Source organism: Magnolia sinica, chromosome 11 (genome assembly GCF_029962835.1).
Source record: "Magnolia sinica isolate HGM2019 chromosome 11, MsV1, whole genome shotgun sequence".
Classification (NCBI taxonomy): Eukaryota; Viridiplantae; Streptophyta; class Magnoliopsida; order Magnoliales; family Magnoliaceae; genus Magnolia; species Magnolia sinica.
In genome coordinates this window covers 37,825,804-37,897,892 of record NC_080583.1, presented here as the reverse complement: position 1 = coordinate 37,897,892, position 72,089 = coordinate 37,825,804, and positions in this window count along the sequence as shown.

The window sequence follows — 72,089 nt, the reverse complement described above, 5'->3', positions numbered from 1 at the left end:
GCCCTGAAATTCGAGGGTCGAGCATAACTCTGCTAACGAGTTCCAAAACATCACTTATGCAACATATGTAGTGATGGATGTATGTTGTCTATATGAGTGCATAAAACATGAAATAGATTAAGCCAAACTGCGAACATAATCCAGGGATAAGTGGAAGTCGCAAGCGGAAGACTTAAAGAAATATATGTGTACATGTGTAAGTCCCTGTGATATGTATGCTCTGCCAGGTCATAATTACAACTGTTTATCTTCAAAATACAAGTATCAAAATGAAATTATCTATTCCAAAAGAAAACCCAGAATCCCCGTCGATCAGGACACGGCTCACATGAACCCACCCGAGAATTGCATAAAAAAAATGCATCCTCATCATCCTCATACGCCTGCTCTGCCTCAGGGGTCGCGTCATCATCTGCATCTAAGACAGAGTCTGGTTGATGTTGAAACACTATCCCAGAATGTGGGAGTGAGTGTTCAACTCAGTGGAACTATACAGTAAAAGTTAACATGATATCAAATCAATCAAGCAGTAATGAAAGGCAATACAATCAAAAACGTCTAAAGTACTCTTGTTAATGCAAGGATGTATGTAGAAATGATGCATGCCCTCGCCTGTACTCCCTCAGCGTCTTCATCTTACATTACGCATGACAACCTCTCGCAGTGCCAACAACTCCTACGCACATGCAATGCGGTGCATGAACATGATTACCAAGTTGTTATTAGTCTTTTTCATACAGCAGGATTGGGGAGCTAAAGTACCTTCCTCATATCAATTCTCAAATAGTGATCCATTCTAGGGTCGCCAGTCCTAGGCAATCTCATACGATCATATGGTTCTAGGTCACTGCAAAGGGCTCGTCACCAATCAATGCACGCCTATCATACCTTAGTTACTACCCTAAGGCTCGTCGCCTTAATGCAGTATCAAGGTATGCTCGAGGTCACTACAAAGGGCTCGTCACCAATCAATGTAGGCCGATGGCGCGAATATAGTATCCCATACCATCATAATCAGCTCATGAGTCTGGTGTGCTCACTAGTCACTACGGGAAGGCTTGTCACCCTAGCGTAGGCCGACAGCTCGACCACGGTGTCCCATACCACCATGCCCGGCTAATGAGTCTTAACGGATCAAGCTACAACGGTTAACGGGATTGCATCGGTAAGTTTGGTACCCTAGATTCAAACAATGGCGTCCATACATGGTGTACATCCACTGGGACAATCGGGTTACTTGACGAACTCGACTAACACGAGCGCACGTTGAGTTGAACGACATAGAGTGCGTAAACACTCCGTGTGGCCAAACCACTGCCGACAACCCTAATACGACTCAGATTCGTCAAACACGTCCTACGTGGCGAAAGCAACCTCGGCCACGAACTCAAGGTCTGTTACTGATTTCCTGGACTATTTCATAGTCCCAAACACATTCAATTATAACAGATATTCATATTAACAATTTAGAACAGTAATGGAACCACAATTCAAATCATACAGTATGTGAGCATTTAAAGAATATCAACTTAACTTACATATAAGAAATGCTTAAATTTAACGAGCAAAGAATGTATATTGCATGTGAGAAATCATACACACAAATAGGATAGTCGAGAATCTCTTCTCAACGTCCGTAAACAAGATAATATATTACACTTGATCATTCAGACATTTCTACAAACACTTAGACTACATATTCTAACATATATGACATATGTTGGTGATAACACACGTTTAGACAATTCCTTTTGCCATAGAGTTGACACACCTACAACTAGCACAAGTACACGACAATTAATCATGGCAAACACATGTTCATATTTCGTACGTATACGATACTTTCTACATACACATAGAATACGCAAATCTCAACATAATTCATATATATCAGGAACGCAATATTAACATGGCATTTGGCATGTGAAATTACACCCACAACAATAATAAACCATTATTTGACATTGAAAGCCTTGAAAACCATAACCTATACGAATATAGTCCGCACCTTAAACTAGAAAAAGCGCACCGATCTGATTCAGACGATAAGTCTTCGTCAACGGTGACTTGATAACCTAAGGCATGAATCGAAATAAGCTACATCAACACATAGACTATTCTAAGCTCTAAAACAGATTAGGGTTTGATTGACTTACCCAAGAATGAACTTAGAATCGCCGGAATAACAATTCAGAAAGTGACGGTTAAGGGATGCAGAGTAACAAGGAAGAATCTCAAGATGATTCACCAACTTCTCTCTTACTTTCTCTCTCTCTGTTAGGGTTTAGGAAATTCGTATGGAATAGAGAGTGAGGGTTTTAAGGTCTTTATATAGGCCTAACATTGATGAAAATAGCCCCAGGGCCAAGGTATACTTAGGTTATAACCAAATCAGGCCTCTCTCGATCCAACGGAACACTTCCGGTGGTCCTTTTCCACGTGCGGTCGGACTTAAGCTCACTGACCATGGATCTAGGTCAGGCTGAGTTTTTGTACCGATCAGATTTACAGATCAGCCGTGGCGGACCAATCTCAATTCAACGGTCACCGAAACTCGATCAGGTCCACAAGCACTATGACATGCCTGGGCCATCTTCCCTGATCCGAGGGTGAAATTGGGTCAGAATCCAACGGTCAGATAGCTTAAAATCATCGCGCAAGTGACACGACTCAGATTTCATAAAATCATATTTAATTACTCACCGTTCTCACACTCTTTACTCCGGACTCAAATAAATCGACTCAGGACATCATCTGGACTTGAATTTTGAGGTGATGGTCAAGCCCAACAAGGTGACCATAAATGTTTAAGATCATCGCTATCGGACTTTCGACGCGTGGTCCAGGTCCGATCCAAAGTTTCCAAGTACTCCCGAGAGTAACTGGATATAGCGTTGAATCCCAAATTTCAGAGTAACATATCACTAACGATTCTACAGGTTTTGAGTCTTGTAGATCAAATTTAAAGTGATTGATGCTAATTTCACAAGCAATCAAGTTTAGCGCTAATTAACCCACACATAACTTCTCAAGAATTTGAGGTAGTAATCAGGTCTTTGCACGAAGTTTTTCAGGTCATTACAATCTACCCCCTTAAAGAAAAATTTTGTCCTTGAAATTCGTACCTTCTCATACTCCTCAAGGATCTGAGGGTAGCTCTTTCTGACCTCAGCTTCGGTCTCCCAAGTAGCCTCTTCTTTGCTATGATGCATTCATAGTACTTTCACAAGAGGGATGACCTTACTACGCAATACCTGCTCCTTCCTGTCTAGGATACGCGTCGGTCGCAGTACATATGTGGCATCCTCGCTCAACTGCACCTGCTCCCAACTGATAATATGCGAAGGATCAGGAACGTACTTCTTCGGCATAGAAACGTGAAATACATTATGCACGCCCGCAAGTGGTGTGGGCAAAGCAAGGCGGTACGCTACTGCTCCCACTTGATCCAGTATTTGAAATGGACCAATAAATCTCGGCGTGAGCTTTCCCTTCTTATCGAACTGCAGAACTCCCTTCATAGGGGAAACCTTAAGAAATACATGGTCTCCAATCTCAAACTCAAGCGGTCGCCGCCTAGTATTAGCGTAACTCTTCTACCTGCTCTGGGCTATCAGAAGTCGACGTCGAATAATGTCAACTTTCTCTTAAGTCGCCTGCACCAACTCTGGGCCAATCAAGCTACGCTTACCAACTTCTGCCTAGCAATGCGGTGCTCTACATGGGCGACCATACAATGCCTCGTAGGGAGCCATGCCGATACTCACCTGGAAGCTATTGTTATACGTGAACTCTGCATAAGGGAGACAATCATTCCAACTGTCCTTGAAATCTAAAACACAAGCTCGCAACATGTCTTCCAGAATCTGATTCACACGTTCCGTCTGCCCATCTGTCTATGGATGAAATGCGGTGCTGAATTTCAATTTCACACCCATCACTTCATGGATATGAGTCCAGAAGATAGATGTGAATTACGTGTCTCTGTCAGACACAATCTCCAAGGGAACTCCGTGCAGATGTACAATCTCCTTGATGTACAACCTAGTCAACTCGTCTGTAGAGTTTGTGACTCTGATTGGTAAGAAATGAGCCGATTTCGTCAATCGGTCGACGATCACCCAAATAGAGTCATGTCCCTTCTTCGTTCTCGGCAACCCTGAAATAAAATCCATAGAGATGAAGTCCCACTTCCATTCTGCTATGGGCATGGGCTGAAGCAGTCTAGGAGGTCGGCGATGCTCTGCCTTGACCTGCTGGCACGTGAGACAACGAGATACAAACTCAGCAATGTGAACCTTCATGTTGTCCCACTAATAGGATCTTCTCATATCTTAATACATCTTCGTGCTACCTGGATGCATCGCAAGCTTAGAATTATGGGCTGACTCGAGAACCTCCCGTCTCAAGTCGGGAATGTCTAGGACACATAACCGGCCACGATATCGTAGACCCCTATCTGAACCAACACTCCACTCGGAGTCCTCATCTGTACCAACCCACTCTCTCATCTTCGCCAATAGCTCATTATCTACCCGAGCTGCAATGATCCTCTCGTTAATCAGAGGCTGTACTCGAATGTGTGCGATAACCTCATACGGCTTTTCCACCGTAAGTTTCTGCTCAAAGTCTCGTACAAACTCCATCATGTCGTATTCTGCTATCATTAGCGGAGCGGCAAACTCTATAGCCTTCTTGCGACTCAACGCGTCTGCCACAAGGTTTGCCTTCTCCGATGGTAAGAGACATCGAACTTAAAGTCTTTCAATGTTTCCTTCCATCGGCATTGCCTCATATTCAAGTCACGCTACGTGAAAATATACTTAAGGCTCTTGTGGTCGCAAAAGAGCTCGAACTCCTCTTCATAAAGGTAATGTCTACAGAGCTTTAATGCAAAAATGACAGCTGCTAAGTCCAGGTCGTGCGTAGGGTAATTCTCTTCATGTTTCATCAGTTGTCTCGAGGCATATGTAATCACCTTGTCCTTTTGCATAAGGACACAACCTATACCAATGCGAGAGGTGTCAGTATGTATGGTATACTTAACCCCTTGCTCTGGCAATACTAGCACAGGGGCGGACGTCAACTTGTCCTTCAGCTCCTGAAAAGCTATCTCTGCCTTCTCATTCCAAGCAAACTTCAAGTCTTTCTGGGTCAACTGAGACAACGGTCTGGCTATCTTCGAGAAGTCTCATATGAAGCATCGATAATAGCCTGCTAGACCCAGAAAGCTTCTCACCTCAGTAACCGAACCAGGCGAGATCGATTGCTATCCCTTCCTTGGACACCACATGTCCTAGGAACTTGACTTCCTCCTTCCTGAAATCACATTTCTTGAACCGCGCAAACAGCTGATTCTTCCTCTGAGTATCCAAAACTGCTCTTAAGTGCTCCTCATGCTCTTCCCGACTCACAGAGTATATCAAAATGTCATCGATAAAGACAATGACGAATCGGGACAAAAATGGCCGAAACACTCTGTTCATCAGATCCATGAACACGGCCGGTGCGTTCATAAGACCGAACGACATCACAAGGAACTCATAATGGCCAAAGTTAGTCCTGAAAGCGGTCTTCTGCACATCCTCATTCTTGGCGCGCAGCTGATGACACCCTGACTGCAGATCAACCTTCAAAAAGTACCGTGCCCCCTTCAACTGATCAAATAGATCATCAATCCTGGGTAAAGGATACTTATTCTTCATAGTCACCTGATTTAACCTGCGATAATCTATACATAATTGCAAGGAACCATCTTCTTCTTCACAACTAGAACAGGTGCTTCCCAAGGGGACACACTAGGTCGAATAAAACCCAACTTCAACAAGCTATCTATCTGCTTCCTCAATTCCTCCATTTCACTCGGAGGCATGCGATAGGTGGGCAATGAAATAGGTGTCACACCAGGCATGAGATCGATATTAAAATCAATCTCGCGCTGAGAGGGTAATCCAGGAATCGACTCGAACACATCTTCAAAATCCTGAACTACTGGCGTGCTTTCAAACACCGAACCAACAATACTCTCCAACAGAGAAGTATAATAATCAAGACGAAAAGGGTAACTGACCTGAACAGGGAAAGTAAATGTCTCGCCCTCAGGTCCATGGACTGTCACCAACCTAGCCTCACAATCAATCTCTGCTTGCATCCTCGTGAGCCAATCCATACCCAAAATGACATCGTAATGGTATAAAGATGCAACAAAAATGTCAATAAGAATCAATCTGCTCCCTAGATCAATCAAACCACCCATACAACGTTTGATCATATCAGAGGAGGTCCCTATAGCGCTAGTGAGAGTCACTCCCTTCATAGTAACAATACCTAAACTCAGGCGCTTAACTACCGCATGCGATATAAGAGAGGTAGTGGACCCTGTATCCACCAACAAAGAAACAGGAATACCTTAGATGTGAGCTGTAACCTCAAAAGATCTCGGTACCAAGTCAGCCATAGGTGCTTCAGCTAAAAGCGCGTGAACTCGAGCCTGCTGTGGATGATTCGACGGAGGAACCATGGGCCGCTGAGGTGGCTTGAAACGAGGTACAGATGGTCTGAAGGATGGGTGAGCTGGTGCTGACCGAAGGGGTGGAGGTGATATGACCTGAGGCATCGGACGGCTGATCCTCTGCGGTGGAGTAAATCCACTATCCTGCATTCACGTAAAGCAATTACGATCCGAATGCCCAATCTTCCCACAGTAAGAAAGCGAAAGTCAGAACGGATCTGCTAAGCGGGCGGCGCTGGACACCTCAGAGGAGAATCTGCCTGCGGCCTCTTGCAGAGAAATGGTGCACTCGAAAACTCAGGTCGTGGTCTAAGAACTATAGGTGCTCGCATACGGGACGACCTGTCCCCGTCCTGCTCAGCTCGCAGGGACATGCTCACCAACTTAGCATAAGAAGATATGCTAGCACAACACATCTTCGATCGGATCTCAGGCCTCAACCCCTTAGAAAAATGCCGCATTTGCATCGGCTGATCACCCAGAAGCAAAGGATCATAACGACCCAGCTCAGTAAATCGGTTCTCATACTCAGTCACCGACATCCCTCCCTGACGGAGGCGAAGGAACTCACTCTCCTTCTCGTGTCGGTAAGTGACTGGGAAATACTTCTCGGGAAGCACGCCTCAAACGCCTACCACGTCCACTCAAACCCCTCCACGACTGTTCAGAGAACACTGTCCCACCATAAACTGGCCTCCTTCTCAAACATGAAGGAGGCAAACTCGACCTGCTCAGCCTCTGAACAGTGAAGCGGCCTAAGCATCTTAGAGATGCGATCAATCTAGTACTCGACCTCCTCGGGTCTATGAAAACCCACAAACGTGGGAGGTCGTAACCGCTGGAATCGTTTAAATGTGCCGCTAGCACTAGCGTTCCCAGATGGGTGCATAGGTGAAGCAGGTGGAGTCACCCCCATCGATTGAGCAAAGATGCCAGCCATGGAAGACAGAAACTATTGCTGCTGCTGCTGCTGCATCAACAGCATCATCTGCTCAAACCTATCAGGAGGCGGAGCAGATGAAGATGCATAAGGAGTCGACGCAGATGCACAGTTCGACTCAGGAACCGAAGGCGTGACTGGAGGAGCCATAGGTGGTATCACATGAGTCGGCCCAGCAGCGGGGTCAGTGGCTGGCTGAGAGTCTGACCCAGCACCAAAATGAGATGGGCCCGACTGCGGATCCTTCTGGCTATCACCTAGGGGAGAAACCTCGGCAAGCGACTCGCCCAAAGAGAGACGGGCCGAAGTCTTCGATCCCTTAGGAGGCATACCCTACATTCAACAGAGGATACAACCTGTGAGATCTAACATCCACATAATCCACCCGCACAGCATATACATCACAACTCAAAGATCAACAACATGCATTTCATTTAACAAAATTGTCGTAATACAAGAAGTGCAGCATTACATGAATCGCAACAGGGAAATCATGTGAGCTAAAACATCTAAAGCTTTAAACAACAAACAACTTCCAAACTACTACGCCGATAACGGCTACACATAATAACAAACAACAAACAGAGCAAAGGACGACTACATCTGTAACTACTCATCAAAATCAGGAGATGGAGGAGGGGCACCCTTATCCTGTAGACAACACAGGATAGACTTCAGAGTTCGAGACATCTTCTTGAACTTATGCTTCACGAGGCCTCGAAGATCCATAATATCCTGGCGTAGGACAGCCTGACCCTCCTCAAGCCGAGTTATACGAGCATCCCTGGCGGCCTGATCTACCCCCTGCTCCGGTGCCGAGGAGGAGAACTCTCACTCGTGTCCTGGGCCTCCACTTCTTCCTCGTCCTGCTCTTCTTCTTCTATCTCTGCAACACCTTCGCCATAACTCTCTTCCTCATTGCTCTCAGTCTCATCCTCACTTTCTTCAAGTGAGGCTTGTCGTCGATGAGGCCCAATATCCATCTGATTAAGGGTCATCTCATTAATGTAACGAATAGGTACTGGCTTTTTCACCCCAAGCCTGTAACCAAACTCATGTGCAAGCTTACAATTAAGTTGGCCAAATGGGAGCGATTCGGTCCTCCTATTCAAACGAGCAATAAGGACAATTTGATGTAAGATGTACGTTGGCACACAAAGCTTCTCTCCTTGCCCCACCTGATACAGGAAATCCACCATCAGGCACGTACACTCGTTGCGGTTGCTCCACCTTGGATAAACATTGAATGTGCACATGTGGTGAAGCAAGCAGAAATCGTCCGTCATGTTAGTAGCTAAAAGGCTTCTGTTAGGCTGTCATTCGACTAGACGACCATATAGGAACCGCGTGCGATGATCCCTCTTGGCGCACTACTCAGATTCTTCTCACTAGCATGCACCTCACCAAGCGGCACATTTAGGAGTCGGGATATCAAAACGACGTTGATCGTGGCCTACCGATCTCTTCCACAAGGGATCTTGAACTGCAAAGGCTCCAATGAAGGTTCTCGAATGAGGGCATAAAAAGCTCGAATAGTACCCACATTGGTGCGGTATTCGCCCTCAAACAGGGGACACCAACCGGCCCCTTCCAAGTGCTCCAACAAGAGAAGTTCGCCAAATAGCCACGGATCTACATGAGCTTCAAAAAGGACCCTACGACCTTCATAAACTCCATGAGATAGCTCAGCCAATAAGGTTCTTCCAACGGGAGCTTAAGGATCGAAGTCCCGCTTGGTCTGAAACTCTCGAGTGGCGGCCGTGCTTGTGGCGGCACCTCTCGGCCTCCGTGCACGGGTTGGGCGGCTAGGCCCGGCTTCATCAACGGGTACTCTCTTCTTCCCCATCAAAGAGAGAATGGAGGAGATGGAAATATGGCCGTAACAAACTCAAATAGGGCCATGAAAAATAAGAGAAGAGAGAAATGGGAAGAATGGTGAGGCTTCCACGAATTTGAGACTCAAAAGAAGGATTTGAGTGCTCAAATGAAGAGGAAAGAGAGGGAAAACAACAATGAAGATGGGGTTTTGAGATGGTAGGATGGGGATGCACGAAAATGAAAGAGGAAAAGGTTTGGAAAGAGGTTTTTGTGGAGTTTTGAGAGAGATTTCAAGAAAAGGAAAGCTTGGAGGGTGAGTTTGTGAAGGAATGAAGGTTTAGGAGGTGACAAAAACAAGCAACCCTGGATAAGTGGGCCACACTAGACCCCACATGCGTTGGCCCGAGCCGGCCTGCCCGGCCTGGCCCGTTAGGCGGCGAGGGCTCGCCGAACCAGTGAGGTCATCGTTGGTCTCTAGACATTCCGGTGATGACTCGCCGTTTGGGTGAGGTCCTCCTGGCCCCTAGGCTGGAAAATGATGTGGGTCCCCCTGGAATTGCCCCGATTGGGCCCTTATCCCGATTCGACGCATATCGGGTCACTAGGAGAAGAAACTGATACAGATGCAGGTTTACAGAAAATTTTAATGGCTGGGATGGGATGATACACCATCTAAACCTGTCAATGGACGGCCTAGAAGATATTTAGGGTCGCTGTGTGTGATTAGGAGTGTATACAGACTCGATCTCGGCGACCGTTTTCAATAAACTTTCGCCGATAAGAGCAACAGGAAAACTAATACAAATTCTAAATTAATCTTGCACCCACCTACACTAAGGTGGCTACAGCATGCAGTGTGTGACCATAACCCAGGTCTAATTTAATCCAAATTATGCTCTGATACCAACTTGTAACGCCCTGAAATTCGAGGGTCGAGCATAACTCTGCTCCCGAGTTCCAAAACATCACTTATGCAACATATGTAGTGATGGATGTATGTTGTCTGTATGAGTGCATAAAACATGGAATAGATTAAGCCAAACTGCAAACATAATCCAGGGATAAGTGGAAGTCGCAAGCCGAAGACTTAAAGAAATATATGTGTACATGTGTAAGTCCCTGTGATATGTATGCTCTGCCAGGTCATAATTACAAGTACTTATCTTCAAAATACAAGTATCAAAATGAAATTATCTATTCCAAAAGAAAACTCAGAATCCCCGCCGATCAGGACACGACTCACATGAACCCGCCTGAGAACTGCATAAAAGAAAACGCGTCCTCATCATCCTCATACTCCTGCTTTGCCTCAGGGGTCGCGTCATCATCTGCATCTAAGACAAAATCTGGATGGTGTTGAAACACCATCCCCGAATGTGGGAGTGAGTGATCAACTCAGTGGAACTATACAGTAAAAGTTAACATGATATCAAATCAATCAAGCAGTAATGATAAGGCAATACAATCAAACACGTCTAAAGTACTCTTGTTAATGCAAGGATGTATGTAGAAATGATGCATGCCCTCGCCTGTACTCCCTCAGCGTCTTCATCTTACGTTACGCATGACAACCTCCCGCAATGCCAACAACTCCTACGCACATGCAATGCGGTGCATGAACATGATTACCAAGTTGTTATTAGTCCTTTTCATACAGAAGGATTGGGGAGCTAAAGTACCTTCCTCATATCAATTCCCAAACGGTGATCCATTCTAGGGTCATCAGTCCTAGGCAATCTTATACGATCATATGGTTCTAGGTCGCTGCAAAGGGCTCATCACCAATCAATGCACGCCTACCATACCTTAGTTACTACCCTAAGGCTCGTCGCCTTAATGCAGTATCAAGGTATGCTCGAGGTCACTACAAAGGGCTCGTCACCAATCAATGTAGGCCAACAGCGCGAATATAGTGTCCCATACCACCATATTCGGCTCACGAGTTTGGTGTGCTCACTAGTCACTATAAGGAGGCTCGTCATCCCAGCATAGGCCGACAGCTTGACCACATGTCCCATACCACCATGCCCGGCTCATGAGTCTTAGGGGATCAAGGTACAACGGTTAACAGGATTGCATCGGTAAGTTTGGTACCCTGGATTCAAATAATGGCGTCCATAAATGGTATACATTCACCGGGATAATCAAGTTACTTGACGAACTCGACTAGCACGAGCGCACGTTGAATTGAATGACATAGAGTGCGTAAACACTCCATGTGGCCAAACCACTGCCGACAACCCTAATACGACTCGGGTTTGTCAAACACATCCTACGTGGCGAAAGCAACCTCGGCCACGAACTCAAGGTCTGTTACCGATTTCCTGGACTATTTCATAGTCCCAAACACATTCAATTATAACAGATATTCATATTAACAATTTAGAACAGTAATGGAACCACAATTCAAATCATACAGTATGTGAGCATTTGAAGAATATTAACTTAACTTACATATAAGAAATGCTTAAATTTAACCAGCAAAGAATATTGCATATGAGAAATCATACACACAAATAGGATAGTCGAGAATCTCTTCTCAATGTCCGTAAATAGGATAATATATCACACTTGATCATTCAGACATTTCTACAAACACTTAGACTACATATTCTAACATATATGACATATGTTAGTGATAACACATATTTGGACAACTCCTTTTGCCAAGGAGTTGACACACCTACAACTAGCACAAGTACACGACAATTAATCATGGTAAACACATGTTCGTATTTCGTACGTATACGATACTTTCTACATACACATAGAATACACAAATCTCAGCATAATTCATATATATCAGGAACGCAATATAAACATGGCATTTGGCATGTGAAATTACACCCACAACAATAATAAACCATTATTTGACATTGAAAGCCTTGAAAACCATAACCTATACGAATATAGTCCGCACCTTAAACCAGAAAATGCGCACCGATCTGATTCAGACGATAAGTCTTCATCAACGGCGACTAGATAACCTAAGGCATGAATAGAAATGAGCTGCATCAACACATAGACTATTCTAAGCTCTAAAATAGATTAGGGTTTGATTGACTTACCCAAGAATGAACTTAGAATCGCCGGAATAACGATTCAGAAGTGACGGTTAAGGGATGCAGAGTAACAAGGAAGAATCTCAAGATGATTCACCAACTTCTCTCTTACTTTCTCTCTCTCTCTGCTAGGGTTTAGGAAATTCGTATGGAATAGAGAGTGAGGGTTTTAAGGTCTTTATATGGGCCTAACATTGATGAAAATAGCCCCAGGGCCAAGGTATACTTAGGTTATAACCAAATCAGGCCTCTCTCGATCCAACGGAGCACTTCCGGTGGTCCTTTTCCACGTGCGGTTGGACTTAAGCTCACTGACCATGGATCTAGGTCAGGCTGAGTTTTTGTACCGATTGGATTTACAGATCAGCCGTGGCGGACCAATCTCAATTCAATGGTCACCGAAACTCGATCAGGTCCACAAGCACTATGACATGCCTGGGCCATCTTCCCTGATCCGAGGGTGAAATTGGGTCAGAATCCAATGGTCAGATAGCTTAAATTCGTCGTGCAAGCGACACGACTTAGATTTCATAAAATCATATTTAATTTCTCACCGTTCTCACACTCTTTACTCCGGACTCAAATAAATCGACTCAGGACATCATCTGGACTTGAATTTTGAGGTGATGGTCAAGCCCAACAAGGTGACCATAAATGTCTAAGATCATCGCTATCAGACTTTCGACGCGCGGTCCAGGTACGATCCAAAGTTTCCAAGTACTCCCGAGAGCAACTAGATATAGCGTTGAATCCCAGATTTCAGAGTAACATAGCGCTAACGATTCTATAGGTTTTGAGTCTTGTAGATCAAATTTAAAGTGATTCATGCTAATTTCATAAGCAATCGAGTTTAGTGCTAATTAACCCGCACATAACTTCTCAAGAATTTGTGATAGTACTCGGGTCTTTGCATGAAATTTTTCGGGTCATTACAATGCCCATTTTCATGGCAGTTGTAACATTGACTATCTTTTAAAGATTTCCAAGTTTTAGATTTAGATCTTTTCTTGTCATTAGATTTTTGAAAATCAACCCTCTTTTTACTTTTGAAAATTTTGTAAAACTTTTTGGCTAAAAGGGTCACATCATCTTCGGAATTTTCTAAATCAGAATTACTATTTTCTTAACAAATACATTTAAAAGATTTAAGGGTGATTGATTTACCTTTAGGAGCTTTAAAGTTTAACTCATAAGTCTGTAATGACCCAACCAATTCTTTTACCCTCATATTGTCAGTATCACGAAGTTCCTAGATCGTAGTCACCTTTAAATTAAACTGTTCAGGTAGTGAGCGTAGTATCTTTGTACAAACTTTAATTTCTAGGATTTTATGACCGATACCCCACATAGAGTTAACAATGTCATTTAATCTAGTATAAAAGTCTATAAAAGTTTCACTTTCCTCCATACGTATTTCCTCAAATTTGGTTGTGAGGAGTTGGACTTTAGATTTTTTGATAATTGTTGTTCCCTCGTGTGTCATTTCTAAAATATCCCAGGCTTGCTTTGCAGTATCATAGGATATAATTCTTTTGAATTCATCTGGTGATAGTGCGCAAGTGATTGCATTTAGTGCTTTTGCATTGACACTACTCTCACTTTTCTGAAGAGTGGTCTAAGAGAAATAAGGTGTGATTCTCATAGTTTTGGATCCATCGATACTAGTTACTTCAGTGGTAGGAGGGGTCCAATCAGTCATTGTGGCTTGCCACACACTCTCATCCATAGATTTTAAGAAAATTCTCTTCCTGGCTTTCCAATAGGCATAATTGGAGCGATCAAATGGTGGAGGCCTAGTGACTGATAGACTATCAAAATTTGACATCTTACAAAGCTCAGATCGATTAGCTCAGGAAATTAATCCAAAAAGCAATAACAATTAAAACGAGCTATTAGGCATTGATACCACTTGAAAAGGCCGAGCTATATGTGCTAGAGGGGGGGGGGGGGGGAATAGGACTATGCCAAATTTAAAAATTAATAGTGAAATTTAAACAAATAAAGGAAACATAACACTAAAATAATCCACAATGCGGAAATGAAAAGCAACCTCAAATTTCTAGTATTGATAGATTGATATAGATGTTGTTCTAAGGACAACCTTACACCAAAAACCAAAGGTTTATGGTAGGACAACCTAATTCCTAGAAAGGTCTGTATATCAAAAACTCAAACCGATATAGAGGAATAAAGAAATAAATAGCACGAAAAGAAATCTAAGCTATTACAACATTCCCACACTTGGATAAAAGAAATTACAACATTCTCCACAAATGCGAAAAGGAAAATTACAATCATCCACAAAAAGAAATAAATAATCAAGCCACAAGACCAGAAATTATAGTGGTTTGCTTGTGTGTACACCAACTATTTAGAAAAATAGCCACACAACTACTCCACTCCTAATATCCTCACATAGTGGATATTAGCTTTCACTACAAAAATAAGTTTTTCCATGTTCACCTAAAACCCTCACAATTGTGTCTTTCAAGTGGGCTTACACAATTCAAAAAACCCCACACTCTAAGTTTTCTAGATCACCTTAGACAAACCAAAATAGAGAGATTTTTCTGGCACAATCTCAATAAGACCAAAATAAAGGAATTTACAAAATTGTAAAATACCTGGATATTCTCTTTTTGATGCAGCCCGGAAGAACCAAGTCGAAGTAGAAGTTCAACGTAGAAGTTCAATGTCCTCATTCACTTATGAAATAGTTCTAGATTCTAAATTGATTTTAAATTAAATCCAGTTGGGCTAGCTCTATTTGATTTTAATTCCACGAAAAGGGCAAGTTTCAATCCCTTCTTCAAATATGAATGGAATATAGATAACAAAATCAAATATAACAAAGCTAAATTAAGAGAATATTAAATGAGCACAATATAGCTTAAAAAATTACTAACTTATCTCTCAGAGAGGCATATTGAGTTAGCTTGAATTGAATAAAAAACTCTGAAAGTCATGCTCTATTTATAAGTGAAGAAATCACATTCACAACTAGTCTTGTGGTCTACACGACTGGTCATACGACCAACAGATTTTTAAAATTTTGAGCGCGATAGGATAAAACCGTTCCACGACTGGTCGTAGGCCCTGCACGACCGGTCGAGGGACCTCCACGACTAGTCATATGGAACTTTATTTAGTTGTTAAACTTTGATTCGAGGCTGCAGGACTGGTCGAGCACGAGTCGAGCACTGTTCACACGACCGGTCAAGCAATCTCCAGAACTGGTCGAGGCTTAACAAAAAATTCTGAAATTTTGTAACAAACTTAGTACTGGTAGAGAAATTTCTTGGACTGGTCGAGCCAATGCTAGGACTAGTCGAACAGAGTCCAAGAGTAGTCGAGAAATAGTCTATTCACTTATAAAATGATCTAATTGAATTATGTATTCAAAATGACCTACCCTAAGGTCAATCTAGGGTCATTCATACCTTATACATGATGTACGAACATTGAAACTTCTTTTCCTTCAATTGATAGTCGTTCTTTGAAGTTCACAAAGCTTGAGATTTTTTCATAAAATGAAGCTTGAACTTGAGACTCTTGAAACTTGAAATCGCCTAACATTAAAGCTTGAACTTGAGTATCAAAGTCTAGGAACGTTGTTGTCTTGACTTGTACAAAGCTTTGAGAATCTTGAACTCTTGAAGCTTGAAAGCTTGAATTCACAATTGATGTTGTACTTGAACATGAATAAGAAATCTTGCCTTTGATGCTTTGGAACTAAAGACCCTTGTCCTTGAGAGATGCACAGACTTCATTACGTAGATGAGCTACACAAGACACAGATTCCAAGAGGTTTTAGCACTACAAAATTTGACAATTATAGGAGCTAGAAACCATAACACTTACAACACCATGCAACCGTGGGCCACACAGTGATATATGCTGCCTAGCAGCCGTGGGACCCACACACGTGTGGACTCCACATGACGCATGTGTTTATCAATGCTGTCCATCTATGCACGGGTAGTACCTAGCTGTCGTATTAATGTCCACAAGTTCTGTGGGTCCCACATGATGAGTATTGCATCTGCATTGTCTGTCCCTAAAGTCCAGGTCCTAGACTGGACAGTGGTCTTTTTCAAGAAAAAATATATAAAATAATAATAATATAATATTGTATATATCATATGCATATATGGTGGGCCCCACGTGGGACACACCTTCTTGAAGCTGATTGGCTGGTGTATTTCGCACCATCTATATAAATGCGGTAGTGATGTCACCACATTTTGTGGGACCCACCTGATGGGTGTGGATTTCATCCACACCGTCCGTCCATCTGGATGGTGGGACCCCACCCCTAATGCATGTAATGTATATCCACTCTGCCTGTCCATTGATTTGGACGATGGGGCCCACCTTGCACATGTGACACATGTGAGGTGAGAACCACCTTAATGTAAGTGTTTTAAATCCACACTGTTCGTACTTGGACAGTGGTGTAGCCCACCATGATATATGTATCTTATCCTTGCTGTCCTCCATTGCTGGAAGTGTTGGGGCCCACCTCACACGTGTGGCACACATGTGGGTGAGACTCACCCTGATGGATTTATTCTATATCCACACCATCTATATGTCAGGACGATGGGACCCCTGTGATGTATTTGCTTTATTCACGTCGTCCATCTAGGCCGTCCCTCTGGACTATGGCCTGGCCATACACACCTGTTATATAGCTGCTGCATGGGTCCCACCTTGTTTGTATGTATCCTACCTGCGCCATACAGTGGCAGTGACATCCACCCGATGTGTTTCATCCATGTGGTCCAGTGGTAGCAGGCCCATTCTGATGTATTTTATCCATGCTGCCCAACAGATGTGGACCCCGCTGTGATGCATATTATCTACATCGTCCAGATCTGTGGGACCCCACATTTGATGTATGTTTTGTATGCACATGGTCTAGGCCGTTTGCAAGCCCATTTTGCAGTATATGAGGCCCTTATGTTAAAGCCCAATGTGATGTATATATGGCCTATACGATGAGGCCCATTATGATGTATGAGAGGCCCACTATGATGTATGCGAGGCCCATTATGTTATATGTGAGGCCATGGGCCCCACTTTATGTTAGGCTCTATGTGAGCCACTTCTTGGGAGCAATGTTGGTTAAATGTCCACATTGATGGGCAATGATGGTTGAATGTCAATTTGTGACCTTCCCTTAGGCCTTATTAGGCCCATTCTCACCAATTCCGATTGTCAAGGCCGATTATCGAGACTGATTCCGATTATCGAGACCGACTCCGATTGTCGAGGCTGATTCCGATTATCGAGGCCAATTCCGATTGTCAAGGCCAATTCTAATTGTCGAGGCCGATTATTAAGGCCGACTCCGATTGTCGATGTGAGGCCTGTATCATAGACTGTACTATTCCGTAAACTTTTGTGGTCCTCCCGCTCGAATTCTGGCGACCTGCGACGCGTAAATAGCATTTGCATTCATCCCTGAGTTGTACCCCATATTCCACACCGCGACTGTACCATCACCGCGGTTCTGATACCGCGTCTCACATGCCGAGGCGATACCTAAGCCAGGAGTTGTGGGCCTAAGAATAAATCGAGGAAACATACCGGGCAACATGTGCGCCATTTCCAAAAGATTCCTGGTTGAGAGAATGGAATCTCTACCCATACCCCTCTTTCCACCAAGTCAACCAAGACCTTACCTTTCCCATACCTTTCATGCCAATAAGGTAATGCTACCCATACCCCATCTCATCTCATGTCAAAAAAGTCAATTAGCCCCATCCCTCACCCATACACTCCATGTCATCCATCCTTACAACTCCCGTCACTCTTTCATTTCTCTCTTCACCCCATTCAAGTAATTCCCAAAGGAGGAAACATCCATGGCTTATAAGGAGAAAAGGAGAGGAGTTAGTGTGGCCCACCATCCTACCTCCCATCTCTACCATCCAAAGTCCATCTCGATCGTTGTTTGTATCCCATAGAGCTCTATATTGCATTGGCAGAAGAAGGAAGTACGGTGGGTGATTTCATTACTTAATTTTGTGATATATGTGGGACCCATCTTGATGTATGTATTATATAGGGAGGGCCCATAGTAGCGGGGTCCCTCCCCTCCTCACCGTCTCTCTCTCTCTCTCTTCCCTTTTTGGTGTGTGGCCCACCATGATTCATGTATTTATCCACGATGTGTGAGGTAGCCCACGTGTGGACCCCACCTTGATATGTGGTGTCTGCACCATCCCTGGGACTAGATGAGGGACCCACCTTGATTTATGACAACGGATTGGCTGGTGTACATCACACCAGCAAACAGCTGGTGTATTCGTGGGACCCCCCTTATGAATGTGTTGAAAATCCAAGCTGTTCACAATAGCTAGGATGTGAACAGCTCTTGGAATCTGACCATGATATATGTGTTATTCGAATCCGTCCATCCATTTTTGGGCATGTGGGGCCCACCCCGTAGGTGCTACATGTGAGGGATGGGACCCACCTTAATGGACGTATTCTATGGCACATGCGGCCCCACTATGATGTATGTGTACATCCAGCGTCTGGATGTTGGATTTAGAAATAATAAAAAATATATATAACATATGTAGAATAAACAATATTATATAATATATGTGTGTGTGTGTGTTATCCACGCCGTCCACATGCTTGACGGGTGAGGGCCACCTTGTTTGTATTATGTCTGCACCTTCCAGACATTTGGACGGTGTTGGGCTACCATAATTGTAACGCCCTGAAATTCGGGGGTCGAGCATAACTCAGCTCCCGAGTTCCAAAACATCACTTATGCAACATATTTAATAATGGATGTATGTTGACTGTATTAGTGCATAAAACATGGAATAGATTAAGCCAAAACACAGATATGATTCAGGGATAAGTGAATAAAGCAAGCGGAAGACTTATAGAAAAATATGTGTACAAGTGTAAATCCCTGAAGTACATATACAACCAGGTCGCATGAATGTGTTACTTAACAAAATTATAAGTATCAAGTTACATCATTTAAGTTCCCAAAAATAATAATCCCAGAGTCCCGCGCATCAGACCGAGGCTCGCTAGAACCCGTCTGAAAACTACATATACGAGAAAGTAGCCTCATCATCATCCATCTCCCGCTCTGCCTCAGACGTTGCATCCACATCTTTAACATCAGAACCTAAGACAGAGTCTGGTGGGTGTTTAACACCGCCCCAGAATGTGGGAGTGAGTGATCAACTCAGTGGAACAATAAGGCACTGGTTAACATGTTATCAGTTCAATCAAACAGTAATGATAAAGCAGAACAATTAAATAAATCCTAAGTACTCTTGTTAATGCAAGGATGTATGCAATATGATGCGTGCCCTCACGCGTACACCCTCAGCGTCTTCATCTTACGTTACGCATGACATCGCCTCAAAGTGCGCCACATCTACAAAGCACATGCAAATGCGGTGCATGGATATGATTACCAAGTTGTTATTAGTACATTTCACACAGCAGGATTGGGAAGCTAAGATACCTTCCTCATATCATCATCCAAACAGTGATCCATACTAGGGTCGTCAATCCTAGACATCTCATACGATCATATGTTTGAGGTCCTAGCAAAGGGCTCGTCACCAATCAATGCACGCCTTTCATACCTTTACTACCAAAATTTGGCTCGTCACCTCCTTGCGGTATCCAGGTATGCTCGAGGTCACTACAAAGGGCTCGTCACCAATCAATGTAGGCCGACAGCACGAATATAGTGTCCCATACCACCATAATCGGCTCACGAGTTGAGTTGCTCACTGGTCACTACGGGGAGGCTCGTCACCCTAGCGTAGGCCGACAGCTCGACCACGGTGTCCCATACCACCATGTCCGGCTCATGAGTCTTAGCGGATCAAGGTACCATGGTTAATAGGATTTCACTGGTAAGTTCGGTACCCTAGATTCAAGCAGTAGCGTCCATACATGGTGAACACACATCAGACAATCGGGTTACTTGACAAACTCGACTAGCACGAGTGCACGTTGAATTGAATGACATACAGTGCGCAAACACTCCGCGTGGCCAAACCACTGCCGACAACTCTAATACGGCTCGGGTTCGTCTCATACGTCCTACGTGGTGAAAGCAACCTCAACCACGAATATAGAGTCGATTACCGATTTCCTGGACTAATGCATAGTCCCAAACACCTTACACTACTACAGATACTCATATGGATTGTAAAACAGTAATGGAACAACAACTTAAATCATGATACATAAGCACTTGAAGAATATCAACTTAACATAAATGTAAGCATAGGAATGCTTGAATTTAAATAACATGGAATGTAACTTGCATAAAGGAAATCATGCACATCAATAGGAGTGTTGAGAATCACTTCTCAACGCCCGAAATTAGTGTAATAAATTACACTTCAGATCATTCATGCATTTCTACAAACACTTAGCATACATGGAACAACATACATGACGTATGTTGAAATACATGCATTTAGACAATTCCTTTTACCAAGGAGTTGTCATACATGCATCTAGCATACATACATGACAAATAATCATGGCAACCACAGGTGCATATTTTATACGTATACGGTACTTTATAAATACACGTAGAATACACAAATCTCAATATAGCACATGCATATCAGGAAAGCAACGTAAACACAACATTTGGCATGCAGAATCTCATCCATAACAAGAATAAATCACTAACTGGCGTTGAAAGCCTTGAAAACCATAACCTATATACTTAAAGTCCACACCTTAAGCAAGGAAAGAACACCGAACTGATTTAGACGAGTTGTCTTCGTCAACGGCGATAGGATACCCTAAAACAAAGATAGAAATGAGATACAACAACACCAAGACTAATTTAAGCTCTAACACAGATTAGGGTTAGGTTAACTTACCCCAAATTGAACTCAGAATCGTCAGAAGAACGATTCAAAGTGAAGGTTCAAAGATGAAGAAGAACAAAGAAGAATCCAAGATGATTCACCAACTTATCTCTCTCACTTTCTCTCTTTTCCACTCTCTTTCCAAGCTAGGGTTAGAGAAAATCGTATGGAAAAGAGGGCTAGGGTTTAAGGACTATAAATAGGCCTATTATTGATGAAAATAACCCCAGGGACAAGGTATACTTAGGTTATTACCCAAGCATGCCTTTCTCGATCCAACGAAGCACTTCTAGTGGGCCTATAACCACGAAAGGTCGGACTTAAGGTCCTTGACCATGGATCTAGGTCAAGCTGAATTTTCATACCGACCGGCTCTTCAGATCAGCTGTGGCGGACCACACTCAATTCAACGGTCACGGAATCTCGATCAGGTCCACAAGCACTAGGATATGCCCGGGCCAACTATCCTGATCAGAGGGTGAAATTGGGTCAGAATCCAACGGTCAGATAGCTTAAAATCGTCGCGCAAGCGACACGACTCAGATTTCATAAAAACTTATTAAATATCCAACCGTTCTCACACTCTTCACTCCAGAGTCAAACAAATCGACCTAGAACATCACATGGACTTGATTTTCGAGGAGATGGTCAAGCCCAACTCGGTGACCGCAACAGCCTAAGATCATCGCCATCGGACTTTCGACGCGCGGTCTAGGTCCAATCCAGATCTTCCAAAAATTCCCCAGAACAACTGGATTTAACGATGGATCCCAGATTTCAGAGTAACGTAGCGCTAACTAATCTACAAGTTTAGAGCCATACAGATACAATTTAAAGTGATTGATGCGAATTTCACAAGCAATTGAGTATAGCGCTAATTACCCCAAAAACAACTACTTAAGGAAGATTAGCACAAAAATTCCAAGGTCGTTACAATCTACCCCCCTTAAAGAAAATTTCGTCCTCGAAATTCATACCTTCATATAATCCTCAAGGATCAGAGGGTAGGTCTTCCTGACCTCAGCTTCAGATTCCCAAGTAGCATCTTCCACACCATGATGCGTCCATAGCACCTTCACAAGAGGGATAACCTTGCTACGCAATACCTACTCCTTCCTGTCGAGAATACGCGTCGGTCGTAGTACATAAGTGGCATCCTCACTCAACTGCACTTGCTCCCAACTGATAATATGCGAAGGATCAGGCTTCTTCAGCATAAAAACATGAAATACGTTATGCACGCCCGCAAGAGGTGTGGGCAAAGCAAGGCGGTATGCTACCGCTCCCACTCGATCCAAAACTAGAAATGGACCAATAAATCTCGGCGTCAGCTTCCCCTTCTTACCGAACTGCAGAACTCCCTTCATAGGAGAGACCTTCAAAAACACATGGTCTTCAACCTCAAACTCAAGCGGTCGACGCCTCGTATCAGCATAACTCTTCTGCCTGCTCTGCGCTGTCAAAAGTCGACGTCAAATGATGTCAACCTTCTCTGAAGTCACCTACACCAACTCTGGCCCAAGTAAACTACGCTCACCGATTTTTGCCCAACAATGTGGTGCTCTGCACGGGCGACCATACAACCCCTCATAGGGAGCCATGCCGATACTCGCCTAGAAACTATTATTATACGCGGACTCTGCATACTGAAGACAATCATCCTAACTGTCCTTGAAATCCAAAACACAAGCTTGCAATATATCTTCCAGGACTTGATTCACGCGCTCCGTCTGCCCATCTGTTTGCGGATGAAACGCGGTGCTGAACTTCAGTTTCACACCCATCGCTTCCTGGATACGAGTCCAGAAGATAGATGTAAAACGCGTGTCTCTATCAAACACAATCTCCAGGGGAACTCCATGCAGACGCACTATCTCTTTGATATACAACCTAGCCAACTCGTCTGCAGAGTAAGTGACTCTGATCGGTAAGAAATGCGCCGACTTCGTTAATCGATCGACGATCACCCAAATAGAGTCAAATCCCTTCCTCGTCCTTGGTAACCCAGAAATAAAATCCATAGAGATGAAATCCCACTTCCATTCAGCTATGGGCATGGGGTGCAACAACCCAAGAGGTCGGCGATGCTCTGCCTTGACCTGCTAGCACGTGAGACAACGAGAAACAAATTCAGCAATCTGGACCTTCATATTGTCCCACCAATAAGACCTCTTCATATCCTGATACATCTTCGAGCTACCTGGATGCATCGCAAGTTTAGAACTATGGGTTAACTCGAGAATCTCACGTCTCAAGTCAGGGATGTCAGGAACACATAACCGGCCATAAAAACGTAGGCTCCCATCAGAACTAACACTCCAGTCGGAGTTCTCATCTGTACCAACCTGCTGCCTCATCTTCACCAAAAGCTCATCATCTACCTGAGCTGCAACGATCCTCTCGTCGATAAGGGGCTGTACACGAATGTGTGCGATAACCTCATACGGCTCAACCACCGTAAGCTTCTGCTCAAAATCGCACACGAACTCCAACATATCCCACTCTACTATCATCAGCGGAGCCACAAACTCAATAGCCTTCTTGCGACTCAACGCATCTGCCACAAGGTTTGCCTTGCCCGGATGGTAAGAAGCATCGAACTTGAAGTCCTTCAATGTTTCCATCCATCTGTGCTGCCTCATATTCAAATCATGCTGCGTGAAAATATACTTAAGGCTCTTGTGGTCGCAAAAGAGCTCGAACTCCTCACCATAAAGGTAATGTCTCCAAAGCTTTAATGTGAATATGACAGCTGCTAACTCCAGGTCGTGCGTAGGGTAATTCTCTTCGTGTTTCCTTAACTGACGCGAAGCATAAGCAATCACCCTGTCCTTCTGCATAAGGACACAACCCAGGCCAACGCGAGAGGCATCAGTATATATGATATACTTAACCCCTTGCTCTGGCAATATTATCACAGGGGCAGACGTCAACTTGTCCTTCAGCTCCTGAAAAGCTAACTCCGCCTGCTCATTCCAAGTAAACTTCAAATCTTTCCGTGTCAACTGCGACAACGGTCTGGCAATCTTCGAGAGGTCCTGAATAAAGCATCGATAATAGCCTGTAAGACCCAGAAAACTCCTTACCTCAGTAACTGAACCAGGCTGCTTCCAGTCCTGCACTGCAGCTACCTTGGCAAGGTCGACGGCTATTCCTTCCTTGGACACCACATGTCCCAGGAACTTGACTTCCTCTTTCCTGAAATCACACTTCTTGAACTGTGCGAAAAGTTGATGCTTCCTAAGAGTATCCAAACCGCTCTTAAGTGCTCCTCGTGCTCTGCCCAGCTCGCCGAATAAACCAAGATGTCATCGATAAAGACAATGACGAATCGGAACAGGAATGGCCGAAACACCATATTCATTAGATCCATGAACACGGCCGGTTCGTTCGTCAGACCGAATGACATCACAAGGAACTCATAATGACCGAAGCTAGTCCTAAAAGCGATCTTCTGCACGTCCCCATCCTTGACGCGCAACTGATGATACCCTGACTGCAGATCAACCTTCGAAAAGTACCGTGCCCCCTTCAACTGATCAAACAGATCATCAATCCTGGGCAAAGGGTACTTATTCTTCACAGTTACCAAATTCAACCTGCGATAATCAATACACAATCGCAAGGAACCATCCTTCTTCTTCACAAACAAAACAGGTGCTCCCCAAGGAGACACACTGGGCCGAATAAAACCCAATTCCAGCAAACCATCTATCTGCTTCCTCAACTCCTCCATTTCACTTGGAGGCATACGATAGGTGGGTAAAGAAATGGGCGTCGCACCAGGCATAAGATCGATAGCAAAATCAATCTCACGCTGAGGAGGTAATCCAGGAATCGACTCAAACACATCTTCAAACTCCTGGACTACCGGCGTACTAACTAACACCGATTCAGCCAAACTCTCCAACAGAGAAGAATAAAAATCAATACGAAGAGGGTAACTGACCTGAACTGGGAAAGTAACAATCTCGCCCTCAGGTCCATGGATCGTCACTGATCTAGCTTCACAATCAATCTCAGCTCGCATCCTCGTGAGCCAATCCATACCCATAATAACATCGTAGTGATAAAGCGATGCGACTAGCAAATCAACACGGATCGATCCACTTCCCAGATCGACCAAACAATCCATACAACGCTTGCCCAAAGCAGAGGAAATCCCAGTAGTGGTAGTAAGCGTCACTCCTTGCATAGGAACAGATCTCAAACCCAAACGCCTCACTGCCGCATAAGATATAAGAGAAGTAGTGGACCCTGTATCCACTAACATAGAAACGGGAATACCTTCAATGTGCGCTGTCACCTCAAAGGACCTCGGCACTAAGTCAGACATAGGCGCTTCAGCTGAAAGCGCATGAACACGAGCCTGCTGCTGATGATTCGACGGAGGAACCATGGGCCGCTAAGGTGGCCTGAAGCTAGGAACTGCAAGTCTGAAGGATGGATGAGCTGGCGCTGATCGAAGAGGAGGAGGAGAAATAACCTGAGGCATCGGACGGCTAACCCTCTGCGGTGGAGTAAAACCACCGGCTCGCATACGAGAGAAGCAAAAACGGTCCACGTGCCCCACTGATAAAGGAAATCCACCATCAGGCGCGTACACTCACTGCGGTTGCTCCACCTTAGATATACATTGAACGTAAAGATGTGGTGAAGCAAACGGAAGTCGTCCATCATGAAGGAAGCCAGAAGACTCCTATTTGGCTGCCATTCGACCAGATGACCACACAGGGATCGGGTGTGACGATCCCTCTCGCGCACACTGTCCACATTCTTCTCGCTGGCATGCACTTCACTAAGTGGCACCTTCAGGAGGCGGGATATCAAAGCAACATCGACGATACCCACACAACCGCTACTACAAGGAATCTTGAACTGCAGAGGCTCCAGCGAAGGCTCCAGAATATTGGCATAAAAGGCCCGAACAGTGCTAGCATTCGTGCGATACTCGCCTTCAAACAAGGGACCCCAACCAGCCCCTTCTAGGCGCTCCAACAAGAAAAACTCACCAAAGAGCCACAGATCAACATGAGCCTCAAAAAGGACTCTACGGCCTTCATAGACTCCATGAGACAACTCCACCAACAAGGTCCTGCTAACGGGAGCTCGAGGATCGAGGTCCCGCTTCGTCTGGAATTCACGAGTGGCGGACGTGCTCGCGGCGGCACCTCTTGGCCTCCGTGCACGGGTTGGGCGGCTCGGCCCGGCTTCATCCACGGGCGCTCTCTTCTTCCCCATCAAGGAAAGAAGGGAAGAAATGGAAAAGATGATCGTCACAATCTCAAAGAGGGCCATGAGAAATGAGAGAAAGAGAGAAATAGGAAGATGGTGAAGCTTCCACACAACTATTAGCCAAAAAGGGGATGCAAGAGCTCAAATGAGAAGGAAAGAAAGAGAAATCAGCAATGGGAAGGAAGATTTGGAGATGGGGTGATGGGTTTGCACGAAAAATGGAGGAAGAAGGAGATTTGGGAGAGATTTGAGAGGAATTGGAGAAGGTTTTGAAGAAAAGAAAAGCTTGGGAGAGGGATTTATGAAGGAAATAGGTAAAAGAAGAGGGTTTAAAGGGAAAACCGTGGAGAGGTGGGCCACATTAGGCCTAGGAGTGATCGGCCCGCGTCGGCCCGGCCCGCTGACCGGCGATCCCTCGCCAAACCGGCGATGGCATCACCGGTCTCTGGACATCCCGGCAATGCCTCACTGTTTTGGTGAGGCCCTCCTGGTCCCTCATGCTCAGAAAAGTGTGGGTCCCCCCCTGGGCCCCACTGAAAATGCCCCGATTGGCCCCTTGCATAGTTTGACGCCTATCGGGTCATTCTGGCAGAAATCTGATTCAAATAGAGATTTGTTGAAGGTTTAAGGGTGAAAAAGGGAAGATAGGCCATCTAATCTCATTAATAGATGGTCTGGAAAAGGTTTCGGGTCGCTGTGTGTGCTTAGGTAAGAGTACAGACTTGATCTCGGCGAAGGTTTTCAGGAAACTTTCGCCGATAGGAACTACGGAGCACAAACACCAAATCAATGATAGACCTGCACCCAAATACACTAAAGTGGCGACAACGTGCAGTGTGTGACCATAACCCAGGTCCGGTTTAATCCATACCATGCTCTGATACCAACTTGTAACGCCCTGAAATTCGGGGGTCGAGCATAACTCAGCTCCCGAGTTCCAAAACATCACTTATGCAACATATTTAATGATGGATGTATGTTGACTGTATTAGTGTATAAAACATGGAATAGATTAAGCCAAAACACAGATATGATTCAGGGATAAGTGAATAAAGCAAGCGGAAGACTTATAGAAAATATGTGTACAAGTGTAAATCCCTGAAGTACATATACAACCAGGTCGCATGAATGTGTTACTTAACAAAATTATAAGTATCAAGTTACATCATTTAAGTTCCCAAAAATAATAATCCCAGAGTCCCGCGCATCAGACAGAGGCTCGCTAGAACCCGTCTGAAAACTGCATATACGAGAAAGCAGCCTCATCATCATCCATCTCCCGCTCTGCCTCGGACGTCGCATCCACATCTGCAACATCAGAACCTAAGACAGAGTCTGGTGGGTGTTTAACACTGCCCCAGAACGTGGGAGTGAGTGATCAACTCAGTGGAATAATAAGGCACTGGTTAACATGTTATCAGTTCAATCAAACAGTAATGATAAAGCAGAACAATTAAATAAATCCTAAGTACTCTTGTTAATGCAAGGATGTATGCAATATGATGCGTGCCCTCATACGTACACCCTCAGCGTCTTCATCTTACGTTACGCATGACATCGCCTCAAAGTGCGCCACATCTACAAAGCACATGCAAATGCGGTGCATGGATATGATTACCAAGTTGTTATTAGTACATTTCACACAGCAGGATTGGGAAGCTAAGATACCTTCCTCATATCATCATCTAAACAGTGATCCATACTAGGGTCGTCAATCCTAGACATCTCATACGATCATATATTTGAGGTCGTAGCAAAGGGCTCGTCACCAATCAATGCACGCCTTTCATACCTTTACTACCACAATTCGGCTCGTCACCTCCTTATGGTATCCAGGTATGCTCGAGGTCACTACAAAGGGCTCGTCACCAATCAATGTAGGCCGACAGCACGAATTTAGTGTCCCATACCACCATAATCAGCTTACGAGTTGAGTTGCTCACTAGTCACTACGGGGAGGCTCGTCACCCTAGCGTAGGTCGACAGCTCGACCACGGTGTCCCATACCACCATGTCCGGCTCATGAGTCTTAGCGGATCAAGGTACCATGGTTAAAAAGATTTCACTAGTAAGTTCGGTACCCTAGATTCAAGCAGAAACGTCCATACATGGTGAACACACATCGGACAATCGGGTTACTTGACAAACTCGACTAGCACAAGCGCACGTTGAATTGAACAACATAGAGTGCGCAAACACTCCGCGTGGCCAAACCACTGCCGACAACTCTAATACGGCTCGGGTTCGTCTCATACGTCCTACGTGGCGAAAGCAACCTCAACCACGAATATAGAGTCGATTATCGATTTCCTAGACTAATGCATAGTCCCAAACACCTTACACTACTACAGATACTCATATGGATTATAAAACAGTAATGGAACAACAACTTAAATCATGATACATAAGCACTTGAAGAATATCAACTTAACATAAATGTAAGCATAGGAATGCTTGAATTTAAATAACATGGAATGTAACTTGCATAAAGGAAATCATGCACATCAATAGGAGTGTTGAGAATCACTTCTCAACGCCCGAAATTAGTGTAATAAATTACACTTCAGATCATTCATGCATTTCTACAAACACTTAGCATACATGGAACAACATACATGACGTATGTTGAAATACATGCATTTAGACAATTCCTTTTACCAAGGAGTTGTCATACATGCATCTAGCATACATACATGACAAATAATTTTGGCAACCACAGGTGCATATTTTATACGTATACGGTACTTTATAAATACACATAGAATACACAAATCTCAATATAGCACATGCATATCAGGAAAGCAACGTAAACACAACATTTGGCATGCAGAATCTCATCCATAACAAGAATAAATCACTAACTGGCGTTGAAAGCCTTGAAAACCATAACCTATATACTTAAAGTCCACACCTTAAGCAAGGAAAGAACACCGAACTGATTTAGACGAGTTGTCTTCGTCAACGGCGATAGGATACCCTAAAACAAAGATAGAAATGAGATACAACAACACCAAGACTAATCTAAGCTCTAACACAGATTAGGGTTAGGTTAACTTACCCCAAATTGAACTCAGAATCGTCAGAAGAACGATTCAAAGTGAAGGTTCAAAGATGAAGAAGAACAAAGAAGAATCCAAGATGATTCACCAACTTATCTCTCTCACTTTCTCTCTCTTTTCCACTCTCTTTCCAAGCTAGGGTTAGAGAAAATTCGTATGGAAAAGAGGGCTAGGGTTTAAGGACTATAAATAGGCCTATTATTGATGAAAATAACCCCAGGGACAAGGTATACTTAGGTTATAACCCAAGCATGCCTTTCTCGATCCAACGAAGCACTTCTGGTGGGCCTATAACCACGAAAGGTCGGACTTAAGCTCCTTGACCATGGATCTAGGTCAAGCTGAGTTTTCATACCGACCGGCTCTTCAGATCAGCCGTGGCGGACCACACTCAATTCAACGGTCACGGAATCTCGATCAGGTCCACAAGCACTAGGATATGCCTGGGCCAACTATCCTGATCAGAGGGTGAAATTGGGTCAGAATCCAACAATCAGATAGCTTAAAATCGTCGCGCAAGCGACACGACTCAGATTTCATAAAAACTTATTAAATATCCAACCGTTCTCACACTCTTCACTCCAGAGTCAAACAAATCGACCTAGAACATCACATGGACTTGATTTTCGAGGAGATGGTCAAGCCCAACTCGGTGACCGCAACAGCCTAAGATCATCGCCATCGGACTTTCGATGCGCGGTCTAGGTCCGATCCAGATCTTTCAAAAATTTCCCAGAACAACTGGATTTAGCGATGGATCCCAGATTTCAGAGTAACGTAGTGCTAACTAATCTACAAGTTTAGAGCCATGCAGATACAATTTAAAGTGATTGATGCGAATTTCACAAGCAATCGAGTTTAGCGCTAATTACCCCAAAAACAACTACTTAAGGAAAGATTAGCACAAAAATTCCAAGGTCGTTACAATAATATATGTGTTTTATATATGTCATTCATCCCTTTTTCTGGGACGTGGGACCAACCCCACACGTGTGGGGGTGGGGCCCACCTTACCGATGTATGGATCCTAATCCATCCGTCCAATGGCTTGACGTACATGGAAGTGGATTGGTTGGAGCATCACCCACAACTAATAGTTGTCATATTAACATCAACAAGTTTTATAGGTCCTACCCTGACCGTCCTATATACGTGAGGCCTGCCCTGATGGACCGTCTAGATCATGGCCTACCCTGATGGACCGTCCAGATCATGAAATCCACCATGATGTTTGTGTTTTATCAAGTCGTCCATCTGTTTTGCCAGCATGGGACCGCCATGATGTATCTATTTCATCCAAACCACCTAGATTGTGCTAGACGGTGCTGGACAATGGTTGGATGGTGTTGATTTACATAGACAATGTTTGATGGTGCTGATTTACATGGACAGCATTCGGACGGTGCTGTACAATGGTTAGACGGTGCTGATTTATATATAGACAATGTTTGGATAGTGCTGGACAATGTTTGGGCAGTGCTGATCATCATTAGTGGGCCATGTGTCCCATGGAATGATAGTATATAGTGATGCACATGTTGCACCTTCAACTATTGAAATGATTTTAGATGAAATCCAAGCTCATTGAGGCCCATTGGTGCGGCCATCCATGAGGCCCATCATGATGTATCTTTGACCCATGGGCGAGGTCCACCCGTTGCGTATTTATGACTCATTTATGCGGCCCACTTGATGTATGTTGAGGCCCATGAGTCATGGCCCTTGGTGATATATATTAGGCCCGTATATGTGACCCACCGTGGTATATGAATTGTATATCTATGTCATCCAATTCTTGTGACCCACCGTGTTGTATGCATTGTATATCCATGTCGTCCATTTATGCGGCCCGCAGTGATGTATTTACGACCCATATGATGGGGCCCAATATGGAATATTCATGGCCCATTGTAATGAATTTCGGCCCATTCGATTTGACTCATTGACTCGGCCCATTTGATTTGGCCCATTGATTCGGCTTATTCGAATCGACCCATTCAAATCAGCTCATTTGACTTGGTCTATTCGACTTGATCCATTAATTCAGCCCATTCGATTCGCCCCATTTGACCATTTGACTCAGCCCATTTGACTCGGCCCATTGATTCAACCTAATTAATTCGATCCATTTGATATGACCTAATGTCATATATATATATATTATATATATATATATATATATATTGGCCCATGATTAAGGCCCAATATGATGCATATATGCCCCTTAAGTGAGGCCCATGATGATGTGTATTAGACCCTTGTATGAGACCGTGGGTCCATTATACGATTAACCCTACGAGCATCATTCCTTGGGAGCAATGTTGGTTAAAGGTCCACATCGGTGGGCAATGATGGTTGAATGTCCACATTGTGACCTTCCCTTAGACCTTGTTAGGCCCATTCTTATCGATTCCGATTGTTGATTACCGATTTCGATTATCGGGGTCGAGACCGATTCCGATTGCCGATTACCGATTCTGATTATTGATCGATCCCTCGATTGACGTCACTGATTTGCCCATTCTGATTATCGATCAATTCTGATTGTCGTGACCGATTGCCGATTTTGATTGATGTGACTGATTTACTGATTCTGATTATCGATCGATTCCAGTTGTCATGACCGATTGTCGATTCTGGTTGATGTGACCGATTTGCCAATTCTGATTATTGATCAATTTTGATTGTCGTGACCGATTGTTGATTTTGATTGACGTGATCGATTAGCCGATTCTGATTATTGATCGATTTCGATTTGTCGTGACCGATTGACAATTTCGATTGGCGTGACCGATTTACCGATTCTGATTATCGATCGATTCCGATTGTCGTGACCGATTGCTGATTCCAATTGACGTGATCAATTTGCCGATTCCGATGGTTGAGGCCGATTCCGATTGTCAAGGTTGATTATATAGGCCGATTCCGATTGTCGAGGTTGATTGTATAGGGCGATTGCCAAGGTCTATTGTGATATATATACGGCCCGTATTTGAGGCCCATTGTGATGTGCATTCAGCCCGTGTTTAAGACCCAATAGGATGTATATGAGGCCTATGTGATGAGGCCCATTGTGATGCATTTGAGGGCCAGGCGATGGGGCCCGTTGTGATGTATATTAGGCCCATGAGAGAGGCCCATCGTGATATTATTAAGCTCATGAGTGAGGCCCATGGTGTTGTATATTTGGCCCTTGTGTGAGGTCATGGGTCCACTATATGTTAGGATCTATGTGGGTCATTCCTTGAGGGTAATGTTGGTTAAATGTCCACATTGTCAAGGTTGATTATCGATGTCAGTTATTGATACTGATTATGAGTATGTGACAGCATAGCATCATGATACATGCCCATACACATCATCTGCATGTTTGTTATGAGATATGGATGATCATTGCATATGTCATTGAGCATGTTGTTATGAGACTCCCTGATAGGTGGAGGTTATCTCACACGAGCGTACCATATGTGCAGGATTGATGCATGACTGGATGTATAATTCATGCATCTTGCATTATGATTACTGTACGCCCTAGTGACATTAGGGCCGTAACCTCAACAGGCTTATCGTGGATGGTTAGACGGGACACTAGAAATTTGTTCTAGCATCGGATTGCCATAGATGGCCCTAGGTGAAAATTTCTAAACCCTCTTAGTACCAGAGGATGCCCCAACGTTGAGACCGAGTGGATACATGAGCACCCGAGTGCCGAATACCAGGAGGCCACGTCTCCCACTGTGTCGTGGTCAGTTGGGAGGGGATGTGGCCTTACCCGCCTGAGGGTAGGGGGCATTACTAGGCTGAGTTTGACCAACTCGTGAATGGGTTCACTATCGACGTGCCGAATAGGTATTGGCAGACTATTGGCCAGGTGAATAGTGAGGTTTCTTACGCTCACTTGGACTGTGCTGCTGGGAGAGTAGTGCCATTTGGAGTGGACTAGACCCCAGTGATCATCCTAGAGAGGAACCGTACTGATATGTGGACTTATTGAGCAGGAGTTGTATACTCATTCATTCATTCATTCACTATCCACTCGGGCTGGTGGTGTGCAACTAGTTGCTATGTGTACCTTCGCAATGGCTAAGATTTTAGTTGGGGTGCACGACTACCTGAGATCAGGAGTTTACCACATTGAGTCTGACTATCTAAATTTAGGTATGATATTGGTTTAGATAGAAGTCCCTTGTGATGGACCTTATAGCCTGCGATACTACATATTATCATCCTGACTTCACACTCCAGCATAGTCATTCCATTCACACCGCATCTCGCATTACATCCGCAGCATATGACATTCTGGGCTACTATATTTATGCATTTATATGGCCTAGATACGACTGACGGTATTTGTGGACTCATCAGGATTTACATTTTGCATTGTATCATCGGCATCTGATATTTGGCTTGTTGTCTCTGCATTGCATATTTGATCTACATTGCTTCATCAGTATATGATATTGTTTTCATTATATTCCTGCATTGCATAGCCCGGATAAGGCTGATGGTATTTATGAGCCTATCAGTATATTTTCACATTACTCTGATATCGTATGATTTATGAACTTGCAAGTATTTTTGATATTGTATGATTTATGAACTTGTCAATATTTCCATATACTCTGATTTCTCTGATATTACTTACTTAGCACTTACCTTGTGCACACACTTTTACTACCTACTAAGCTTTCTATAAGCTTATGCAAGATAGATGCGTGCAGGTGACGTTAAGTTGGGGCAACGTTGAGCATGGAGCATACAGCGGTTTACTAGAGCTTTGATTTTGATATATGTATTTCCCTTTCAGCATTGTATTCAAATGTTTATATTAGTGAATATGTGATGATAATGTTGCCTTTATGATTTGGGTATACTTGTAGTTATGCTTCTTATGAGACAAAGGTACGTTGGAAAATCCTTCTTGTAGGATCTCAGGATTGGAACCTGACGATTGGACGCTGGGAGCCGAGAATGGGGTACTATGGAGGCTGTGGGCACCGAGTTCGGCAATCGGGATTCCTGTGAATCCAATTTTCAGGTTTAGGGCGTGACAGTCGAGACCGACTCCGATTGTCGAGGCTGACTCCGATTCCGATTGACGAGGCTGATTCCGATTGTCGAGGCCGATTCCAATTGTCGAAGCCGATTATTGATACCAATTATGAGTATGTGACAGCATAACACCATGATACATGCCCATACACATCATCTACATGTTTGTTATGAGATGTGATTGGCCATTGCATATGTTATTGGATAGGTTGTATGAGACTCCCTGATAGGCGGAGATTGTCTCACATGAGCTCACAGTATGCGCAGGATTGATGCACGACTGGAATGTATGACTCATGCATCTTACATTGTGTGTTGTGATTACTGTACGCCCTAATGACATCAGGGTCATAGCCTCCACATGCATGTCATGGATGGCCATATGGGACATGAGAAATCTGTTACTAGCATCGGGGCACCATAAATGTCCCTGGGTAGAAATTCCTAAACCTCCGTGGCCAGGAGAGGCCCCAACGTCTAAACCGAGTGGATACATGAGCGCCCGAGTGCCGAATACCAGTAGGCCACATCTCCTACTATGTCATGGTCAGTTGGAAAGGGGTTGTAGCCTTACCCGCCTGAGGGTAGTGGGCATAGCTAGCCTGAATTTGACCAGCTAGTAATTGGGTCCGCTATCGACGTGCCTAGTAGATATTTGCTGACTGCTGGCTAGGCGGATAGCAATGTCTCTTCCACTTGCATGGTTGCGTATCTAGTGGGTGGCGATTGCATGTAGAGTGTATTAGACCCTGGTGATGATCTCAGAGATGTATGGTACTAATATGTGGACTTATTGAGTAGGAGTTGCATACTCATTCATTCATTTATTCACTATCCACTCGGACTGGTGGTGTGCAACTAATTGTTATGTGTAACTTCGCAATGACTAGGATTTTTGTTGGGTCACGTGACCAATCTAAGATCAGGAGTTTACCACATTGAGTCTGACTATCCAAATTTAGGTATGAGACTAGTTTGGATAGAAGTCCCTTGTGATGGACCCCATAGCCTACGATACTACGTATTATCATCCTGACTTCACACTCCATCTTGGTCATTTCAGTCGCACCGCATATTGCATTACATCCGCGTCATATGGCATTTTGGGATGTTATGATATGTTTCTGCATTTATATGGTCTAGATGAGGTTGACGGCATTTGTGGACTCGTCAGGATTTGTATATTATATTGCATTCTTAGTATATAATATTGACTTGTTATGTTTTTGCATTACATAGCCTGGATAAGGCTAATGATATTTATGAACTTGCCAGCATGTTTTCGCATTACTCTAATATTGTACGATTTATGGATTGCCAGTATTTTCGCTTACTCTAACATCTTTATGCTTGGCACGTGTACCACACACACTTACATTACCCTCTAAGCTTGCACGATAGATGCGTGCAGGTGGCGTTAGGTCACAGAAGCGTTGAGCTTGGAGCGTGCAACGGATTTCTAGAGCATATGATTTTTTATATATGTGTATTTCCCTTTCAACACTGTATTTAGATGTTTATATTAGTGGATATATGATGATGATGTTGCCTTTGTGATTTGAGTAAACTTGTGGTTATGCTTCTTAAGAGATAAATGTACGTTGGAAAATTCTCCTTGTAGGATCCCAGGATCGGAATCTAGCGTATGGCGTTGGGAGCCGAGAATGGGGTACTACGAAGGCTGTCGGCACCAGATTCGGTGATCAAGAATTCTGTGAGCCCGGTTTCTGAGTTTCGGGCATGACATGGAAGCTCTCTTAGGACATTAGAGCTTGCTAACAAGGGAAAATGAGGAAGAATATAGGGAGGGAGATAGAAAACAGAGAAGGAAATGATTGCTCATGTAAGAGATGCTAAGCAAGCTTGCCATCATTAGTAGCATGCTTGCTAGGGTAGGGTGATGTCACCCCTAGGCTAGTACCCTAGGATGACATCATCCTAATGATGATTTCTAGGAAAAGCACTTTATCAGGAATGTTACGGCCACGCAACGTGCTGTCCATGGTCAAGATAATGCGCGGGCCACATCTTTCAATCTAAGCATCGCATTGGCACATGAGACATGGCGTTGGAACCACGGCGATGGTGAGGTTGTAATGGCATGGGTCTCGGGTTAAGTCGACTCAGGTTTAGAGGATGCTACTTGAGGTCACTCGCAAATGCTATCTACTTGTCACGGGTCGACGAAATTCGACAAGGAGGATCGCGGGATCCTAAGGAACAACGAGATATTAGGACACAGGCCTGACAGAAGTATGATTGGTAGTCTTATGTACTTAACTGCTAGTAAACTTGATATTGCATTTAGTGTTGAAATATGTGTTAGTTACCAATCTGATCCTAAAGAATCACACTTAACTGTTGTTAAACGGATAATTGAATATGTCGTGAGTTCTATGAACTTAGGTCTATGGTATCCACATGATACGTCTGTACAAATTTTTGGTTATACAAATGCAGGCTGGGCAGGAAATGTTGATGATAGAAAATCTACCAGCGGTGGATGTTTTTATGTTGGAAACTGCTTAATATCTTGGCTCAATAAAAAATACAATTTTGTATCTCTCTCTCCTGCTAAAGCTGAATATATTGTAGTAGGAAATGCTTACACTCAGCTAATATGGATGAAAAGAATGCTAGCTGACTATGAAATTACGCAAGATATGATGACTTTATAATTCGATAATTCAAGTGCAATAAATATCTCTAAAAATCCAATTCAACATTCTCGTATGAAGCATATTGACATATGATACCATTATATTCGAGAAATAGTTGAAGACAAATCTATCATGCTGGAATACATTCTAACTAAGAAGCAGCTTGCAGATATGCTAAGCCGCTTGATCAAGTTAAATTTTCAAATATGAGCATGATATTGGATTATGTATCATTAAATAATTATTTTATTTCTTTTTATGCATTTATGTTTATGTTTATTTTTAATAATGAAATGTATGAAAAGATAATAAAATTTTACTAAAAAATTAAAAATTAAAAAATAAATTTTAGAATCTTTCGACTAGCCGAGCATAAGTTTGATCTAACCAAATTCTTCAGCCAGTTAAGCACCTGCTCAGGCTAGTCAAAGATCGCATAGATTCAGCTCAAAAAGGGAGAAATCTCCAAATTTCTTTCATTCTACATCTTCTTCCTCAGCTAGCCAGTGCCCCATTTGACTAACCCATCTTCCAAACTTTCTAGTAAGTGATTTATTTTCAATTTCTTTCTAGTATTTAGTGGTCTCATGCTAGAAAATCATATTTGAGTAGCTTTCTCATCATTTGAAACCCTTTTTGTTGTGGGTTTTGATCCAAATCTAATCTACTCATTTTATTTGATATTTTTATTGTGCAAACTGATATGGAATATACAATTAAGAGAACAACTTGCAAGAATCATGCCAGTTCATCATCTAGATCAATCCCTCTTGGTCTACGGACCCTACGGTTACCGGAGGATGATCCAGATTATGTTCGGGATTTTTGCAAAAGAGATATAATCATTGAAAAAATTGTTAACGTAGATCATATTGCTAGGTTTGTTCTTGTTCCTATTCTCTTAGAGGTTGGATGGGAACGCATCTTTAGATGGGGTGGAACGGCTTACCGCTCCATCGTGCAGGGCATGTATGCATCCATTTGTGATGTCTCACTTGAGAATTTGAAACTCTCAGTTAAATTTGTTGAAGAGCCATTCACAATAACGCCGCACATTATTTCGGCATTGATGGACATAGTTGTTGCGGATGATGGAATATTAATTGCCACATTGTCAGAGAGGATGTTGAACTCTAAAAAACAAGCCATCACCCATAAATTATGTCACTTTAATGCTGAATGGCAATCAGGTAATGCCCTCCCCACAAACCAAATGCTCCCAAACTACTATGTATTACATCAGATTTTTACATCCAACGTTTATCCTCGAGCCGGGAATAAGACTGATCTTAATCCCTCATGCTTAGAGTATTTCACTCCGTTGTATATGGTATGCATGTCTATTTACCTTCCTTAATCTGTTACATCATCATTCAGTTTTGCTTGCATCCCAAGCATGGTTCGATTCCCTTTGCTCATCTCATGGCTTGCAATGTATTTCACTACAACTTTCAAATTCCTACGTATGAGGCACCAGAATCCGAATTCCCATTTAACAACTCAAATATGAATATGACAAACGTCACTCCTCTTCCTAGATAAAATGAAGAAGAAGGGAAGCATAACCAACTGCCGATACCACAATGGAAGATATTTTTAATGAGTTTGACGATTCAGATGATCCAACTGATTCCAACTACCATCCCTCTCAGTTTGATGAGAGACTTTATGCACTGGAGGAGAAAGTGGAGTCCTCGCATGTATCGCAGGCTTCATTGGCCCAAACCAAAAAGTCTATAATGAAGTACATGAAGAAGTACTTCTATCGCATCACCTAGAGTTTGAGCCAAAATGATCCCTCGATGCCTGCTCCTTCTTCCTCTGGGTCGGATTGAGCTAGATTTTCTTTATTTTTTAGACTTATGATGGTTATGTAACTAAATCTTATTTTGTGTCTTGGTACTTTGGATGCTTTTGCTGACAATTGCTTACCCTTAAACCTTAACATATTTTATATGCTTACCTTTATGATTTCATATGGTTGGAAATTTCATATGCTTATCATTATTCTCTTTTTTGCACGCTCCTTTTATTTATCTTATTCTTCCATTGTCAACTTGTGACAAAAAGGGGGAGAGATATGCTAGTATGAGCGAGAAATGATACCAATGCTAGTAATATGAGTATTGTGCAATGTTATAGTATGGGGGAGAGAATGTAGGCATGGATGATGCTATGAAATGTATGAAATGAATGCAGAATGTTATGTTTATGGAATGTTATATGTCTATTTCACATGGGGAGTGCCAGTTGAGCATTATCAGTTAGTAAGCTGAAGATTACAAGAAGACTTTACAAGACTTCAGACTTTAAAAGATGTGTGTGATTACATATTTGTAATGTTAAGCATTTTTTCATGAATTTAACAAGGAAGGAGATGAAATTGCGGTATAACTGCTATAGTAGAAGTATGGAATTGGTTAAAGTGTCCTAGAGGGGGGTGAATAGGACTTTTCTTAATTCCTAATCTTACTATTTTATAATGTTTACCAATTTAAAATTAGCTCAATAAGATTAATAGGTAATCGTTCACATTCATGTTCTAAAGCATTGAGGAGATCTAAGTTTAGCAAAACATGAGTAGTGCACATTTAAAGATGTCAATCAATCAAATCAAATATACAAGAATCATCACAAACATAGCTATATATAGTGATTCGGCTATATGCCTACTCTACTCCCAGTTAACGCACTCCAGCCTAGAGTTTGCCGGATTACACTATGTGATGGTTTTAAATCAGGTTAACCATAACCTTCACAACCTACACAAGGTATTGTCTACACAAGACACATATATCCTACACAAGGAATTGCCTACCTAAGGTAACCGTTAATGCCTACATAAGATAATCAATCATGTCTACACAAGGCATTATAAATCCTACATAGGGACTCTTTATGTACTCTCCCATTGGAGGCCTATAAAAGGTCTTAGTATGTTTGTGAAATACAACCTGAAAACCAATCCTACACAAGAAAGGATTTTTTAGATTTTACAGACTCTAATGACTTACTTGTAAGTAGGTGAGCTCCGTTTCTAGCACATGATGAAGATATTTTCCCTTGATGACGAAGAATCTTCAGTTCCCTTGAATCGCAACGTTGTAGGTGCCCACAATGCAAGTCGCCAGAGTTGGGTCAAGGTTTTAGGGAAGTCTACTCTTAAAGAACATTGATCCTTAAGTGACAGAGAGATTCTAGAGTATTAGGCATTCAAGAGATTCCAACACAATGATTTGCCATTACAAAAGTTGCTAGAAGATCCTTGAATGATGAAGTTCATTCTCCAATCCAATCTATTGAATTTTCAATGATTGTGTCTCCCATGAGAAAAAGGATTTATGATAGTAAGTAAGAAATTACTCTCTCAGAGCTTACTCTTTTTCTCAATACAAACTTTGAAAACAACCTTTCAAATATAAAGGCAAAAATCTCAATGATAATAAAACGGACAGAATATTTCTGCATTCAATGTCATCGAAGGCCACCTTCGATGTCATCGAGTGATAGTTCGATGATAGGGGATTTTTATTGAAAAATGTTCAAGGCTTGCTGGACACTTTCCTATCTTTATTCGATGTCATCGAAATTTGAATTTCGATGTCATCGAATTGAGTTCGAGTCCTTGAATTTTTAAGTGATCTTTCTCAAGAGCTTGCTGGAGATTTTCCTGTCTTTATTTGATGCAATCGACCGTAATTCAATGTCATCGAAATTTGAATTTCAATGTCATTAAAGCCAGTTCGAGTCCTCAAATATTTAAGTGATTTTTCTTCAGAGCTTGCTAGACATAAGTTGTTCAATTCTCGATGTCATCGAGCCACATTATATGTCATCGAAATTTGATGTTTGATGTCGTCGGACAGTTGCTCGAGTCATCGAATTTTCAAGTGAATTTCAGTTTGAGCATGTTTAACATTCGAAGTCACATTCGATGTCATCGAGACATGTTCAATGACTAAAAATTTTGGTCCAAAATGTTATGTGGTTGCTGAACATCTGAAGATACTTATTCGATGACATCGAGTCACATTTAATGTCATTGAACATGACTCGATGTCACCAAACATGTATGTTCGATAACTCGAAGGAAGTAGAAAACTTGACAGCTTTTTCATATAATTTTCCAACTTAGCTTTTTATTATCTAATCTACAAAACATATTTTCCTTGTTTTTTTAATAGATTGGAGTGTTTTTAATGGGGATTATATACCTAAGGTTTTTTGGTCATGGGATGTGAGGTTTAATTTACCTTTGAAGATCTTGATTCATCCACTTTATTGAGTCTACATCTTATAGTTCTTTTATATGGGGCTCACTGAACTGACTAACTAAACCTTCACATTAATTGACAAACAAGGGCACTTTCAGGAGATTGTAAGTGCTAAGATGTTAAGAAAATATAAGTTGTCAAATTTCGTAAAGACAAAACCACTTTATTGTAAACTTCAAGATTGGTCTATGTTCAAGAGAAGATCAAGCTTAAGATCAGTTTATGTTCAAGAGAAGATCAAGCTCAAGATCGGTCTATGTTTAAGAGAAGATCAAGCTTAAGATCAGCTAATGTTCAAGAAAAGATCGAGCTCAAATTAGTGATGAAGTCCGAGAGTAAGTTCAAGTCAAAGAAGAATTAGATATTTGATATATCTTAGGTGGTATAAAACCATAGAAAGACCTTAGGACTAGGTGCTTTCCAAATTATTTAATTATGAGTTTTTTCACTTATTTTGTCTGGAATTCGGCAAGCCTAACTTTTGGTTCGGCCAGCCTAAGCTTCCTCGACCAACCCAACTTCAAGCCCAAAGCAATAATAATTTTTTATTACAAATTCGGCTATCCTGAGTTTTGGTTCGACTATCTTGAGCTTGAAATTTGGCTAGCCCGAGAAAGTCCAGGTCAAATTCGAGCAGCTTGAACTTTTGAAATTCGGAGGAATTCAATTAGCCAAAGTTGACCTTGGGCCAGCCAAATTTTGGATAATTCTTATCCCGTGCAATCTAAATTTCGTTGAACCGAATCCACCGAATTGTGTTAGTCAAAGCCTGACTCGGGCTAGCCAAAGTTCTAACTTCTTTGCATATAAATTGAGTTCTTCTTTCATTCTAAATTACACAAGTTAATTTGAAAAGGAGAGCTTAAGAAGTCCTAGAGGGGGGTGAATAGGACTATGCCAAATAATCGAATAAAGTACTGAATAATAAATAAATTAGATATCTCAATTGCCTAAGTATTGAAACATTGATTTCAAATGATTCGTAGGACAACCTTCACCTAAAAGTTTAGGCTGGACAACCTTATTTCACGAATACTTTTAAAATCAAAATTACAAACTCTGTAAGAGTAAATAAAAATAAATATTACAATCATTCACCACTTATACTGAAATGTAAATATAACCATTCACCACATAAAAGATAAAAACATTCACCAAAAAATACAAAGAATTATAGTGGTTCAATGTGTCAACAACTGTTCTAAAACAGCCACACCTACTCCATTCCCAAAATTACTCTCCACGTAATCTTGACTTTCACTATGAAAAAGGTTTTCTCAGGGTCACCTTAAAACCTGATACAATTGTGATTTTAATGGGCTATCACAATCAAACCCTTCACTGAGATTTTCAGGCTATCTCAGACAAAACCTACACTAAGATTTTCTGGCTATATCAGAAAGACCAAATAAAGATTTGAGGTATACATATCTTCACCATAGAAGAAGTTTCAGAAGTTGTAGCGAAAGAATCGCTTTTCTTGAATGTAGATTGTTCAATGTTCAGTCAGATAGAAAGGTTCTAGGGTTCTATTGATTTTAATTAAGTTTAAACCAATGACTACTTGAGTTAATTCTCTTAAACTTCAAAAGAAGAGTTGTATTCACTCTCTTTAGAATCATAATGAAAGAATTTGAGATTAAGGTAATTAAACAAAAGTTATAAAAATAATTTATAAATATCATTCAATAGTTTGCTAATAACTGGAGCTTCTCTCTCTCTCTTGTAGAAGAATTTTGATAATAATAATTGATATTTTGGATTGAAAGAGAACCTCAATATATAGGCAAAGAAGTTAAATCTTCGACTGGCCCGAGGCAGTCTTCGACTAGCCCGAGCAGACCGGATTCTGTTTAACGGATTTCAGATTTGCGCGGGATAAGATTTATCCAATCTTTGACTAGTCCGAGGACCATTTCAAGTAGTTGAAGAGTTTTGTTCCATTAGTCAAATCTGGTCTTCGACTGGATGAAGATCCCAAAATCTGAAATGATTTAGTCGCTGGACTTGGAGCTGAATTTTCTTGGGTTGGTCGAAGATCAGTCTTCGATTAGTCGAACTAAAAATTCGACTGGTCGAATTGCGTTGATAAAGCAGTTTTTCTTTGACTTGAACTTGGACTAGCCGATAAAACTCATACTAGTCGAACCAAACCTTAGACTGGTCGAATTTCAAGCAAACACAAGTGTGAAAACCAAATTTAAATAATTTTTGAAAGCACCTAAACCTAAGGTCTTTCTAGGGTTTTATACTACCTGAGATGTGTGAAATATCTGAACTTCTTTGTCTTGAACTTGATCACTGACTTCATCTTAACTTTTGAGCTTGATCTTGTACTTGAATATCACTTGATCTTCTCTTAAGAATGTACCAGACTTGAGCTTAATCTTCTCTTGACCTTGAACTTGATCTTTTCTTAATATTGGACCAGTCTTGAAGATCTCTTCTAATTTTTTTTTGACTATACAAAATTTGACAACTAAAGTGTGCTTTAATCATTTTAACACTTACATAATTATCAGAATTCTTCTGTAAGAGAGAGAAGCTAAAGTTATTAGTAAGCTATTGGACAATATTTATAATTTAATTTAAATAGCTTTTTCAATTCCCTTTTATCTTAGATATTTTAAGTTTAATCTAAGAGAGTAAACTATACTCTGATATCTAAGAGAGTAAAGTATACTCTAATCTTTCAAGTTTAATCTAAGCGAGTAAACTATACTCTTCTTTTGAGATCTAAGAGAATTGATTTAAGTAGCTTTTGGGTTTAACTTAATTAAAATCAATAGAACCCTAGAACCTTTCTATCTAATTAAACAAGGAACCATCTACAATTAAGAAAGAGGTCCTTGTGCTACAAGCTTCTGCTACGTCTTCTATGATGAAGATAAGTATACGTTCTTTAAACTCCTTTTAGGTTTTTCTAAGATCTCCTGTGAAAATATCAGTCTTAAGTTTTGTTTAGGATGGCCTGTTAAAATCTCAGTTTGGGTTTTTATTGTAATAGCCCGTGAAAATAAAAAAGAATTGTATCGGGTTTTAAGGTGACCCTGTGAAAACCTTTTCATAGTGAAAGCCAAAATTACAAGGGAAGTAATTTTAATAGTTGAGTAGGTGTGGTTGTTTCTAAAGCCACGAACCATTATAATTCTTTGTGCCATGTGGTGAATGCATTATTTCTAGTTGTGGTGGATTGAATGTATTTAATTTCAGTTCAGTGGTGAATGTTATAATACTTTAATTTACTCTTACAAGTTTGAGGTTTTGATTTTAATGAAATTTGTGAAATAAGGTTGTCAGGCCTAAAACTTTAGGTAAAGGTTGTCCTACAAATTATTTGGAATCAAGGTCCCCCCCCGCCAAGAGGACATCTTAAGCTCTCCTTTTCAAAATTTGGGCTTGATCTTCTCTTGAACATAGACTGATCTTTGAACTTGATCTTCTCTTGAACATAAATTGATCTTGAGCTTGATCTTCTGTTGAACATAGATCGATCTTTGAACTTGATCTTCTCTTTAACATAAATTGATCTTGAGCTTGATCTTCTCTTGAACATAAACCGATCATTGAACTTGATCTTCTTTTGAACATAAATTGATCTTGAGCTTGATCTTCTCTTGAACATAGACAAATCTTTGAAGATCTACTTTAAAGTGGTTTTATCTTTACGAAATTTGACAACTTATGAGTGCTCAACATCCTAGCACTTGCAATCTCCCCCTTTGTCAATTTCGTGACAAAACACTTAACATTAAAAATATGCAATCACACACATCTTTTCAAGTCTTGTAATCTTCAGCTCACCAATAGATGATGCTGAACTAATACTCCCCTGTGAAATAGACATATAGCATTCCATACACATAGCATTCATGCATTCATTTCATACACTCCATACACATAGCATCCATGTCATTCATTCCAAACATACTCTCTAGCATTCTCTCCCCCATACTATAACATTGCATATTACTCATATTACTAGCATTGGCATCATTTCTCCCCCATACTAGCATATCTCTCCCCCTTTTTGTCACAAGTTGACAAAGGAAGAATAGAAGAAAGAAAGAGAATAAGAGTGAACATATGAAATCTCCAACTATATGAAATAATAAAGGTAAACATATGAAAGCAAGTGTCAGTAAAAGCATCCAAAGTACCAAGAGAAACACAAAATAAGGTTTTAGTACAGAACCAACATAAGTCTGCAAAATAAAGAAAATCTAGCTCAATTCGGTCATGCCCCAAACCCGAAAACCGGACTCACAAAATTCTCGATTGCCAGATCCGGTGTCGATGGCCTCCGTAGTACCCCATTCTCGGCTCCCAGCGCGTATATGTCAGATTCCGAACCTGGGATCCTACAAGGAGGATTTTCCAATGTACATTTAACTTACAATGAGCATAACCACAAGTTTACCCAAATCACAAAGGCAACATCATCATCACATATCCACTAATATAAATATTTAAATACAATGCTAAAAAGGGAATACACATATCAAAATCAATGCTCCAGAAGACAGCTGCACGCTCTAAACTCAATACTGCTGCGACCTAATGCCACTTGCACGCATCTATCGTGTATAAGCTTATAGAAAGCTTGGAGGGTGGTGAAAGTGTGTGTGCAAGAAAAGTGTCAAGCACACAAATACAACGTCATGATCATACAATATTAGAAATACTAGCAAGATCATGAATCAAACAATATCAGAGTAAGCAAAAATACTGAGAAGTCCATGAGTCAATCAATATCAGAATATGCAATACAGATCAGTTATGCAAATGAGGAGTCATAAAGAGCCAAATATCAGATGTCGATGATGCAATGTAATATACAGTTCCTGATGAGTTCACGAATAATGTCAGCCGTACCTAGATCATATAAATGTAGAAACATAGTAATCCAAAATGTCATATGCTGCGGATGTAATGCAATATGCAGTGCGAATGAAATGACCATGCTAGAGTGTGAAGTCGAGATGATAGTACGTAGTATCGCAAGCTATGGGGTCCATCACAAGGGACTTCTATCCAAACCAGTCTCATACCTAATTTGGATAGTCAGACTCAATGTGGTAAACTCCTGATCTTAGGTTAGTTGCACACCTCAATCAAAATCCTGGCCATTGTGAAGGTACACGTAATAAATAGTTGCGCACCACCAGCCCGAGTGGATAGTGGATGAATGAATATGCAACTCCTACTCAATAAGTCCACATATCAGTACTATACATCTCTGAGATCATTACTGGGGTCTAGTATACTCTAAACTGGTTACCGCCCCGGCCGACCGCACAGCTTACCGAGTGAAAAAGACCTCACTACCCGCCTACCATTAGTATACCAATGCCTACTCGGCTTGTCGATAGCGGACTCATTTGGGAGCTGATCAAAGTTAACCTAGCTTATAGCCCCCTCACTCGGGCGGATAAGGCCACACCCCCCCAACTGACCACGACACAATGGGAGACGCGGCCTATTAGTATTCGGCACTCGGGCGCTCATGTATTCACTCGATCTAGACATTGGAGCGTCTCCTGGTCACGGAGGTTTAGAGACTTTCACCCATGGACATCCAAAGTACCTAAATGCTCAAACCAAACATTTTCGGTGTCCCATCTATCCAACTACAACATGTCTATGGAGGCTATGACCCTGATGTCGCTAGTGCGTGCAGTAATCACAACACATAATGCAAGATCCATGAGTCATACAATCAAGTCATGCATCAATCCTGCGCATACCGTGCACTCATGTGGGACAATCTCCGCCTATTAGGTAGTCTTATAAAAACTTACCCAATGACATATGCAATGGTCAACCGCATCTCATAATAACATGTAGATGATGTGTATGGGCATGTACATGATGGTATGTTGTCACATACTCGTAATCGGTATCGACAGTCGACACCTATAATCAGCATTGATAATCGGCCTCTATAATCGGCCTATACAATCGGCTTGATAATCGGCCTTGACAATCGGTCTCGACAATCGGAATCGGCCTCGACAATCAAAATCGGTCTCGATAATCAGAATTGGCCTCGATAATCGAAATTGGCCTCGATAATCATAATTAACCTCGATAATCGGAATCGGCCTCAATAATCGAAATCGGCCTCGATAATCACATTTAGCCTCGATAATCGGAATTAACCTCGATAATCAGAATTGGCCTCGACAATAATAATCGGCATCGGTAATCGACCTCTACACAAGGCGGGATCCGTGGATGGACAGCCGATGGTGGACCAAGCAATATCAATGGGGCCCAATCGTTTAGGGTAACCCACTAGAGAATGACGAGAATGGGCCTAACCAGGATAGACCTTTAACCAACATTGCTCCCAAGGAGTGGCCCACATAGGGCCGATCATATAGTGGGCCCATGGCCTCACACAAGAGCTTAACACACATTGTGATGGGTCACATCTATGAGCCTCTCATACATCAGGTGGGCCGCATTATACGGGCCACATATACATCACAATGGGCCTCTGGCACGGGCCTACTATACATCACAAAGGGCCACATCCCATGGTCTCAAATACATCATAATGGGTGTCTACCCATGGGCTCCAAATACATCACAATGGGCCTTAACCCATGAGCACAAATATGTCACTCGGGCCTCACTAAATGGACCCCAAATACATCAAATAGGCCATATCAAATGGGCCACTCGAGTTACAACATTCATCTATCTAAAGAGATCATTTTATATCATTATCTATACAAATAAATCATATCAAAAGATCACCTGGACCTACCACAAATAACAGTGGAGATAGTGATTTTCACCATTAAAATATAAAGGGCCCGCCACAGAAAACTGTGGGAGCAGCCACACCCACCATTAAAACATTTGTAGGACCCGCTATGATGTATTTTGAGATCCAACCTATTCATCAGTTAAAGTCGATGAAGTGAAAATAAAAATATCAGTTTCTTGGAACTGCCTTGGCCCTTAAGAATTTTTGAACGATAGATGTCATTATCCCCACTATTTCAAATGGTGGGGTCTGATAGAATTCTAGATCTGACTCATTCTTTTACTCATGCCATAAAACAATCTCTCAAATGGTTGGACGGTTATAAATCATACATCATGATGGGTCCCATTATGATGTGGGAGAGGGCTTGGATTACATCTAAAATCATTTCAATAGTGGCAGGTGCAACATGTGTATAACTATGCACTATCATTCTATGGGGCACATGGTTCACTAATGATAATCATCACCATCTAAATATTGTCCAATGAAATCAGCACCATCCAAATGTTGTCCAGGTAAATTAGCACTTTTCAGTGGTTGTCCAGTATCGTCCAAACACTTTGGATGGTGTGGATATGAAACATAGATGGAGGTGGGATTTGCAGCATCACCCAAACACTGTCCAACACGGTCCAAGCATTTTGGACGGTGTGGATGAAACATATACAACATGGTGGTGCACACAGATACATCACATAGGTACCACAACACCGTCCGCATCTTGTACTATGCAGTTAAAAGACATATATTAAGGTGGATTTCCACCATCCATATAGCTGGACAGTGGATATAACACATATACATCATGTGGGGGCCACGTGTACAATAGGTATACAAGGTGGGACCCGCACAGATGGACGGTCTAGATTACACATCCCTTGTAATCAGACCATTGACCTTACTGACATCAATACAATAGCTATGTATGGCTATGAGAGGTACACTAGCCAGTCCGTTTCCATAGAGGTGGGGCCCACCATAACATTTATTTTCCATCCCATCTATTGATAGGGTCACACAGACCTTGATAAAGATGAAAAACAAATATCACATGTATCCAAAACTTCTGGGACCCAAAAAGAGTTTTAATGGTAAACGTTCAATCCCCTGCTGCTTTGAAGTGTGGACCACTTGAGTCCCGTGAATGGCTAATTTTTTTTAGGGGATCCTAGTTCCCAAAGGGGACCCATCAAATGCACGGTGTTGATGATCAACATGCGTCATGGTGGGGCCTGAAGTGAGGCCCAGTGACCCTGCCGTTTCCAAGCAGCAGGACGCTGCTTGCTGTAAAGTCCTCTAGATACTGGCAGCAATAACGTCCAGGGCTGTTACATGAATTTTTTATTTTTTTTATTTTTCTAAGGAATTTCGTATGTGGGGCCCACATCAGGACAATCTAGTCCACCGACTGAGTTTTGTGGCTCATGACGGGTCTAATAAGCCCAATATTCAATATGTTTTAGTGTGTAGAAACATTACAGTTGGCCCTAACAGACTTTAACAGTAAATATCATTGTTTCCTATGATGTGGCCCGCTAGAGATTCGAATTGACTTCTTTTTTTTTGGCTCGATGACTAAAATGAGGTGGGAAATGGAATGGACAGCGGAGATGTAATATATATATATAGGTGGGATCCCACTTCAAGCAAAAGGATGGACAGTGTGATTGTAACATTGGTGGTGTGTGTATGAAATACATACTTAAGGTGGGTTCCACCATCCTTGCCTAGACGGTGGACAGTCTGATGGATGACTACTACAGGTGGAGTCCACTTACATGTGAATGGTGTGAGTAAAATGCATAGATCAGGCGAGGTCCACGTCAATGTGGCCCACCTGAGCTCGGAATCAAATTGATACTTGTTTTTCTCATCTAATTAGACCCGAGTGGCCACTAGACGGTCTGGATTTATCACACATCATCAGATGGGCCAAAAAATATGGAAAAGAGAGAGAAATAGAGAGAAAAATCGGTGAAGGGGAGGGACCCTGCCACTATGGGCCCTCCCTATACAATGCATAGATCAAGATGGGTCCCACCATAAGTGAGCCCTTAAATCACTAAAATTAAAGCATGAAATCACCCACCTCACGATCCCTTCTTCCTTCTTCCATCAACATGTTTTAGAGTTCCAAGGGGTGCAATTCAACGGTCGAGATGAGGCTTAGAGGGTGGGATTGGATGGTAGGAAGGTGGGCCACACTAGCTTCTTAATGGGAGGCTTGGAGAGCTTGGACGTTGCACCCTCATGGGGTTGCTTGGGAGTAATGAGAGAGAGATGAGAGAGAGGGTGATGTAGAGAGAGAGTGATGGGGTGTGATGGGTGAGTGAGTGATGGGTGTACCTTGTTGTAAGAGAGAGTTGACTTTAGGGGAGGGGTAGTTGTACTTGGGGATGGGTGTTGTACTTGACATTTGATTGATGGATTGATGTGATGTGTTGTAGATATTCCGTCGGTATTTGCAACACGGCATTTCTTCAAAATGGACGCGGGCCCACATCTTCTGGCCCGAGTATCACTTCAGCGTGCGAGACGCTGCATCGGAACCGCGGCAACAGCGCGATCGTAAGGATACAAGTCTCGAGTCGAGTCGACTTTGATATACGGGACACGACTCAGGATCACGTGCAAACACCGATAACAGATCGTGAGTCATTAAAATTTGACTGGGAGGACTACAAAAGTATAAGGAACGGTACGGGCTAAGATACGAGTCTCACAATCCGACCCTAAGGAAGAAGGAGCAGTTATCAAGGGATCATTTTGGCTCAAACTTCGGGTGATGTGATGGAAGTACTTTTTCATGTACCTCATTATAGAATTTTGGGTCAGTGAAGCCATCGATACATGTAAGGACTCCACTTTCTCCTCCAATGCATAAAGTCTCTCATTAAATCGAGAGGGATGGTAGTCGGAATCAACTGGATCATCTGAATCGTCCAACTCATTAAAAATATCTTCCATTGTGGCGTCTGTAGCTGGTTGTGCTTCCTCTTCTTCTTCATTTTGTCTAGGAAGAGGAGTGAGGTTCATCATATTCAAATTTGAGTTGTTAAATGGGAGTTCGGATTCTGGTGCCTCATACGTAGGGATTTGAACATTGTAGTGAAATGCAATGTAAGTCATGAGATGAGCTAGGGGAATCGATCCATGCTCAGGATGCAAGCGAAACTGAATGATGATGTGACAAATTAAGGAAGGCAGACAGACACGAATACTTGATACAACAGAGTGAAAAAAATAAGCATGAAGGGAGTAAGTCAATCTTATTTCTAGCTCAAGGATATACATTAGACGTAAAAAATCTAATGTAATACGTGTTAGTTTGGGAGCATTTGGTTTGCGAGAAAGGCATTACCCGATTCCATTCATCATTGAAGTGACATAATTTACGAATGATGGTTTATTTTTCCAAGTTTGACATCTTCTTTGACAATTTGGTGATTGGTATACCATCATTTGCAACAACTATGTACATTAATGCAAAAATAACGTGCGGTGTTATTATGAATGGGGAATGTCTCTTCAACAAATGTAATAAAGAATGTCAAATTTTCAAGTGAAAAATCATAAATGGAGGTGTACATTCCTTGCACTATGGAGCGGTAAGCCGTTCCACCCCAACTCAAGATGCGTTCCCATCTAACCTCAGAGAGAATAAGAACAAGACCAAACCTATTTATATGGTCTAAGTTGACAGATTTTTCTATGATTGTCTCTTGTCCAAAAGTCTAGAACATAATTCGGATCATCCTCTGGCGACTGTAAGGTCTGTACACTAAGAGGAGTTGATCTAGAGATGAACCAACACGATTCTTGCGAGCCGTTTTCTTAGTTTTATGCTCCATATCAGATTGCACAAAAAAAATATTAAAGAAAAAGAGAAGAAAAAGAGTAGATCAGATTTGAATCAAAACCCACAATAAAAATGGTTTCAAATGATGAAAAATCTACTCAAATATGATTATCTAGCATGAGACCACTAAATAATAGAAGGAATTTGAAAATAAATCACATACAAGTGATTTTGGAAGATGGGTTGGTTGAATGGGGCACTGGCTAGCTAACGAGAAAGATGTGGAATGAAATGAATTTAGAAAATTTTCCCTTTTTTATTCAAATCCACGTGATCTTCGGCTAGCCTAAGCAGGTGCTCGACTGGCTGAATAATTTGGCTAGCACGATCCCGTGCTCGGCTGGTCGAAAAACCCCCAAAATTTTGAATTTTTATTAATATTTTATTTTCATTTCATTATTTAAAATAAACATAAACATAACTGCATAAAAAGAAATAAAATATTTATTTGACAATACATAATCCAATATCATGCTTCATGTTTGAAAATTTAACTTTGTTAAGCGACTTAGTCAGTATATCTGCAAGCTGCTTCTCAGTTTGAATGTATTCCAACATTATAGATTTGTCTTCAACTAATTCTCAAATATAATGCTATCGTATGTCGATATGCTTCATACAAAAATGTAGAATTGGATTTTTAGAGATATTTATCGCATTAGAATTATTGTAATATAAAGTCATCGTATCTTGCGTAATTCCATGGTTAGCTAGATTCTTTTCATCCATATTAGATGAGTGCAAGCATTTCCTACTACAGTATATTGAACTTCAGCAATAGAGAGATATGGAATTTTGTTTCTTGTTGAGCTAAGATACTAAGCAGTTTTCAACATAGAAACATCCACCGCTGGTAGATTTTCTATCATCAACATTTCTTGCCTAGTCTGCATCTGTATAACCAGAAATTTGTACAGACGTATCATGTGGATACCATAGACCTAAGTTCATAGAACTTGCGACATATCTGATTATCCGTTTAACAGCAGTTAAGTGTTATTCTTTAGGATCAAATTAATATCTAGCACATATTCCAACACTAAATGCAATATCAGGCCTACTAGCTGTTCACAACCCTAAGTGTAGGGTCACGATGTAGTAATAATCTCGGTCAGACCGAGGTCTAATCCACAGGGACTAATCTCGTATGTTTCTGAAAGTAACTAGAACTAGAACTAGAAGAAGATGTAAACCTAAATCTGAAATATTTAACAAAGTGATTTTGAATAAGGTAATTAAAACTTATAAATTTAAAGGTGGTCACTAGGGTACCAAGGATCCACTTGTAGTAATTGGGACACTACCTTGCATATTCAATAGATCCAACTAGAATCAGAGTCCTATCCTATCTAATTGGTAAGAAGAGATTTGTCAGATCTCTAAACTTCTGATAGGTCTAATCATCAATGGATGAAAGTTGTGAGGATTAGGAGGGATTCCATCATCCTACCATGCCCAAGGGACGATGGTGAACAACAAGATTTCCTAATTTCACAATCTCAATTCATGAAAAGAAGATATTTCAAGTTATCGCAGATCTATTGTAATTTGTCACAACAAACCATTGAAAACTAAAAACATTCCTTAATAATCAAACTAGAATATAAGAGAGTTCAACAAAATATGATCAAAATAAAGCAAACATCCCAATCACATTACAAGCTTCACCTCTTAGCCATAACTAAGAGGTTTAGCCAACCATAGACATGATTGAACTAAAGACTCTTAAACAAAACATCAGCTAAGGAAGAAGAAGAGAAACTCCCGGACGGCGGCTCCACCATTTTTCTCCACTCCTCAAATCCTAGAAGATACCTAGAAACGTCATGGGGACTCCTATTTATAATTTTACAGCACCTCCTTTCGCACCAACTTGGAAAAATCCAGAAACTGCCTCAAATTTACACAGTTCGTGCAAAATCTATGTAACCTTAGACCGGTCGAGGACACCTTCAACTGGTCGAGGGTCACCTTCGACTGGTCAAGGGTCTCCTTCGACTGGTTGAGGATGATAGGATTTTAGAGGATTTTGTCGCTGGATTTCGAGTCGAGGAATCTTCGACTAGTCAAGGGACTAGTCGAATGAGGCAGATTTTTAGGGTTCCTTTTCTTCACTTCAAGTCTTCAATACTCTTCATTCCTCACTTGGTTTTCTTGGATCTTTGGTATGTGAATTCTTCATTCTTGGTCTTATAAGATCCATCCTTGGCTTTAGTGATTCTTGAGCATTAAATCCATGCTTTTAGTATTCTTTTCAATCCAAGCTCTTAAATTCACCTTACAACCAAACATGATTAAAATAGGACATTAAGCATTATCATGTTCATAAAACCAAGTAATAAATGGGGGATAATATGCAATATTTGACCCACAACACAATCTCCAACCAGCATTTTGCTAGTCCTGGGCAAAGTATGCGAAAATTATTTTGAGAACCACAACACAATTTCTATAATCTCAAGTGGTTTTTAAAAACAATCCAAATAATAGAATTCTAAGATACATCAATGTTGAGCATCACCTTCTCCTCAACTCTTGCACTCAGTAAATTTCACAATCTAGACCAAAGTATTAATCCTCCAATTAGAACAATTCTAAGCATTGAGTTCTGTGAGTGTATAATGAAGCTTAGACTTATCACACTCAAAGATTCAATTCTCCATTTTCATGATAACATTGATAATCAAAAGAGCTTTTAGGATAACCAAAACTTGCCTTATAGTTCATCTTTTCATTCTTCCAGCTTTTGATTTTTTCATTGATGGCTTTCACGTTATGTCAACCTTTTTAAAGATCTTTAATAGGTAGCCATTTTTTATGACAACTATTTCTTTTAGCTGGGTATTTTCTTTTTCTTTCTTCTTAATTCTTCTCATTGAAGATGATGGACAAATTCCCCAGGTTAGTTCCTTCCATGCTTAATAATCATTAAGTTAACAATTTGTAATGTTATGTTGTATGTTAAGCACCCTGTATTGTCAAATTTCATAGTGGCAAAACACTTTGGAATGATAGTCTTGTTCATAGATGGACAATTCACCTTCAACTGATGATTGATGGAAACTTCACCTTCATTTGAAGATGCGTTACAAGTCACAAAGATTGCTCTATCTACTTCAAGATAAAATTCTAATGCAAGTTCAATTCCAAGTTCAAGTTCTCTTCATGATCAAGTTCAAGATCAAGTTCAAGTACAAGTTTTTTTTCAAGACAAAGAACTACTTCAAGATCAAGTGATATTCCAAGTTCAAGTGCTACTTCAAATGCAAGATCAAATTCAAATGCACTATAAGGTCAAGTTCAACTTGAAGTTTCAAGTGTACAAGATCATGCTTCAAGAACATCAAGTACAAAATCCACTGGAAGCAACTAAAGCTACAAGTTCAATGTTCAATATTTCAAGTTATATGACCCTAGAAAGACCATAGGTTTTAGGTCATTCATATTGCATAATTTATATAGGTTATTTTGCTTATTATAGGCTTTGGTTCGACTAGTCCTAGCCTATGTTTGACTAGTCCAGGCTCAGGCTCGACCAGTCTAGGGCTTTTCTCGACCAGTCCAGGAATTATTTCAAATTTTCAGATTTTTCTGGTTGGGTCACGACCAGTCGAGCACCTTGCTCAACCAGTCGTGGGAACAGGCTCGACCAGTCGAGCAAGGCTCGACTCAAACTCCAGCAACCATTTTGAGGACTACTCGACTAGTCGAGCAGGCCACTCGACCAGTCGATGGTCAGTTTTATCAGATTGCAACAGATTTTTTGAAATTTGGTTGCTCCCATGACCAATCGAGGCTGACCTTAGACCAGTCGAGGGAACTGTTTTTGAGCCACTATATAAAAGACTTCTCTCAGCTTTTTCCATTCATTCAAAGCTAAATCAAGCCATCACTTTGAGAGAAAGTTCCTCTTAATTATTGTAATGACCCTGAAAATTTTGTGCCAAGACCCGAGTACTACCTCTATTTTCCATAGAAGCTTTTTGGGGTAATTAGCGCTAAACTCGATTGCTTGTGAAATCTGCATCAATCACTTTAAATTGGATCTGCATGAATTTAAATTTGTAGAATAGTTGACGCTAGGTTACTCTGAAATCTGGGATTCATCGCTAAATCCAGTTGTTCTTGGGAAATTTTGGAAGTTCTGGACCTGGACCTGGACCACGCGTCGAAAGTCCGATAGTGATGATCTTAGGCTGTTGTGGTCATCATGTTGGACTTGGCCATCACCTCAAAAATCAAGTCCAGATGATGTGCTGGGTCGATTTGATTGAGTTCAGAGTGAAGAGTGTGAGAACGGTTAGAAATTAATTAAGATTTTATGAAATCTGAGTCGTGTTGCTTGCGCGACGATTTTAAGCAATCTGACCATTGGATTCTGACCCAATTTCACCCTTTGATCAGGGAAGGTGGCCTAGGCATGTCCTTGTGCTTGTGGACCCGAGTTTCGGTGACCGTTAAATTGAGTATGGTCCGCCACGGCTGATCTGAAGATCCGATCGGTACGAAAACTCGGCTTGACCTAGATCCATGGTCAGTGAGCTTAAGTCCGACCTTTCGTGGTAATAGGCCCACCGGAAGTGCTTCGTTGGATTGAGAGAAGCTTGTTTTGGTTATAACCTAAGTACACCTTGGCCTTGGGGTTATTTTCATCAATGTTAGGCCTATATATAGACCTTAAAACCCTAGCTCTCTTTTCCATACGAATTTCCTAACCCTAGCTAAGAAAGAGAGAGGAAAAGAGAGAGAAAGTAAGAGAGAAGTTGGTGAATCATCTTAGATTCTTTCCTATTCTTCTTCTTCCTTAAACCTTCACTTTTGAATCGTTATTCCAGCGATTCTGAGTTCATCCTTGGGTAAGTTAACCTAACCCTAATCTGTGTTAGAGCTTAGAAGAGTCTTTGTGTTGTTGTAACTCATTTTTATTATTGCCTTAGGTTATCTTGTCGCCGTTGACGAAGACAAATCATCTGAAATCAGTTCGATGTTCTTTTCTGGATTAAGGTGCAGACTTTAATCGTATTGGTTATGGTTTTCAAGGCTTTCAATGCCAGTGAATGGTTTATTCTTACTATGGATGAGATTTCACATGCCAAATGTTATGTTTATTTTGCGTTCCTGATATGCATGTGTTACATTGAGATTTGTGTATTATATGTGTATGTAGGAAGTACCGTATGCGTATAAAATATGAACATGTGATTGCCATGATTATTTGTCGTGTACTTATGCTTATTGTATGTGCGGCAACTCCTTGGTAAAAGGAAATGTCCAAATGCGTGTATTTCAACATACGTCATGTATATTGTATTATGTATTCCAAATGTTTGTAGAAATGTCTGAATGATCTAAAGTGTTATATATCAACCTAGTATAGGCGTTGAGAAGCGATTCTCAACTCTCCCACTAGTGTGTATGATTTCCTTCATGCAAGTTACATTCCTTGTTGTTTAATTTCAAGTCTTACTTATACTTGAATCCATGTTAAGTTGATATTCTTCAGATGCTTACATACCATATGATTTGAGTTGTTGTTCCATTACTATTCTAAATTGTAGATATGAATATCTGTTGTAGTGGAATGTGTGTGGGACTATGAGTTAGTCCAGGAAATCGGTAATCAGCCTTAAGTTCGTGGTTGAGGTTGCTTTCTCCACGTAGGACGTGATTAGACGAACCCGAGTCGTATTAGAGTTGTCGGCAGTGGTTTGGCCATGCGGAGTGTTTGCGTACTCTATGTCGTTCAACCCAACGTGCGCTCGTGCTAGTCGAGTTCGTCAAGTAACCCGATTTTCTGATGTATGTTCACCATGTATGGACACTACTGTTTGAATCTAGGGTACCAAACTTACCGATGAAATCCTATTAACCATGGTGCCTTGATCCGCTAAGACTCATGAGCCGGACATGGCGGTATGGGACACCGTGGTCGAGCTGTCACCTACGCTGGGGTGACAGCCTCCCCGTAGTGACCAGTGAGCAACCAAACTCGTGAGCCAATTATGGTGGTATGGGACACTATATTCGCATTGTCGGCCTACATTGATTGGTGATGAGCCCTTTGTAGTGACCTTGAGCATGCCTGGATGCCGCATTGAGGTGACAAGCCTTAGTGTAGTAACGAAGGTGTGATAGGCGTGCATTGATTGGTGACGAGCCCTTTGCAATGACCTAAAACCATATGATCGTATGAGATGTCTAGGACTGACGACCCTAGAATGGATTACTGTTTGGATGGTGATATGAGGAAGGTACCTTAGCTTCCCAACCCTGCTGTATGAAAAGGACTAATAACAACTTGGTAATCATGTTCATGCACCGCATTTGCATGTGCTTTGTAGACGTGGCGTACTTTGAGGCGATGTTATGCGTAACGTAAGATGAAGACGCTGAGGGTGTACGCGTGAGGGCACGCATCATTCTTCATACATTCTTGCATTAACAAGAGTACTTAGGACATGTTTAATTGTTCTACTTTATCATTACTGCTTGATTGAACTGATAATATGTTAACCTTTACTTTATTGTTCTACTGAGTTGATCACTCACTCCCATGTTCTAGGGCAGTGTTAAACACCCACCAGACTCTGTCTTAGTTGCTGATGTTGCAGATGTTGATGCAACCTTTGAGACAGAGCCGGAGATTGAGGATGATAAGGTTGCTTTCTCTTTTATGCAGTTTTCAGACGGGTTCTAGTGAGCCTTGTTCTGATGCGCGGGATTCTGGGATGTCTTTTGGGAATTAAATGATGTAATTTGATACTTATAATTTTGATAGTAACACTTGTCATACGACCTGGTATGTATATGTATTTCAGGGATTTGCACATGTACACATATATTTCTTTATGTCTTCCGCTTGCGTTCTTCACTTATCCCTGAATTATATTTGCTATTTGGCTTAATCTATTCCATGTGTTTTGCACTAATACAGATAACATACATCCATCATTAAATATGTTGTATAAGTGATGTTTTGGAACTTGGGAGCTGAGTTATGCTCGACCCCCGAATTTCAGGGTGTTACAAGTTGGTATCAGAGCATGATTTGGATTAAACCGGACCTGGGTTATGGTCACACACCGCACGCTGTCGCCACTTTAGTGCATTTGGGTGTGAGTTTATCGTAGATTGTGTGTTTGTGTTCCGTTGCTTCTATCGGCGAAAGTTTACTGAAAACGATCGCCGAGATCGAGTCTGTGCTCTCTCCTGATCACACACAGCGACTCAAAACCTCTCCTAGACCATCTATTAATGAGTTTAGATGGTTTATCATCCCATTTCAACCCTTTAATCTTCAAGAAATCTCTGTCTGTATCAGATTTCTGCCTGAATGGCCCGATAGGCGTCGAATCTTGCAAAGGGGCCGATCGGGGCATTTCCAGTGGGGCCCAGGGGGGTACCCACATCATTTTGGAGCTAAGGGACTAGGAGGACCTCGCCCAAATGGCGAGGCATCTCCGGACGGTCCAGAGACCGGCGATGTCCTCGCTGGTTCGGCGAGGCCTCGCCGATCAGCGGGCCAGCTCAGGCGGGCCGGCTCGGGCTAACGAGTGTATGGCCTAGTGTGGCCCACCCTTCCACGGTTTGCTGATTAAAACCTCTTCTAAACCCTACTTCCTTCACAAACCTCCCTCCCTAGCTCTCCTTTTCTTCAAGTTCCTCTCCAAACTCCTCTAAATCTTCTTCTTCTTCCATTTTCGTGCACACCCATCTGACGCATCTCAAAACCCTCACCCCCATTGTTGATTTCTCTCCATTTCCTTCTCATTTGAGCTCTCACATCCTCCTTTGGGATCTCTAGTGTGTGGGAGCTTCCCCTTTTCTTCCTATTTCTCTCTTTCTCTCATTTTCTATGGCCCTCTTTGAGTTTATCACGGCCATCTTTTCCATCTCTACCCTTCTTTCTCTGATGGGGAAGAAGAGAGCGCCCGTGGATGAAGCTGGGCCTAGCCGCCCAACCCATGCACGGAGGCCGAGAGGTGTCGCCGCAAGCACGACCGCCGCTCATGAATTCCAGACCAAGTGGGACCTTGATCCTCGAGCTCCCATTAGTAGAACCCTGTTGGCGGAGTTATCGCATGGAGTCTATGAAGGCCGTAGGGTCCTTTTTAAGGTTCATGTTGATCCGCGGCTATATGGCGAGTTTCTGTTGTTGGAGCGCCTGGAAGAAGCTGGTTGGTGTCCCTTGTTTGAGGGCGAGTATCGCGCGAATGCAAGTACTGTTCAAGCTTTTTATGCCAATATTCGTGATCCGTCGCTGGAGCCTCTGCAGTTCAAGATTCCTTGTGGTAGCGGTCGGGAGGCCATGGTCAACGTTGCTTTGATATTCCGACTCCTGAATGTGTCACTTGGTGAAGTGCATGCTAGTGAGAAGAATTTGAACAGTATGCGCGAGAGGGATCATCGCACCCGGTTCCTGTGTGGTCGTCTGGTCGATGGCAGCCTAATAGAAGTCTTCTGGCTACCAACATGACGGACGACTTTCGCTTGCTTCACCACATATGTACGTTAAATGTATATCCGAGGTGGAGCAATCGCAGTGACTGTACACACCTGATGGTAGATTTTCTGTATCAGGTGGGGCAAGGAACGAAGTTATGTGTGCCGACGTACATCTTGCGTCAGATTATCCTTATCGCTCGTTTGACTAGGAGGACCGAATCGCTTCCTTTTGGCTGACTCATCTGTAAGCTTGCACATGAGTTTGGCTATAGGCTTGGAGCAGAGAAGTCGGTTCCTGTTCGTCATCTTAATCTGACGACCCTTAAGCAGATGGAGATTGGTCCTCGTCGACAGGCCTCAGAGAGTGAGGATGAGTCAGAGAGTGAGGAGGATGAGAGTTATGTTAAAGGTGGTGCTGAGATTGAAGAAGAAACAGAGCAGGACGAGGAAGAGGTTGAGGCACAGGATACGAGTGAGAGCTCTCCTCCTGTGGCACCAAAGCAGAGCGTAGATCAGGCTGCCAAGGATGCCCGTATTGCTCGGCTTGAGGAAGGGCAGGCTATTCTACGTCAGGATATCATGGATCTTCGAGGCCTTGTGAAGCATAAGTTCAAGAAGGTGACTCGAACTCTGAAGTCTATCCTGTGTTGCTTGCAGGATAGGGTGCCCCGCCTCCATCTCCTGATTCCGACGAGTAGTTGTCGTTGTAGTCGTCCTTTGCTTTGTTTGTTGTTTCTTTTTGTGTGTGGCCATTGTTGGCTTTGTAGTTGGAGTTGTTTGTAGTTGTTTGTGGTTGTTTGAAGTGTTAGATGTTGTAGTTCACATGCTTTCCCTGTCGTGATTCATGTAATGCTGCACTACTTATATTGCGATAAATTTTGTTAAATGGAATGCATGTTGTTTATCTTTGAGGTTGTGCTGTGAATGCTGTGTGGATGTAGGTATGCCTCTTAAGGGTTTGAAGACTTCGGCCCGTCTCTCCTTGGTTGAGTCGCTTGCTGGGGTTCCTCCCCTGAGTGATAGCCAGACGGATCCACAAACGGGCCCGTCTCATGCCGGTGTTGGGCCGACACCTATGGCTCCTCCAGTCACGCCTTCGGTTCCTGAGCTGAGCCGTGCATCTTCATCTGCTCCACCGTCTGATAGGTTTGAGCAGATGATGCTGTTGATGCAGCAGCAGCAGATTCAGCAGCAGCACCACCACCAACAGTTTCTATCTTCCATGACTAGCATCTTTACTCAGTCAGTGGGGGCGACACCACCTGCTTCACCTATGCCCCTATCTGGGAGCGCCAGTGCGAGCGGCACTTTTGAGCGATTCCAGCACTTACGACCTCCTACATTTGCGGTTCTCATAGACCCAAGGAGGTCGAGTATTGGATTGATCGCATCTCTAAGATGCTGAGACCGCTGCACTGCTCTGAGGTTAAGCAGGTCGAGCTTGCCTCTTTCATGTTTGAGAAGGAGGCCAGTCTATAGTGGGACAGTTTTCTTCGCACTGTCGAGGACGAATTTGAGTGGTCGTGGCAGGCGTTTGAGGCACGCTTCCACGAGAAGTATTTCTCGGTTACGTACCGACATGAGAAGGAGAGTGAGTTCCTTCACCTCCGCCAGGGAGGGCTATCGGTGATGGAGTATGAGAACCGGTTCACTGAGTTAGGTCGGTATGTTCCTTTGATTCTAGGTGATCAGCCGATGAGGATGCGACGCTTTTCTGAGGGATTGAGGCCTGGGATCCGATCAAAGATACGCTGTGCTAGCATTTCTTCTTATGCGGAGTTGGTGAGCATGTCCTTGCGAGTAGAGCAGGACGGGGATAGGTCGTCCCGTATGTGAGCACCTATGGTTCCTAGGCTGCGACCTGACTTTCAAGGTGCACCTTTCCTCAGCAAGAGGCCGCGAGCAGATTCTCCTCCTAGGCGTTCAGCACCGCCTGCTCAGTAGATGCGAGCTGATCTTCGCTGTTCGTATTATGGGAAGATGGGGCATTTGGATCATTTTTTCTTTTTGTGTATGCGGGCCAGTAGTTTTACTCCACCACAGAGGATTAGCCGTCCGATGCCTCAGGTTATTTCACCTCCACCTCTTCGTTCAGCGCCAGCTCATCCATCCTTCAGACCTGCAGTACCTAGCTTCAGGCCACCTCAGCGGCCCATGGTTCCTCCGCCGAATCGTCAGCAGTAGGCTCGTGTTCATGCGCTCTCAGTTGAAGCGCCTATGTCTGACTTGGTGCCGAGATCCTTCGAGGTTACAGCGCACATTGAAGGTATTCCCATTTCTATGTTGGTGGATACAGGGTCCACTACCTCTCTTATATCATATGCGGCAGTTAGGCGTTTGGGTTTGAGCATTGTTTCTATGCAATGAGTAACACTTACTACCGCTATGGGGATTTCCTCTGCTATGAACAAGCGTTGTATGGATTGTTTGGTCGATCTAGGAAGTGGATCGATTCATGTTGATTTCTTTGTCGCACCTCTTTTTCATTACGATGTTATTATGGGTATGGATTGGCTCATGAGGATGCGAGCAGAGATTGATTGTGAAGCAAGGTCAGTGACCATCCATGGACCTGAGGGCGAGACAGTTACTTTCCCAGTTCAGGTCAGTTACCCTCTTCGTCTTTATTATTATACTTCTTTGTTGGAGAATATGGCTGATTCGGGGTTTGTTAGCATGCCGGTAGTTCGGGAGTTTGAAGATGTGTTTGAGTCGATTCCTGGATTACCTCCTCAGCGCGAGATTGATTTTGCTATCGATCTGTAATGACCCTGAAGATTTTATGCTTCTATTTCCTTAGTAGTTTTTGGGGTAATTAGCGCTATACTCGATTGCTTGTGAAATTTGCATCAATCACTTTAAATTGTATCTGCATGACTCAAAACTTGTAGAATAATTAGCGCTATGTTACTCTGAAATCTGGGATCCATCGCTAAATCCAGTTGTTCTGGGGAATTTTTAGAAGTTCTGGATCGGACCTGGACCGCGCGTCGAAAGTCCGATAGAGATGATCTTATGCTGTTGCAGTCACCATGTTGGACTTGGTCATCCTCAAAAATCAAGTCCAGATGATGTTCTGGGTCAATTTGATTGAGTTCGGAGTGAAGAGTGTGAGAACGGTTGGAAATTTAATAAGCTTTTATGAAATCTGAGTCGTGTCGCTTGTGCGACGATTTTAAGCAATCTGACCATTGGTTTCTGACCCAATTTCACCCTCTGATCAGGGAAGGTGGCCCAGGCATGTCCTTGTGCTTGTGGACCTAATCGAGATTCAGTGACCGTTGAATTGAGTGTGGTCCGCCATGGCTGATTTGAAGATCCGATCGGTACGAAAACTCAGCTTGACCTAGATCCATGGTCAGTGAGCTTAAGTCCGACCTTTCGTGGTAATAAGCCCACCAGAAGTGCTTCATTGGATCGTGAGAGGCTGGTTTTGGTTATACCCTAAGTATACCTTGGCCCTGGGGTTATTTTCATCAATGTTAGGCCTATTTATAGTCCTTAAAACCCTAGCTCTCTTTTCCATACGAATTTCCTAACCCTAGCTTGGAAAGAGAAAGGAAAAGGGAGAGATAGTGAGAGAGAAGTTGGTGAATCATCTTGGATTCTTTCCTGTTCTTCTTCATCCTTGAACCTTCACTTTGAATCGTTATTCCGACGATTCTGAGTTCATCTTGGGGTAAGTTAACCTTACCCTAATCTGTGTTAGAGCTTAGAATAGTCTTGGTGTTGTTGTATCTCATTTCTATTCTTGCCTTAGGTTATCCTGTCGCCGTTGACGAAGACATATCGTCTGAAATCAGTTCGGTGTTCTTTTCTGGCTTAAGGTGCGGACTTTAAGTGTATAGGTTATGGTTTTCAAGGCTTTCAATCCCAGTTAATGATTTATTCTTGTTATGGATGAGATTTCGAATGCCAAATGTTATGTTTATGTTGTATTCCTGATATGCATGTATTATATTGAGATTTGTGTATTCTATATGTATGTATAAAGTACCGTATGCGTATAAAATATGAATATGCAATTGCCATGATTATTTGTCATGTATGTACGCTAGATGTATGTGTGGCAACTCCTTGGTAAAAGGAATTGTCCAAATGTGTGTATTTCAACATACGTCATGTATGTTGTATTATGTATTCTAAGTGTTTGTAGAAATGCCTGAATGATCTACAGTGTGCTATTTCAACCTAGTATGGGCGTTGAGAAGCGATTCTCAACTCTCCTACTAGTGTGTATGATTTCCTTCATGCAAGTTACATTTCTTGTTGTTTAATTTCAAGTATTACTTATGTGAGGATCCATGTTAAGTTGATATTCTTTAAATGCTCATGTACTACATGATTTGAGTTGTTGTTCCATTAATATTCTAAATTGTAGATATGAATATATGTTGTAGAGGAATGTGTGTGGGACTATGCATTAGTCCAGGAAATCGGTAATCGGCCCTAAGTTCGTGGTTGAGGTTGCTTTCACCATGTAGGACGTATTAGACGAACCCGAGTCGTATTAGAGTTGTCGGCAGTGTTTTGGCCACTCGGGGTGTTTGCGCACTCTATGTCGTTCAACCCAACGTGCGCTCGTGCTAGTCGAGTTCGTCAAGTAACCCGATTGTTCGATGTATGTTCACCATGTATGGACGCTACTGTTTGAATCTAAGGTACCGAACTTACTAATGAAATCCTATTAACCATGGTACCTTGATCCGCTAAGACTCATGAGCCGGACATGGTGGTATGGGACACCGTGGTCGAACTGTCAGCCTACGCTGGGGTGACGAGCCTCCCCATAGTGACTAGTGAGCAACTAAACTCGTGAGCCAATTATGGTGGTATGGGACACTATATTCGCATTGTCGGCCTACATTGATTGGTGACGAGCCCTTTGTAGTGACCTCGAGCATACCTGGATACCGTATTGAGGTGACGAGCCTTAGTGTAGTAACGATGGTATGATAGGCGTGCATTGATTGGTGACAAGCCCTTTGCAACGACCTAAAACCATATGATCGTATGAGATGTCTAGGACTGACGACCCTAGAATGGATTACTGTTTGGATGGTGATATGAGGAAGGTACCTTAGCTTCCCAACCCTGCTGTATGAAAAGGACTAATAACAACTTGGTAATCATGTTCATGCACCGCATTTGCATGTGCTTTGTAGACGTGGCGCACTTTGAGGTGGTGTCATGCGTAACGTAAGATGAAGACGCTGAGGGTGTACGCGTGAGGGCACGCATCATTCTGCATACATCCCTGCATTAACAAGAGTACTTAGGACATGTTTAATTGTTCTGCTTTATCATTACTATTTGATTGAACTGATAACATGTTAACTTGTGCTTTATTGTTCCACTGAGTTGATCACTCACTCCCACGTTCTGGGGCGGTGTTAAACACCCACCAGAGTCTATCTTAGGTTCTGATGTTGCAGATGTTGATGCGACCTCTGAGGTAGAGCGGGAGATAGATGATGATGAGGCTGCTTTCTCTTATATGCAGTTTTCAGACGGGTTCTAGCGAGCCTTGTTCTGACGCGCGGGATGCTGAGATTATTTTTTTGGGAATTAAATGATGTAACTTGATACTTGAAATTTTGATAGTAACACTTATATTACGACCTGGGATGTGTATGTACTTCAGGGATTTGCACATGTATACACATATATTTCTATAAGTCTTCCGCTTACTTTGTTCACTTATCCCTGAATTATATCTGTGCTTTGGCTTAATCTATTCCATGTTTTATGCACTAATACAGGCAACATACATCCATCATTAAAAATGTTGCATAAGTGATGTTTTGGAACTCGGAGGCTGAGTTATGCTCGACCCCCGAATTTCAGGGCGTTACATGATCTCATGCCTGGTGCGGCGCCCATTTCTTTGCCCACCTATCGTATGCCTCCAAGTGAAATGGAGGAGTTGAGGAAGCAGATAGATGGTTTGTTGGATTTGGGTTTTATTCGGCCTAGTGTGTCTCCTTGGGGTGCACCTGTCTTGTTTGTGAAGAAGAAAGATGGTTCCTTGTGATTATGTATAGATTATCGCAGGTTGAATTTGGTAACTGTGAAGAATAAGTACCCCTTGCCCAAGATAGATGATCTGTTTAATCAATTGGAGGGGGCACGGTACTTTTCAAAGGTTGATCTACAGTCAGGGTATCATCAGTTACGCGTTAAGAATGAGGACGTGCAGAAGACTGCTTTCAAGACTAGCTTCGGTCACTATGAGTTCCTTGTGATGTCGTTCGGTCTTACGAACGCACCGGCCGTGTTCATGGATCTGATGAACAGGGTGTTTCAACCATTCTTGTTCCGATTCGTCATTGTCTTTATCGATGACATCTTGATTTATTCTGCGAGTCGGGAAGAACACAAGGAGCACTTAAGAGCGGTTTTGGATACTCTCAGGAAGAATCAACTTTTTGCACAGTTCAAGAAGTGTAATTTCTGGAAAGAGGAAGTCAAGTTCCTGGGACATGTGGTGTCCAAGGAAGGGATAGCTGTCGATCTTACCAAGGTAGCTGCAGTGCAGGACTGGAAGCAGCCTGGTTCAGTTACTGAGGTAAGGAGCTTTCTGGGTCTTCCAAGCTATTATCGACGCTTCATACAAGACTTCTCGAAGATTGCCAGGCCGTTGTCGCAGTTGACACGGAAAGATTTGAAGTTTGCTTGGAATGAGAGGGCGGAGATAGCTTTTCAGGAGCTGAAGGACAAGTTGACGTCCCCCCCTGTGCTAGTATTGCCAGAGCAAGGGGTTAAGTATATTATATATACTGACGCCTCTCACATTGGTCTGGGTTGTGTCCTTATGCAGAAGGACAGGGTGATTACTTATGCTTCGCGTCAGTTGAGGAAACACGAAGAGAATTACCCTACGCAAGACCTGGAGTTAGCAGCTGTCATTTTCGCATTAAAGCTCTGGAGACATTACCTCTATGGAGAGGAGTTCGAGCTCTTTTGCAACCACAAGAGCCTTAAGTATATTTTCACGCAGCGTGACTTGAATATGAGGTAGCGCCGATGGATGGAAACATTGAAAGACTTTAAGTTTGATGTTTCATACCATCCGGGCAAGGCGAACCTTGTGGCAGATGAGTTGAGTCGTAAGAAGGCTATTGAGTTTGCGGCTTCGTTGATGATATCAGAGTGGGATATGTTCGAGTTTGTGTGAGACTTTGAGCAGAAGCTTACGGTGGAAGAGCCGTATGAGGTTATCGCACACATTCGTATACAGCCCCTTATCGACGAGAAGATCGTTGCAGCTCAGGTAGATGATGAGCTTTTGGCGAAGATGAGGAAGCGGGTTGGTACAGATGAGAACTCCGACTGGAGTGTTAGTTCTGATGGGGGCCTACGATTTCGTGGCCGGTTATGTGTTCCTAACATCCCTGACTTGAGACGGGAGGTTCTCGAGTTAGCTCATAGTTCTAAGCTTGCGATGCATCCAGGTAACACGAAGATGTATCAGGATATGAGAAGATCTTATTGGTGGGACAACATGAAGGTCCATATTGCTGAGTTTGTCTCTCGTTGTCTCACGTGCCAGTAGGTCAAGGCAGAGCATCGCCGACCTCCTAGGCTGCTGCAACCCATGCCCATAGCAGAATGGAAGTGGGACTTCATCTCTATGGATTTTATTTCTGGGTTACCGAGAACGAGGAAGGGATATGATTCTATTTGAGTGATCGTCGACCGATTAACGAAGTCGGCTCATTTCTTACCAATCAGAGTCACAAACTCTGCAGACGAGTTGGCTAGGTTGTATATCAAGGAGATTGTACGTCTTCATGGAGTTCCCTTGGAAATTGTGTCTGATAGAGACACGCGTTTCACATCTATCTTCTGGACTCGTATCCAAGAAGCGATGGGTGTGAATTGAAGTTCAGCACTGCGTTTCATCCGCAGACAGATGTGCAGACGGAACACGTAAATCAGATCCTGGAAGACATGTTGCGAGCTTGTGTTTTGGATTTCAAGGACAATTGGGATGATTGTCTTCAATATGCAGAGTTCGCGTATAATAACAGTTTCCAGGCGAGTATTGGCATGGCTCCCTATGAGGCGTTGTATGGTCGCCCGTGCAGAGCACCGCATTGCTGGGCAGAAGTTGGTGAGCGTAGTTTGCTTGGCCCGGAGTTGGTGCAGGTGACTTCAAAGAAAGTTAACATCATTCGACGTCGACTTCTGATAGCCCAGAGTAGGCAGAAGAGTTATGCTGATACGAGGCGGCGACCGCTTGAGTTTGAGGTTGGAGACCATGTATTTCTGAAGGTCTCTCCTATGAAGGGAGTTCTACGGTTCGGTAAGAAGGGAAAGCTTACGCCGAGATTTATTGGTCCATTTCAAGTTCTGGATCGAGTGGGAGCGGTAGCATACTGCCTTGCTTTGCCCACACCTCTTGCGGGCGTGCATAACGTATTTCATGTTTCTATGCTGAAGAAGTACGTTCCTGATCCTTCGCATATTTTTAGTTGGGAGCAGGTGCAGTTGAGCGAGGATGCCACATATGTACTGCGACCGACGCGTATTCTGGACAGGAAGGAGCAGGTATTGGGTAGCAAGGTCATCCCTCTTATAAAGGTGCTATGGACGCATCATAGTGAGGAAGAGGCTACTTGGGAATCTGAAGTTGAGGTTAGAAAGAGCTACCCTCAGATCCTTGAGGAATATGAGAAGGTATGAATTTCAAGGACGAAATTTTCTTTAAGGGGGGTAGATGGTAATGACCCTGAAAATTTTATGCCAAGACCCGACTACTACCTCTATTTTCCTTAAAAGCTTTTTGGGGTAATTAGCGGTAAACTCGATTGCTTGTGAAATTTGCATCAATCACTTTAAATTGGATCTGCATTACTCTAAATCTGTAGAATAGTTGGCGCTAGGTTACTCTGAAATCTGGGATTCATCGCTAAATCTAGTTTTTCTTAGGAATTTTTGGAAGTTCTGGATCGGACCTGGACAACGCGTTGAAAGTCCGATAGCGATGATCTTAGGCTGTTGCGGTCACCATGTTGGACTTGGCCATCACCTCAAAAATCAAGTCCAGATGATGTGAATTGAGTCCGGAGTGAAGAGTACGAGAACGGTTGGAAATTAATTAAGATTTTATGAAATTTGAGTCGTGTCGCTTGCGCGACGATTTTAAGCAATCTGACCGTTGGATTCTGACCCAATTTTATCCTCTGATCAGAGAAGGTGGCCCAGGCATGTCCTTGTGCTTGTGGACCTGATCGAGTTTCGGTGACCGTTAAATTGAGTGTGGTCCGCCACGGCTGATCTGAAGATCCAATCGGTACGAAAACTCGGCTTGACCTAGATCCATGGTCAGTGAGCTTAAGTCCGACCTTTTGTGGTAATAGGCACACCGGAAGTGCTTCGTTGGATCGAGAGAGGCTGGTTTTGGTTATAACCTAAGTATACCTTAGCCCTGGGGTTATTTTCATCAATGTTAGGCCTATATATAGACCTTAAAACCTTAACTCTCTTTTCCATACGAATTTCCTAACCCTAGCTAAGAAAGAGAGAGGAAAAGAGAGAGAAAGTAAGAGAGAAGTTGGTGAATCATCTTACATTCTTTCCTGTTCTTCTTCATCCTTAAACCTTCACTTTTGAATCATTATTCCGGCGATTCTGAGTTCATCCTTGGGTAAGTTAACCTAACCCTAATCTGTGTTAGAGCTTAGAAGAGTCTTTGTGTTGTTGTAGCTCATTTCTATTCTTGCCTTAGGTTATCTTGTCGCCGTTGACGAAGACAAATCATCTGAAATCAGTTCGGTGTTCTTTTCTGGATTAAGGTGCGGACTTTAATCGTATTGGTTATGGTTTTCAAGGCTTTCAATGCCAGTGAATGGTTTATTCTTGCTATGGATGAGATTTCACATGCCAAATGTTATGTTTATTTTGCGTTCCTAATATGCATGTGTTACATTGAGATTTGTGTATGTATGTAGGAAGTACCGTATGCGTATAAAATATGAACATGTGATTGCCATGATTATTTGTCGTGTACTTATGCTTATTGTATGTGCGGCAACTCCTTGGTAAAAGGAAATGTCCAAATGCGTGTATTTCAACATACGTCATGTATGTTGTATTATGTATTCTAAATGTTTGTAGAAATGTCTGAATGATCTAAAGTGTTATATATCAACCTAGTATGGGCGTTGAGAAGCGATTCTCAACTCTCCCACTAGTGTGTATGATTTTCTTCATGCAAGTTACATTCCTTGTTGTTTAATTTCAAGTCTTACTTATGCTTAAATCCATGTTAAGTTGATATTCTTCAGATGCTTACATACCATATGATTTGAGTTGTTGTTCCATTACTATTCTAAATTGTAGATATGAATATCTATTGTAGTGGAATGTGTGTGGGACTATGAGTTAGTCCAGGAAATCGGTAATCGGCCTTAAGTTCGTGGCTAAGGTTGCTTTCACCACGAAGGACGTGATTAGACGAACCTGAGTCGTATTAGAGTTGTCGGCAGTGGTTTGGCCACACGGAGTGTTTGCGCACTCTATGTCGTTCAACCCAACGTGCACTTGTGCTAGTCGAGTTCGTCAAGTAACCCGATTTTCTGATGTATGTTCACCATGTATGAACGCTACTGTTTGAATCTAGGGTACCAAACTTACCGATGAAATCCTATTAACCATGGTACCTTGATCCACTAAGACTCATGAGCCGGACATGGTGGTATGGGACACCGTGGTCGAGCTGTCGGCCTACGCTGGGGTGACGAGCCTCCCCGTAGTGACCAGTGAGCAACCAAACTCGTCAGCCGATTATGGTGGTATGGGACACTATATTCACGCTGTCGGCCTACATTGATTGTTGACGAGCCCTTTGTACTGACCTCGAGCATGCCTGGATGCCGCATTGAGGTAACGAGCCTTAGTGTAGTAACAAAGTTGTGATAGGCGTGCATTGATTGGTGACAAGCCCTTTGCAACGACTTAAAACTATATGATCGTATAAGATGTCTAGGACTGATGACCCTAGAATGGATCACTGTTTGGATGGTGATATGAGGAAGGTACCTTAGCTTCCTAACCCTGCTGTATGAAAAGGACTAATAACAACTTAGTAATCATGTTCATGCACCGCATTTGCATGTGCTTTGTAGACGTGGCGCACTTTGAGGCAATGTCATGCGTAACGTAAGATGAAGACGCTGAGGGTGTACGCGTGAGGGCACGCATCATTCTTCATACATTCTTGCATTAACAAGAGTACTTAGGACATGTTTAATTGTTCTGCTTTATCATTGCTACTTGATTGAACTGATAACATGTTAACCTTTGCTTTATTGTTCCACTGAGTTGATCACTCACTCCCATGTTCTGGGGCAGTGTTAAACTCCCACCAGATTCTGTCTTAGTTGCTGATGTTGCAGATGTTGATGCAACCTTTGAGGCAGAGCCGGAGATCAAGGATGATGAGGCTGCTTTCTCTTTTATGCAGTTTTCAGACGGGTTCTAGTGAGCCTTGTTCTGATGCGT